General features: G+C 39.1%; 1 protein-coding gene across 2 annotated transcripts; it reads left to right on the forward strand.

Moving 5' to 3' along the window:
* Positions 1-12,446: 12,446 nt before the first annotated feature.
* On the forward strand, positions 12,447-45,926 carry SMYD1 (SET and MYND domain containing 1). Of its 2 annotated transcripts, XM_087915385.1 has the most exons (10): positions 12,499-12,890; positions 25,131-25,307; positions 31,301-31,514; positions 32,952-33,082; positions 36,730-36,768; positions 39,320-39,512; positions 40,728-40,820; positions 44,033-44,196; positions 44,989-45,157; positions 45,520-45,926. In XM_087915385.1, the coding sequence occupies exons 1-10, from the start codon at positions 12,769-12,771 to the stop codon at positions 45,676-45,678; spliced, it is 1,461 nt and encodes a 486-aa protein (XP_087771511.1). In that variant the 5' UTR covers positions 12,499-12,768; the 3' UTR covers positions 45,679-45,926. The 2 variants fall into 2 exon arrangements, with proteins under 2 accessions (XP_026573117.1, XP_087771511.1); XM_026717332.2 differs by lacking the exon at positions 36,730-36,768 and having other exon boundaries at positions 12,447-12,890.
* Positions 45,927-72,089: the final 26,163 nt, after the last annotated feature.

The following is a 72,089-nucleotide window of genomic DNA, read 5'->3' on the forward strand; positions in this document are numbered from 1 at the left end:
CCAAGAAAACTGCAGGGATTTATTTCTCTGAAAACTGCACGTGATTGAACAGAAGAAAAATATTACCGGTATGCCAAATAAATGTTTAAAAATCAATGTAATATTTTTGGTGAAAGAATTGGGGTAATTAGAATATGTTCATACTTTTGTGATAAACAGTGGCCCTTTGGGAGAATAAACATCTTCAAATTTTATATTCAAATACTATTCAGCAAACTGAAAAAAACAACTTTCCTTTGTTATAAACTCATGATATAGTAGTAAAAATTTAATGTAGTTTACATAGTATTCTTAAAAATTACTAGATAACCTATTAACTACGTTGACAATATCTACAAAATGATAGAGCAGAATTTATTTTTTTCTGGATTTGTCAGTAATCTGTATAATTGTCTGTGATTTTTAATAATTTTTTTCTAAAAAAATTGTGAAGCATCAGTAGACTTAAGCTTTTCATAATTTAGAAGGAACTCTGGGCCTTCAAAGAGCTGTGTCTGTGGCCAATATATTCAATTCTGATTGGAAAAATCCTTAGTATAACTAAAGAAGGGGATCCAATGGAATCCTCTTATGCACTTTACATTACAAATTTAGCATTAACGTTTCCATCAACTTTATCTTTATCCCAGCAATCCACAAGCCTGAAGGTGACAGGCAATGAGATCACGTTCTTGCCAACCAGCTCAGCCAGCCATAGCAGAACAGACATCATGAATAGAAACTGCATGTGTTGATGACGGCAATAAGTTGTATAGAGAGGTTAGTTTAGTCTTGTTATGGGACAACAACCAATTCCCCATATTGAGCAACAATAATAGAAGAGTATTTTGGTGAAGATCTCTGTTTCTCTTGAAACAGATTCCTAGTTTATACATTTTTACCCATTCTACAATCTTCAATGGTGAAGATCAGTAGAGATCTGTCCAACTACATTTTTTCACATCTTGATAGCTTGATAGCCAAATTAACATACTCTCTATGCATCAGGAGAAGCCCTTTGACAGGATTGTAGGTATGTTTTGATTACAATTTCCCAGACTGGTAATTATGTCAGAATCAACTGCAATCTAGCATCAAAGATGACAAGTATACCACAGATGTCTATTAAGTCATGGGAAAAGAATGAGCATAAGAAAGAACTGCATTCTAATATTGTCAGCCCCTCTGTGAAGATAAGACAATGAGATCACCTCCACAGGAATGTCAAAACTACTTTAATTGAGATTGGCTGTAATAACGCAATCTTGCAAATCTGATTGTACTGTACATCTTCCCCCTTCTTATACTTAGTGAACTAAGAATCATATCTTCATTGAGGATTCAAAGTATTTTACCCACATTGCCTGAGCAACAGATAATCTTCCTTCCTCTGTATGCAGAAGAAAAGGCAATGAATTTCATTCCAATATAATACAACAGCATTTTGGTACATGTTGTTAATTGGTTCTGGGAGGCGTGACAAGTACTGAAAACGAATACCACGAAATACTGGTCATGTATTGCTTTTTGGTAGTCTATATGCATCAAAATGCCATGATATCCATTCTAATAAGCCCTATCAAGTAGCCTGACAGCTACTTACTAATCTGAACCACTGAGAGGGCTCAATACAGAGCTTAATTCCTTCTGCTTTATTGCTCAGATTTTGATTTCATAATCCCTCTGGGACAAATTAAAGAAGGTTTGGTTTCTCAGAAGTCAAAATCCTTAGATAACATAATCCAAAAATAGCTCAATCCTTTGCAATATTAGGTTCTTCATATTTTGGGTTTCCTCCTGGATCGAGCTTAGAGCTCACTTTAATAAAGGTATACTCTGCAGTAATCTCTTCCTTTTCTCTTTGATTAGAAGATATTTCTTTGTTCTCTAGCTGAGTGATAAAGCATTTCAGTAAAAGTGTAATACATCTCTGTCTTCCAATATTGCTTCCACTTTTCATCAGAAGCCTTTTGGACTCACAAATGATGATTCTTATTTGATTTAATGGTGCAGTAAACAGTTTATGTTTCTCAAGATGGTAAATTCAGTCAAGGTTTTGCATATGTATAAAATTAGAACTTCCCAAAACCAAAAGCTTCTAAAAGATCAGCAAGGAAAAGAATCAGATGATAAAGTAATCCTTTCAGGAAAAGGATTTGACCATCAGGACTTGCTATTCTAGTAGCTTTACCAAGCTAAATTTCTTCCTTAAATACCAGCAGTTTCCAACCCTGCCCAAACACAGCTGATTTTGATCAGGTATGGCTGAACCTGCCTATGCATCTATGCGATACTGCTCTTTCCTGAGACAACTTACCAGATTTTCTCAGGGCTGGGTGGAGAAGGCTTCTGCATTTGTTGGCTCCAAATCATGGGGCTGATTGGTGGCTCAGAATCATTGCCACATAGGTTCTGCTTCTGAGACTGCCTTCTTGTTAGGTTCTTCCCCATTTGAGAGGATTATTGAAACTGAAATACGGCACACCCAAATTTTGCTCCTACTATCAAGGGTAATTGTTTTAAGTTGGGAACTGCATAACTTCTTACTTTCATTGTTTATAAGGATAAAGTACTGCTTTATTTATATTTCCTGCCTTTTCTTTCTAAAGAAACATTACCTCATCCTTTGGATGACTTTCACACTCTTTCACACCTGGACAGTACAATCAGTTTTGCTTGGAACATTGTGTAGCTCTGGCCTTCTAAAGGTCATCTCAGGGGCATTATCTTTTACTTCAGTGTTTCTTAAATGGAAATTATCATGTTTTACTCTCAACTATGCTCTTTCTGATATACTCATTTCACAAGATAGCTACTTTCCTCCAAGATTTTCAGTTCAGGAGTTCTGCTGACTGGCCATATGATCTCTACCTTTACCTAGCACTTTATGCTGGATTTGTGTTTGCAGAAAATGGCATCTTTTGGAAGGACCATCTTCTCTCCTCAAAGACAGGCAAACAAATCGAATTCAGATAAAATGTTTCCTACTTATGGATGTATTAACAATGAATAATTGGTTATTCCGTGCCCACAATTGTTGGTATGGTTTTATGTGAATTCATAGAATACTCTGTCTTGCTTAGTCTCGGGTGACATTGCTTTTGATTTGTTATGTCATTCTTAGGAATGAAAGGAATTGAGTGGGATTCATTCCAAGTTAGGTGGTAAGATGAGCGGATTCATAATGAACAATTTTGTGAAGTCTAGACAATTCTGAATGGGACCCTGCACACATACATAACTCATGTATTTAGATTTTTAGATGACTACTCAAAGAACTGCAGATATAAGTATATAACTAGTTGTTTGACTTTCCCCACCTGGATAATTAGGGGAAAAACTTTACATGATATATAGCATAAAAATTATACTTCAAAAAGTACAAAACATCTTAGAATTTTTCCATTTCATTTTTTTCAATCAAATGGAAGATACTGTTTGATGTTTTTGACCATCAAACATCAAAAACAGGAATTTTGAAATCACCAACAATGGGGGCGTGGATTGTATTCTACAGCATAAATGGGTCAATTCTCTGAGGAAACAGAACACCATGAAATTGTTGTGCCAGTAAAAAGTTATATACATATCAATCTGTGAACAATCTTATTTCCTTTACAGGGAAATTTTTTACAGATATTATATATATTATATATGTATTAAGAAGTGTAGTTTGTAGTTAACAGCAATCAATAAATTCAGTGATATTTGAATTAACTCAATTTTCTTGTTTTGTTTTAGTAATCACTAAACTGGCACTAGCAATTGCATTATTACTTTGGTCATTTGTTACAATTAATTATTTTTGACTGTAGTAAAATCAAATAATCCTTATTAAAATTTATTTTAAAATACATTATAGGAAAAGAGTCATGTTAGTCTACGATAGCAAAAAAAAAATCAGGAGTCTGTTCCTTTTCCAACTAACATTATTAAAAATGTGAGTTTCAATGACTTAATCAGATTTAGAACACAGCAATAGTTGATGTTGTGCCACATGGTGGGGCTATATTATTAAATGTTAGGGCTTGTTTGAGTTGTCTTCATGTAATCCTGGCATATTTTATTAGATTAATAAACTCTCATTACTGGGAGACTGAGATGAAATTTTTCTTCCATTTCAAGGCAGTTTTACTTTCCTATGCCCTTTCTGATATTGTTGCAATTGTTATAGTGAACCTTACAGCAATTCTTCTGGAGGGGTTTTCTTGCATTCAAGGTTGAAGTTAGAAATTTCAAATTAATCCATGGCATGGCTAACATCAGGTGGACCTTTTATACATAACCCCATGAGGGGAAGTCAGAAGACAATAGCAGATATCTATACTGTTGCCAGAAACAGTAAATTTAGGAATGGGATTCTATGAATTCACATGAAACCATTGGAAGACATTTCTTTAACCAGTGGGGAATAGCAAGAGCTTTTACCAATATATCTGGAATGTTAGCATAATATTTGGTTCCCAAGACATGCATATTGAATTTCAGATCAGCTTTCAATGCCTCAAATGAGTTGCCTCATTTACCAATTTCCCACTGTTTTATCCAATGCAATTAATTAGAGTGAGGTCTATTTGAAAATGTAGAGGGCAATCTTAATTACAAAGCATAACAGGCAGTTTTATTGAACTCCAGAAGGAAATGGAAACTTTTACTTGGCAGTCGGTAAAATCAGAGAAGAAACAATTGAAATAAGATATGACTTAGTTGATTATATCCCTTTTTTATATAAATGTAGATCCTAGGCGATGTAGGTTACAGCATATAGTTGTCACAGCATGAAGTTTGTTTCCATTTTACATTGGCAGTATGATGAGTAACACATTCAGAGCACAGGTGATACTTTGTAATAATTTTTATAAAAATTCAGGACTGATGATTTCATTTATTTTTCTTCTTCAAAATAACTTATCAGACATACATAAAGCACAATTACAGAATCTGATTTAATGTAATAAAAGAAGAACATGGTCAAATCGGAGGTGGTATTCGGCAGGTTCTGACCAGTTCTGGAGAACCAGTAGTGGAAATTTTGAGTAGTTCGGAGAACCTGCAAATACCTCCTCTGACTGTAGATTTTACACTATCCTTCCTCTGCCACGCCCACCAAGCCATGCCCACAGAACCGGTAGTAAAAAAATTTGAATCCCACCACTGGGTCAAATATATTATTCCTGAAATAGGAATAAAACTCAGTCAGTAACATTAAAATGTCTTAACATGTTGGAGCTCAACTGAGAGGAAGCTAACTGAACCTCTATAGGATTGGAATTCCATAAATGAAAGGTACCAACAAGTCCTCCTTTGCATTATGATCTGGTCCATTTCCATTTATAAGTGTTATAACAAAATTCTTGCAAGAGTTGACACTCTTTGATTATGTATAAAAAATTCTGTAGATTTCACAAGTAATCACTTGGCACTTGTTAGGAATGTAAGTCACCTAACAGCTATTTGGGTTGGACAATATATAATCCAGGGTAGACATTTTAATAGTGCCTCTTTAAGAGAATCCTAAAAGTATAATTGGGTGTGGTTTCTCAAACGGCCATAAGATAGAGCCAGAAACCTGGGTTGTCTTAGTCTGAGTCTCTGTTTTCCTTTTGTTGGAGAGTATTGCCATTCCTCCTAATTGACTGGTATTCGTGGATTTGATGTAAGTCTGATACTGAACTGTTTTTGGTACTGGACTTTGTTATTGGATTATCCCTGGACTGAAAACTGACTGAGTTACCTGTGAATGACTTTGGACTGCTAATTTTGAACTTTGTTTAAACCTTTATTGAAAGTTTAAAAAAACCTACATATACTTTACTGTACAGTGTATCTGTGTGCTGTGTGTGTATTATTCAAACACTACTCTCAAATACGTCTCCCTGTATGCGCTCATTCTCTTAACGGGGAATTACCTCAACAGCACTGCTTTATAAAACCAGATTACAGTGGATTATAGTCAAAGTCTGTGGTCTACATGCTGACCTTTTAATATTTAGTCAAACAGAACCTGGACTGCAGACCAGATGGTTTAATATTAGAGTAATGTGATTGGGAAACCAGTAATGTAATTAGAAAGAAAATAATCTACAAACTCATTCTATGCTTGCAAAAACTTTTGACTGTCAGGATATTAGCATGATGTAAAAAAATGCAGAACAGGAAAGACATAAGAAAATTTGCAGAGTTCTGAAATATTGTTTCATATTGACAATCTATTTTATAGTCATTTTACCAGTTCAAGTATTTTACCAATATCCACAATGCGTTAATGATTATTAAGATTTTTAAATGTTATTAAGAATCAAATTATTAACCATTTTTACATCATTATTAATAAATAGGTAATTGTTTGTCTCACAATAAGCCAGATGTTCAGACTGGATTTGGCATTTTTATTGTCCCATTGAGCCCTTCCCAAGGATCGGGGATAGATATTGGTATTTTGTGGTATTAGAGGTATCATCATAGGATGTAAGCTGTTCTGGGTAAAACTGACTTTTGCAAATCACTGATAGTCAATTTATCAATGCTGATGTGTTCACATAGTGCTCCAGTTGTTTTAGGATTGCACCCAAGGTGCCTATGACTATTGGTACAACCTTTGCTTTCTTTTGCCATAGTCTTTCTATTTCTATTTGGAGGTCTTTGTATTTTGTTATCTTCTTCATTTTTTCTCTTTATTCTATCTCCAGGTACCGCTTCATCCACTAGCCAGACTTTTTTTTGTTTTTTTAATTGACATTTAAGTCTAGGATGCTATATGGCAGGTGCCTGTCTGTTTTAATTCTAAAGTCTCAGAGCACTTTGGCTTCTTTATTTTCTTTTACTTTCTCTATTTTATGGTCCAATCAGTTCTTGCTTGTAGGCAAATGATATTTCTTGGAAATATTTCTATCTACCATTGTTCCTACTTTGTCATGCTGTTGTTTGTGTTCAATCTGTGCAATCCTCTTGCAGTAACTAACCAAGTAATCCACTATTTACTATTTCTTCAGCTTCTTTGCTGAAGTGGCATTTGCAATCTGTTGCTGTCTTCTCCATTACGGCTTTATGTTCATTTATTTTTAAGGCTTGGTCTTGTGCAGCCAGAATTAGTCCCACCATCTCCGATCAGCTGGGATTCAGGAGGCAGAGAATAGATGGGGAAGGGCCAGTCAGAGGTGGTATTTGCCGGTTCTCTGAACTACTCAAAATTTCCACTACCAGTTCTCCAGAACTGGTCAGAGCCTGCAAAATACCACCTCTGTTACTGCTTCAGCCTAGTGCAAAATACCACCTCTGTTACTGCTGCAGCACCAGTTATAGAAACCAGATCAAAAGAAGGAAAAGGCTACCCCACCTGCTGTTTGAGAAAGGATAGAACAATGTAAACCCAGTATCTCAATAGTCAATCACAAAATGCAGGTACTGATGAGAAAGTGATTAAAAAATTATATAGTTATTTGCTGGAAATTAAATTAGAGGAGAACAAGTTAAAGAAACAATGATTGCTTGGGGGAAGAATTTTGGATATGGGATTGATTTAGAGAAATGGCAAAAATTGTGATCTCAAAATTATAAAATGACAATGTCAACAGCATACAAAGAAAATTTGTATAAGATGTTTTACAGGTGGCATTTTCCCCCGACAAGAATAGCAAGAATGTTCAAGAATAAATCTGAAAAGTGCTGGAAATGTCATCAGATACCTGGCTCATATTACCATATGTGGTGGACTTGTGAGGACGCTAGAAAATATTGGACTAAAATTCGCATATGGTTGGAAAAAATGACAAAGAAACATATAGATTTGAAACCAGAAATTTTTTTATTGGGAATTTTACCTGATACATATAATAAAAATTTGAAGTATTTGATTGTAAATGTATTAACAGCGGCTAGGATTGTATTTGCTAAAAATTGGAAGAGTGAGAAAATTCCATCAGAGGAAGAAACTATTAAGAAAATATTGGATTGTGCTGAAATGAGTAGATTGACATTTGAAATTAGAGAACAAGAAGATAAACAATTTTATGAAGTTTGGGATCTTTTTTATCAATGGTTAGATAATAAAACATAATAATAGAATATTTAGAAACTTAGGATATAATGAATATATTCTTTCTTTTTCTTTTTTCTTTGATACTATTTTTATAAAATTTTATTAAGATAGATTTGGTATGATTTTATGATTTGTTGTAAAATAAATTAAGTAAATTATAGTTATCTTGTTAAAGTATGAATTAATAAAATTATAGTCAAATGATTGTTCAGTAATGATACTAGGTTATACAATTGTTGATTGATAATATGAGTTATTATGTAATATAACTATAATGGCGACTAGGAAATGGATGCACAAAAAAAGTGGTAAACCAACCGATACACTGCTTGTAAATCTATGAAGGAGGATGATGTTTTTATGTTTTATGTCTTATGTTTTATGTTTTTGTTTGTTGTTAAAATCAATAAAACTTTTTTTTAAAAAAAATATTCAATCACAAAATGGCCTAGGCATTCACAAGTATGTTACCAGATTGCATCACTCCAACAGAGCTATAAACTGAGACCATTAATGTCTGTTTAAACTGGAATTTAGGTTCTTAGAAACACACAATAACAGAGACTTAGGCTCAGAGAAAAAAATTAGAATTCTAAGAACAACTGTGAAGAAAAGGTAGGTAGGGTGTAAAGAGTACAGAGTGAAAAAAAATAATTGTGAAAGAAATTTGGCAAGACATGAGTACATTTAGAATTAAAAGAGCCATGGTGGCACAGTGATTGGAATGCAGTATTGCAGGCTAATTCTGCCCACAACCTGGAGTTCAATCCTGACTGGCTCAAGATTGACTCAGTCTTCCAATCTTCCGAGGTTGGTGAAATAAGGACTAGACAGTTGGGGGAAATATGCCAATGTTGTAAACCACTCAGAGTGTGCTGTAAAGTAGGGGTCCACAACCCTCTGGGAACCACGCTGCACAAGCGGTGGACAAGTATGTGAAGTGGATTAGATTGTGTGTGTGAAACCACTCCAAGCCACCACTGAGCCATGGAGCCAGAAAGGTTGGGATCGTTTCTGTAAAGCACTATAGAGTTGGAAGGGACTTTAGAGATCTTCTAGTCCAACCTCCTGCTCAAGTAGGAGACCCTATAGCATTTCAGACAGTGATTGTCCAATCTCTTCTTAAAAACCTCCAGTGATGAAGCACTCAAAACTTCCTATGGCAAGGTGTTCCACTGGTTAATTCTCATTGTTAAGAATTTCTCCTTAATTCCAGGTTGCTTCTCTTCTTGATTAATTTCCATCCATTTCTTCCCCCTGGTGCTTTGGAAAATAAGTTGACCCCCTCCTCTTTGTGGCAACCTCTCGGATACTGGAATAGTGCTATCATGTCACCCTTTTTTTCTGTAGACCAGGAGTGTCAAACTCAAGGCCCATGGGCTGGATCCAGTTCACGATGCAGCCAAATCCGGCCAATGTCGCCATCCTGGAAACTGTAAGGGTCCAGCTCGCCTCTCTTCAGCCTGGTCCATGCCATCCTGGTGTGTGCGTGCATGCACAGGCTCCATTGCCAAGTGCAGAACAACTAAAATAGTCTGTGGGACTATGGTTAATAAAAAAATAGTTCAAACCTTCCAACCTCATGAGATCTTTTTTTTTTCGTGAGAAGTTGGAAGGTCTGAACTATTTTTTACCATAGTCCCACAGACTATTTTAATTGCTCTGAGCAAGGTGGCAGCAAAAGGAGCTGGAAAGATTAGTGAAGAGGGAGGTCCTGGGTGGCGGGGTGTGTGTGAGGGTTTAGCCTGTCTCTCCCGGCTTCAGCACTTCAGTGCCTGTTGGCAGGACACTCAAGTAAGCTGGTGTGGGGCATGGGGAGGGTGGCTCCACACACTCTTGCCTTGCTATGTACTCCACCTCTCACTGCTTCACTGCTCAGGTGGCTCCTGCCACCCACGTCTCTGCCAGTGGCTGAAGATCACTCTCTCTCCTGTTCCGTACTAGCAGGCTTGAAGGCCTGCATTCCTATTGGTCCGGAAAGGCTGCGACATGATTGGTCATTATGGGACACTCTGATTGGCTCATATAGAGCTTGCCGCAATTGGCTAACACCAAGCGCGGGAAGCTCAAAACCTGTCATTGGCTGCCTAGCCGCGGCCAGCTCTATAAAAAGAGCAGCCGTGGCTAGGGTTTTTGTCTCAGTATCTGGTTGCTTAATAAAGAGCTGTTGTTCACTACTATGACCAACAAGAGCCCAGCAGAACTACTCATGGGCAGAAGACCCTAGATCATCTGCACCCCTAGATCATCTGCACCCTGCTTACACCCCAGAGAAACCCCCGGGACGCTCTAGCAAAAACTGCGCCTTCAAGGAAGGAGACACTGTTTTTGCAAAAAACTTTACTGGAGACCCACTATGGCTTCCTGCGAAAATTACCCAGATCACCGACCCTCGATCCTACTGGCTCAAAACCACTGATGGCAGGTGTTGGAAACACCGTATTGACCAGCTAAGGTCCAGGCTGGCCATTTCTCCCCTCACAGACTCCAACCAAGAAATCAGAGTGGGGGGGAGAAACTGCAAACTCTGAACAAGAACCGGGTTCTGAACAAGCAGAACAACCCCCATTAAACAGAAACCAAACATTTAACCAACTAGACTTACCAGTTGACAGGGAGCCGTGGCAGACGGGTTCTTTGCCTGGAAGCAACAGCTGGACAAGCTCTACCAGCCCAGAAAATCCAGGCGGGAGCAACAGAGCAAACGACTCAACTGACCCGGATATACCAGGTGGGAGCACAGCTCACCCTTCCAGGTGGTTCCTTCAAGAAGCTTGAGAGCGACGCAGAGCCCGTCCGAACCTGACGATGACCAAAGACATTATGAACTTCACAAGTCAAGTAGACAGGTCCGAAGACCCGCCTACCTGCGCGACTACGTTTCCCCGCCCCTTGGACGGAACCAAGAGGGGAGGAGTGCTCCATACTAGCAGGCTTGAAGGCCTGCGTTCCTATTGGTCCAGAAAAGCTGGGCCATGATTGGTCATTATGGGACACTCTGATTGGCTCATATAGAGCTTGCCGCGATTGGCTAACACCAAGTGCGGGAAGCTCAAAAACCTGTTATTGGCTGCCTAGCCGCGGCCAGCTCTATAAAAAGAGCAGCTGTGGCTAGGGTTTTTGTCTCAGTATCTGGTTGCTTAATAAAGAGCTGTTGTTCACTACTACGAGTCTCATCTCTCCTTGGGACCCATCGCCCAGACTTAACATCTCCCATACACACGCACACACACACACAAACACAAACAGAGGTTGCATTGGATTGCTCTCTGTCTTGCCCCATGTGCATGCTTTGCAGTGGAGCTGCTCAGAAGGCAACCGCCGTAGTCTGTCCCTTTAAGCTACTTTGACGCGGGAGGAAGGGTGACTATAAAGGGGCAGGCCACAGAAGCTGCCTTCCAAGCAGCTCCCCTGCGAAGGGAGGCAGAAAGGTTTGGCCAAGTCTTCTCCTCCTTCTCTGGCATACACACAGAGTGTGCACACATCTCAAGGCGCTGGGACCTTCTGCAAGGAGATGGTACATGGGCCTCTGGTGCTGTGAGATGTGTGCCTGTTTGCTCTGTGTGTATGAGGCCAAGAAGGAGGAGAGAAGCAACCAGGTTGAACATTAGAAGACTTGGCTGAAACTTTCTGCCAGTTCTGTGGGTGTGGCTTGATGGGCGTGGCTTGGTGGGGGGTGACCTGTGACTGAGTGGGTTTGGCCAACTCGATGTCACTCACAACAAGGTGCCACCCCACCATGCTGTGAGTGACATCAAGTTGGCCACAACCACTCAGTCATATGACCCCCCCCAAGTCACGCCCACCAAGCCATGCTCACAGAACCAGTAGTAAAAAAATGTGAATCCCACCACTGTCAGAGGTGGTATTCAGCAGGTTCTGACCAGCTCTGGAGAACTGGTGGTGGGTAGATAATAGATATGCTCTTGTTTGCAGGTTTTCTTCTAAAAGTGACATGTTTCCATCAGTCTAAATTTGACTTCATTTAGTACAGTAGTTCAGCACACAGTGTTACTTACATTTAATAGAAAATTGTATTATATTTAGTGTAGTATAGTACTTACTACAACGTAAATAACATTTAAAAAATATTTCTCGTAAGTGATAAGCAGCTACTTTTGGAAAGTGACTCCTGCAAGGTTTTCTGGTTTCTGCATACACTGTATTTTTATACATTTCCTAGATATGGACCTATGATCAACTACCTTGTCTACCATAGATTTATTTTGCATCCCTAGTTTTCAATTTTAACCTAGCATAGTTCTGATTGCATATGAAACAAATGCATCATTGTTTATTTTTTTTAAAGAAGAGCAGATGGTATTAAGTGTTAATAGACACTGCATACCAGTCATTCCACATAACAGATTCTCAGCTGTTGATTTCTGACAGGCAGAAGCATCTGGTTTCTAAAAATACTTGTCAGAACACACATTAATTTCCCAATAGGAGACAGTACTCTTGTAACTATTGCATGACCATTTTTTCCAAGAGTAATAGAATTTTACTCATGGTTTCATGAAGACAACCCTTTCTTTCCTCTCCGCAAAGGCATTTGATGAACTTAAAAAAGGCTTTCCTGTTCCTTATGGAGGAAGGGTACTATTTGGGAGGTCCTAAGACTGCCCATTTATAGGATTGGTTCTCTGAAAGTTGGGAAGTCTTTAAAGAGCAGGAGTGATATAAAATCTGAGTCATTTGGAACCTTCCTGTGTAAAAAGCTTAGATGTCCTGATATAGAAAAAGGAAGCATGGAAACAGTTGAAGTGTTCAATTCAGAAGGCAAAGGCAGGGGGCTGAAAGCAACAAAAGAATTTTGGGCTGGAGATGTAATTTTTGCAGAGCGAGCCTACGCTGCAGTGGTATTTGACAGGTAAGCAGGGAAAATTAATGTGTGCATTATTAGGAAGCAAGTGGGGAATACAAGAGGGAGATGGTGTAAGAGAGATGCTATTCATCATCTCCTAATCAGGTAAAAAGTTAAGATTCCTCCAATTTACAGATGAGAAAATAGGAGTACCGAGGAAGAAACTTCTTAGACACAGTTTTCTATAACAGTGATGAGATAGAAGATTCCTCTTTTCATCTCTACCTTGAAGTCATAATGTACCTTTAAAAAAAACCATTGCCTTTCAGGATTAAATACCCCCTTTCCATAAACATGCAATATCAGCATAATATGCTGAGGGTGTTTGTAGAATAACATTTAACACCTTAATGGTGCTATATGAGTACATGTAATTGATATTATCAACCATCAACTGTGATTGTGCAGTCTGGTCAGAAGCTCATACTGGCAGTTTTATTGACAATACTTATTACTTAGACATTATTAATATGAAATGATGAGAATAAGATATCATAAAATATATTCCCTATCGCCTTCCCTCTAAATTTCTAAATTTCTTTACAATTTAAAGGCTGGTTTAAATTCCTGACCTTTAAAAAAATTCAGAATATAAATTTAGATTTGTAGAAGATCCCAGGTGTAATCTCCCAGAATTATTGGATGACTGTCATTTCATTTATGATGAATGCAAAGGCAATTGGGTGGAAAGTATCTTAGTTGTAGGGCTACACCTCTGTTGGTTCCCCTGTTTTATAATCCATGAATAAGGAACTATGAAATAGGGAAGCCTGTTTAGCTAGATTACTTTGTTTACAGATTTCTGTAGGTCCTGGAGCCCTGTGTAATCACATTGGGATATGTTAGCCTTGCCTTACCTGCTTTTGGAAGTGGCCAGTAGCCATGTATCCCCGAAGCAGAAGTAGAGATGCCACTCTTTGTATATCCATATTTTATTACTAACGATATCTAAAGAAGTGATTGATTTTTCATAGGTAACATATGCTGATGACAAAAGATGTTGGACCAACAACACTGACTTTGACATCAACTCAGGCCACCATATAGTAAAGCTGTAAATTTTTCTTTAACCCCTTTCCTCCTAGTGTAGAGGCTTTATCAGTGTTCTCGAGTGCTAAATTTAGACATGCTATTTTGCCTCTTTAGTTCAGCCTCCCGAATCTCCTTGATCTTTTCCCCTTTGGCTGGGAAGAAAGGGAACAGTGTATATTAGTTCCTCAGCTTTGCAACCATTGCTTGTAGGTAACTTAGCTTCATCTACTATCATCACTATCCAGTGCTGCTATTTTCCCCCAGACATGAAACCTTTGGATGTTCATTGAAACATTTTCTTCATACATATAACCCAACGAAGGAATGCAGTGAGAGATAGCATCAAGACAATGAGAAATGATAGCACTGCTTTACACTACTCTGGTGAGGTCACACCTGAAATACTAGATCCAGTTCTGGTCATCACAATAGAACAAAAGTTGTTAAGATCTCAAAAGGGTGCAGAAAAGAGCAATAAAAATGACAGAGGGTCTGAAGGCTAAATTGTACAATGAGCAGTTGAGGTTTCTAAGCATGTCTAGCCTATTGGAGAGAAAGATTAGGGGGGGACATAATAGATGTCTTCCAGTACTTGAGGGACTATCGCAAAGCTGAGGGGTTTGATTTATTCTATAGGGCACTAAGGTCAGGACAAGAAGTAAAGTGGGGAACCTTGTCAAAGAGAAATCTATCCTGTAAGGATAAATTTTCTGATAGTGAGAGCAATTAATCAATAGAATTGCTTGCCTCCTAGAGTTTTGGGGTGTTCCCTCTCTGGAAGTTTTCAGGAATGGACTGGATAATCATTTGAGTGAAATGGTAGAAGGTTCCTGCGTGGAGTTGGATTAGATCTCTGAGGTCCCTTCCAACCCTATGAATCTATGATTTTAATTGATTACTAGAAGCTAAATTTACCTTTTTGTGATACACCAATAATTATTTGGTCTACAGACTTCAGAGGAACTGCAAAAGGCATGCCACCAAATTGTTTGAGTGGAGAGGGCCAGAATTCAAGTATTACTGTTTTATGGACGGTAACAGAGAACAATTAAATTGACAAAATGGATATCTTAGGTCTTGCAAAATAGCATGTAGAAATCTAGTGTCTGAAGGTTAGGGCAAAAAGAAACTATGTTTGAAATCCAGCAGGAATGGATTTGTGTTTATCCAGAAATACCTTGGTTTGTTAAATGGTTGTTCTGAATGGAGTCATCTCCCAACTGAAGAAAATGTCCATAACTTGGGATTCTCCAGGACAAGACAATGACTTGAAGAGTAAATGGAAACCAGGGGCTCTTCATCCAGCTAGGCTGCTGCATCAATTGCAGATGTACCCCAGGAACCCTGAGCCTTAAAGCCATGATTTCAGTGACTCAGGTTTTCATTATCACACATCTATATTATTCTAATGCACTGTATATGGCAATAATCTTTATAGATAACTTTGAAACTGCAGCTGCTAGGATATTGTTGCATGAAAGTCATCACAGTTGTATAACATTAATTTTCTGGTTGTTCATTTGTCTTCAAAACAATTATTTTTAGCTTTATTTAAAATATTTTGATAAGTAATCATGTTTCACTTCCAGGACTTGCCAGTACAATTGATGCAATTATTGTTATTTTTATTCCTCCTAAGTCCTTGCAACTAAGTCTTGGAAAAGGACATGTGTGATTATGGTAGATTTCATTTCAGACATTTAAGATGTCTTTAAACAATTGAGCTAGAAGATAAATCTGCAGTTTTCTCATTGAGAAAAATGTACGCAGTCATAGCAACTTTTTCCAGCTGGAGAAGTTATAAATTTTTTATTTCCAGGTATGTTGGGGATCCAGTCCCAGAAGCTCCAATAGCAACATTCTGGAGTTGTGAGAACACTGATTCTTTCATGCCAACACAGCTGGAGAACAATAAATTGGAGAAATTAGCACAGTACACTCTTAGATGATTGATGGAATTCAATATCTGCCCCTCTCTCCTTTATCATATCTGCCCCTCTCTCCTTTATCATATTTATATCTGCCCCTCTCTCCTTTATCATATTTCAATTCTCAAAAGCAAATTCCACCTCAGATCAGCTGTATTGGAAACTGTTTGTGGGTCGATGTGATCCTTTTGGCAATGCATTTATGAACACTGAAATAATATTGTGGACATATCAGGCTCCTGTATAGGAACCACAGTATAGTCATGTTTATGTATACGACAGAAAAAAGTTTCCATCTAATATGTGCATGCATCTAACAAGTAGAAGGAAAAGCAAGGTCACCCTCACCATTCCTATGTCATTTAAAGTGCTAGGCCTGTTTATATTACAGCATCTGCTTGGTATCGCCCAGCCATTACTGAAATCTTACGAAGGCAATATTTTGGCCCAGCAATGAATGGTGAGAAGAAAAAGAGGTCTTTGCTTCCCTACTTCCTTGTCATTGCTCCCAAATAGTGATCACACGATCCTGGGATGCTGCAATCATCCTAAATACATGCCAGTTGCCAAGTACCTATAGTCTGATCATGTGATAATGGAGACGCTGAAATGGACAGAAGTGTGAAGATCAGTTGTACGTCATTTTTTCCAGCGCTGTTGTAATTTTGAATGGTCACTAAACTGATAGTGGTAAGTCAAGGACATACCTTAACTGTGATTAGTAGATGGAATTGATAGTCACCAATCTAGAACCAGAAAAAAAACTAAACCAAAACAAAACCCAAGGCTATATTCTTCAAGGTCTTGAAGAAGAATTTGAAAAGTTACTGCTTTAAAGAGGTGTTGCCCTTGCGCTCCTTCGTGTTCCAAAATACCTTTTTGAATGACTTTTGAGGCATATATAGACAAATTCATGGTAGTTCAATCTAGCAACGACCACAGCGGCAGTATATTATGCATCATCATAGCTATAACTATTTTGTCCTGTTTTCTGAAAGTTGACTGGTTGTTATGGGACCCAGAATACTGTATTAGTCTAGAGCAACCTTGGCCATGGTTTTTTTTTTTATTTAATTTACCATATTTGCTCATTTTGGCCCTGCCATGAAATTATGGTTTTACATTCTAGAACAAACTAAACTATTTAAATGTAAATCATTGTTTAATATCCTGACTGATTCACTTTCAGATTACATTGGAGGATATAATTACTGAAAATGTCTTGTTGATGTTTCATGCAAAGGGTAGAATGAATAGCTAAAGTTTGGGGAAATGGCTTGTATTTTTCTTTTAGTAATCCATATACAGCGCTTACCAATAGCAATAGCACTTACACTTATATGCCACCACATAGTGCTTTACAGCACTCTCTGAGCAGTTTACAAATGTCAGCATATTGCCCCCAGTAATATGGCTCCTCGTTTTACCAACCTCAGAAGGATGGAATCAGTCTTGAGCAAGTCAGGATCAAACTCCTGGCTGTAGGCAGTTTCCTTGCAATATTGCATTCTAACCACTGTGCCACCACAGTTCATATACACTCATGTAAATAAAGATAGGAAACCCTCTAATATGTACCGCCATAGATAGTTCTATGGTGGTACATATTAGAACATAGTAAAAATCATCTAGTTCTTAAAGTTATTAAAAGTATGTAAATGCAACTTGGTTTTCTTTTTGTAAAATAAATGATGACATGCTGTAATATGCCATGTGTTGTCCATCTGAAGTTAAATTTATCTACTTTTAAAAACCAGATGATTTTTAATATATCCTGATATGAAAAGCCATAGGATTCAAAAAGGGTGTTCTTCTTTTTCAAATGACTGTAGCCCCCCAGTGAGTTCAATGGGATTTATCCTCAGGTAGATAGATTTGCACTTTCTATGAGGTCAATGGGATTTATTTCCTGGGAAATATTGCTACTAGCACTTGCCCACCTTCATGGCTTCCTCACATCCCTATTGCAGATGAATTGAGTTATAAATGTTTTTTATTAGAGTTTATTATACTATAAAATACAAATGGAAATGGAGATCAGAAGGGAAAAAGGAAAGAGTGTATGGTAAAAAAGAGAAAAAGAAAAGCAATGACTCCTGATTGTTTCCACTATGATAGAATACAGTTTCAATTTTTGCTTTACAATTCTAGTAAATACAAGCCATTTCAATAACAACATGATCTGATCTAATCTAATCATTAAAACCTAAAATCATAGTTTCATTTTTTCCCCTTATTTTGAACACAACGGAGCTATAACTGTTTTTAACCAGACTTCTGTCTCCTTGTTTCCTAATAAGGAAAGCAAAGTCTGCAGCATCCTTTCATTGCACTGACTTGACGGTTGATAGAAACCAGTCAGGTACTTCAGACTGATGTCAGCCTTGCATAGTGCATGCCATAGTGCATGTCTTAACTCAATAACCTTATCGTATTTTAACATAGGAAGAAAAACTTGAAGAAAGTTTCTTTTAATCTCCTGTATTTGTTCTTTATTTCATTAAATGTTCTGGATTCCTACAGAAAGCTATTAAGAGAGATAATCAAGTTCAAGAAGAGATGGAAGATTGATGAGTGAGACCACTATACCTGCTGTAGGAATGCTGTGGGAATCCCACTATTAACAATCCTGCATTGTGCTTATGAAAATCAATTCTTGAGATTATTTTTGATTTGATTCTGAATCTAAGGTTGCGACAGTAGACTTTCAGAAAGTGAGCTGGGTATTAGTTCATCACAAAATAAGACCATAGTTAATGGGCAGTACTGTATACATAAATTTGTATACTGCCCATCTCGCAACTCCAGGTGGCTTACAACCAAATAAAACAAGATAAAACATTAACTATGAAAATAATAAATATCAAATATTTACCTAAAATTAACAAAGAATGCAAGAAAGAGACTCATGGAGTAGAGGTGGAGTCTTGTGTCAATCTATTAACCACCTCCAGTATGATATATCCCCATTGGAATCCTGACCAATTGGCAGAGCCAGATTTTAAAGCCCTTTTGGAAAGCCAAACATTTAAATGCTGATCTCACCTCCAGAAGCAGAAACTTCCAGAGGATGGAAATCATGGTTTTAAAAAGTTCTTCTTTTGGAGTAGATGAGCTCTTTGCTGATCTGTTAGCTGAGGTGTGCAAGAAACATACCACCATAGTAACAAGGACTTTAACTATCTTGTCATCAACTGGGAAACAAATTTTTCAGGAAATGGGAGATCAGAAAGGTTCCTGATGTGCCTAGCTGACAATTTCTGACGTACAAAAGATAGAGGGGGGAACTAGAGTGACAGCTATATTGGACTTTACTTTTACTAATAAGGACAAACTGGTTGAACAAGTAGAAGTTATAGGAAGTTTGGGCAGAGTGACCAAGACATACTTCAATTTACCATAATGCAAATACAGATAACTAAACCAAGTGCTTTAAACTTTTAGAGAGCTAAGAGATATATTAGGATGGATTTAATGTCTTTTCTAAAAGAAAAGCAGTTCAAGATGCTTGGGAAACCCTGAAAAATGAGATAACGAAAACCCAAGCAAAAACAATACCACAGAGAAACAAAAACAAGGGACACCAGTCTAGATCACCTTGGTTGCATAAAGAGAGCTCTGACAAATTGAGGGACAAAAAGATTAACTATAAGAATTGGAAATGGGGCACATAACTAAAGCAGCCAAGCAACAACAGCCCAAATCTACAAGCAGGGAGTCAGGAAAGCTTAGGCCTAGAATGAGCAAAAACTACCAATTAATGCCAATAATAATAATAATAAAAGTTTCTTTCAATATGTAAGAAACAAGAAGAAAGTCAAGGAAATGATAAATCAACTAATGGGAGCAAATGGAAGAAGGTGAAAAAGCACAACTGCTTGATTTATTTATTTAGAAATTTTATATTGCTGCCTAATTGCACATGGCAACTCAAGGCAGCTTACAGAACATAAAAGCACAATATAAAATAAATAAAAATAATAAAAAATGTAAATAATAAAATAATAACCCTCCAAATAATCTCCCCAGCAACAACACACATTCCTACTCATTTAATGAGCTCCATCCCATTCTGGGTTTCTTACCACATCTTCAGGGCCTTCCAAAGAGTGTTAGAGTGGGAGCCAGGTCTAATTTTCAGAGGGATGCTGTTCCAGAGGGAGGAAGCCACTATGGAGAAGGCCCTTCTTCTGGGACCTGCCAGATATTTCTCCTTAGGGGACGGGACCATCAACATTCCTTACCTCCCCTCTCTAGAATGTTGGGTAGATGTGATTGGCAAGAGATGATTCTTCAAATAACCTGGTCCCTAGCCATGAAGGTGGCAACCAGAACCCTGAATTGCACCTGGAAGCAAATTGGCAACCAATGCAGCTCCCATAGAAGAGCTGATACATGTGCACAGTGAGATCTGCACAAAACTGTGCAAGCCTCTGCATTTTGCACCAAATGGAGTTTCTGGATGCTTTTCAGGGGCAGCCCCCTGTTAGCGCACATTGCAATAGTCAAGACAGGAGGTTACTAGGGCTGAGTGACCTTGATTGTTGGTCCAGGAAAGGACATACCTGGCACACAACCTGCACTTGTGCAAAGGTCCTCCTGGCGGCGACTGCACCTCCTGTTCAAGCAGGAGTCACAAATCCAGTAGAACCCCCAGATTACACGCACAGGGTCTGTTTGTCACCCCATCCAAGATCAAAGGTGGCAATTCTCCATGGGCCAAAGAACTCTAATCCAGAGCCGCTCAGTTTTGCCAGGGTCCAGTTTCAATCTATTGCTCCCCACCCAGGCCCTAACAGCTCCCTGCCAGCCCGTATCTCACCCCCCTTGTCGTGAGATGCCTGCAGCCACTGCCTTTTTTTTAGTGCGAGAAGCCTCCCAGCTGATGCCTTTTTGCCAGCCTGAATCGAGCCAGCTGGCTGCTGGCTTCTTTTGCTGAAAACTACCGGCCTCCATTTTTCAAACGCACTAAAAAAGAGCTTTATTCCTGCCGCCATCACCGCCCTGTTCTTCACACCGGCCATGCACACGCACCTCATTGCCTGCTGCACCGGAGCGACTTGTCTGGGCAAGTACCTCTGCTCCAGCGCAGCAGGCAATGGGGTGCACCCTGGCATGAAGAACAGGGTGGTGAGTCCCAGCTGCTGCTTCTTTGCCAGCCAGAACTGAGCCGGTAGCTTGTGCACCATCTCCTAGCAGAAGGTCCTGGGACCTCACATGTGCACATGCGAGACTAGGATTTTCTGCAAGGAGTTGGCACATGGGTGAGTCCCTCTGGCACTGTGAGATGCACACACTCTGTGTATGCCCAAGAAGGAGGAGAAGACTTGGGTGAACTTTTCTGGCTCCCTTCCCTTTGCTCTGCTGCTGCTTGGAAGGCAGCCATCCCAGCCTGTCCCTTTAAAATATTTTGATGTGGAGAAGAGGACCAAAAATGGACAGGTAGGGTGCAGGAGTTGCCTTCCAATTCCCAGAAAAATCTTGCCATGTCCCCACCAAGAAGCCTACAGCCACCACTTCTTTGTCAGCAGGAGAATCCTCCAGCTGCTGCTCCTGGCTTGGTTTTGGGTGGCAAAGAAGCAGCTGCTGCAGGCCTTTCACGCTTGCAAAAAGTGGCACGAGAAGCCTCCAGCCACCAACTCTTTGCTGGCAGGAGAATCCTCCAGCCACCACTCCCAGCTCGGTTCCGGCTGACAAAGAGGTAGCAAAAATTGTGCAGGTTCACCCCATTGAGCCTGCTACACTAGAGGGATTTGCCCAAGCAAGTCTGAGCGGAGCGGTGCAGCAGGCAATGGGATGAGCCTGGGTGACTGGCACATAGAACATGGTGGTGGTGCGTTGGAGAAGCAGAGCAAAGCCAGAAGTGAGTAATTTTTGCTGCAAGAAGCCTACAGCTGCCGTGTCTTTTTTTGGAGGTGTGGCTGGAGAGTGGCTGAACTGGAAAAAATGTGGCAGCTGCCAGCATCTCATAACAAGGGCAAGATGTGGGCTGGTGGCAAGCCCAGCGACAACAATGCTCAGCTCTGACTTGCCTTCCCTGGCAGCCAGCCGCGGGAGGAAGGTAAGATCATGGCTGTGGGACAATGAAAGAGGCAGTCATGGGAGAGGAAATGGGGAGATTAAGGGATAGGGCCTCTGAAAGAGGGGAAACGGGGTGACATGTGTGACTGGTGAAGAGAGAGTGGGCAGCATGTAGGATTAGGCCAGGCCTGCCTGGGCAGAAAATAGGTAGATAGGTAGGTTCTATTGGGTTCTGTGGACATGGCTTGGCAGGGGTGTGTGTCATGTGACTGAGTGGATGTGGGGTGTCAGTGATGTCAAGTTGTACACGCCTACTCAGTCAAATGATCCTCCCCCACCAAGCCATGCCCACAGAACCAGTAGGGGAAAAAATTGAATACCACCACTGGGCATACCAATCTAATAAATCTTGCTTCCCTATGGGGAGTAAGAAACTCTTTTCCACAAGATTGTGATTTGACCATGACAGAGAGACCAAAGACCAAAGGCAGGTCCACAATTTGACCATGACAGAGAGACCAAAGACCAAAGGCAGGTCCACAATTCCAGGTCACGCTGGTATAGACGCTGCTCCAACGAGAGCATCAAATTGGATGTGTGGCCATTATTCCTAGTTGGGCTCTTCCTGGCCAATGGAAGTCATGGTTTTCATGAAATCCTGGGCTACTCCGACCCCACCCCAGGAATGGCAGATTGAAGTCCCCAGAACTATAAGCCAGGGGAACACCACTGCCAATCCTGCAGTGAGATCCAGGAGTCCGGGTAGGGAAGCTGCCACACTGCAGGAAGGCTGGTATGGCAGCAGCAATTCCATCTGATCTAAGAAAAAGGGTCTCACAGCCAGGCACTTGTGAAGCTATGCTGTTTACATTTGTTTCTTAAGGGAGAAACAGCCCAATCTATTAGAGGAACACGGAACAGGTATAAAATAGGTAAGAATAGGTAAGTTAAAATAGGTAAGAAATTAGTAAGAGAATACCTATCCACTCTGGATGAGTACAAATCACCTGGGCCAAATTATTTGCCTCCCAGGATTTTGAAGGAGCTGGGACAGAGGTAGTATTCAGAAGGTTCTGACCAGTTCTGGAGAACTGGTAATGGAAGTTTTGAGTAATTCGGAGAACCAGAAAATACCACCTCTGACTGGAGATTTTATAGTATCCTTCCCCTGCCATGCCCACAGAACCAGTAGTAAATTTTGTTTGAATCCCACCACTGATGCAATGGGATATCTCAATGTTTGATTTTGAGTTCAATATTCTTCAATATCTTCATCAATGACTTAGATATGGGGATAGAAGAGAAACTCGTCAAATTTGCTGAGGATGCCCAAGCTGGGGTAATTGCTAACACTTTGGAAGATAGATTCAAGATTCAAAAGGATCTTAGCAGCATTGGGCTTTATCCAATAAGATGCAGTTTGCACTTAGGCAGGAAAACCAAATACATGAGAATAGAATAGATCAGGGCTGCCAAACTCCCAGCCCGTGGGCAGGGGTGGGATTCTACCAGTTCTGACCGGTTCTATAGAACCCCTTGTTAACTTTCTAAGCAGTTTGGAGAACTGGTAGTTAGAAGCAATCTCCTTTTATTTTTTTTCCACCCTTATTATATTCTTGCCAGTACTTCTGCCTCTGGAACTTCTGGGGTTTAAAGGGGAAGGGTTGTTTTAAGATTTTTACATTGCTTTTGTGACAAAATACTTCCCGGGACAATCAGCACTTTGAATAAATAATTGAATAATGAAGCAGAGCTGTCAGAAAGAAGCTTTTAATGACAGGAAACCAAGATCAGTGGCATTCAGCAAGGCTTCTTGGCTAGCTAGAAAGATTGACATTCAAACATGAGTTTACATACCCTTTCTGAGTTTTGGTCCAAAACTGGTTTTTGGTGAAGGTTAATTCTGTGCTTGGTGACATTTAATCCTGTGTTTATTGATGAGATAATTTTCCTATTCAGCTTCAACAAGCAGCAGCTACTGTTGTGATTTAATTATTTGTAATGCACTTGAATATTTTCCTGCCTCATGGTTTCTTTTTCAATCTGGGGAGGGGGTCTTCCTTCACTGCTTTAGTGGTATCTGGCACTGCTCTTTGGGGGTGTATTTCTAAGAGGCAGGATGCAAGCTTGGCACTGATTTTTTTTACTGCCTTTCTGGGGGGCATGTGACCTTTCCTTAAATTTGGATGATTTCCTTAGGATATCTTGTGAGCGAGTGAGACCAGCTGGTGTCTTTAAGTGGTGCAAATAGATCTAAGGATTGCTTTTCCTGGCTATGCTTTTTCTGGAAAGCTTAAATGACCTCTCTGCTAAAAGGTTTCTCTTTATGAGTAAGAGTTGACTGCTGATAGTTATCATTGCCTGATTTGTAATTCCAGCTTGCAGGTATTTTTAATCTAATGATTGGTGTTTACGGCAGCTTGCAAGCAAAGAAGCTTTTTGTATTTTTGTACATGTAATACTTGACTTACAACAGTTCATTTAGTGACCATTCAAAGTTACAATGGCACTGAAAAAAATGATTTATGACCATTTTTAACTTATGACCATTGCAGCATCCCCACTGTCATGAGAGGCCAGGCGAGGAGAAGTGCCCCTTGACATGAGTGATGCCAAGTTGGCCACGCCCACCCAGTCACATGACCACCAAGCCACACCCACCAACTAAGCCATGCCCACATAACTGGTTGTTAAAAAAAATGAATCCCACCCCTGCCCATGGGCCAGATGCGTCACGCGCTAGCCATGTCCACACCCGGTTTAATGAAGGGGGAAAAGTCCCAATATGTCATGTGACATCATCGTGACATGAGTTTGACACCCCTGGAATAGATGGTATCTGGCTCAACAGTAGTAACTGTGAGAGGATCTAGGTGTCCTAGTGCTAGGTATGAGTCAGCAGCTGCCTAAAAAGCCAATGTAATCCAAGGTTGCATTCGTTGAGCTAATTTTATGCTTTGGACACAAAATTATCTTTGATAATTTGCTCTGCCCAAAGCAAATATCTTGTCAGTGAAGTGGATGAGATTTCACGCTAAGATTAGGTTTACCAAGGTTCAAGTCTGTCCTCAACCATGGGTGACTTTGGGCCAGTTATTGTGTTTCAGACCAACCAATTCACAGTTCTCCTACTATACATACACAGAGGGGTGGGGGTGGGGAAAGGGTCTTTGAGAAAGGGCATTGGAAAACCTGGGAACATATCTTAATTAAGAGTTGAACTGCAATTTCCAAGCGATGATTAATGCTGTTTTCTTCCTTTCAGCCTTATGCACCTTGTCTGCCATACTTGCTTCAAGAGGCATGAGAAACTCCATCGTTGTGGCCAGTGCAAGTTTGCACACTACTGTGATCGCACCTGCCAGAAGGATGCCTGGCTGAATCACAAAAGTGAATGTTCTGCAATAAAGAAGCGTGGAGCAGCCCCAAATGAAAACATCAGGTGAGAGGATTAGTGCTGAGAAATAGAACTAATGAGTTTGTAATGAAATACTGCATGGCTTAAAAAACAGCTTTGTTCAAGGTTCAGGCAAGCTGAAATGCAGGGCAATTTTAAAGCCCTTTTTCCTGGAAGGAAAGTTTTTATGGAAAAAATTACGATTTATTCTCTTGAATGTTTTGTTCTAATTTGTTTTTATTGCTGTCGCATTTTTACCTGTTCAACTTATTTTGTCTTAAACATTTCTTGGTCCTTATTTCAGTTTACAGCTTCGATTTTTAAAGCTATTTTAATGTTAAAGAATTCATTTAAAATAACAAAGAAATAAATCAAGTTAAAACTGAAAAAAAGATGTAAAACACATTTAGAAGATCAGTTGTGATGTATAAAGCAGATTTAAAACAAAATTCCCCAGCGAGTTTAATGAAAATGTCACACACACACATAGTCTCACCATTTCTCCCATTCTGACAGAATAAATGAGGTCCCCATATCAAGTTCAACACAGGTCTTCTGGAAGATGAAATTGAGAGAGATTTATATGAGATGGTTTGGATGCTACTTCTATCCACAGCTTATGGCTCAATAACTGTATAGTTCTTTGTCCTCTGAAGTCCTTCCTCAGAGTACTGGTGATTGCAGCTAGCTCTGCTTTTGGAGAATAGCAGGAAACATCAATATTATGGTTGCAAGATGCAGAGGACAGATGACTATCCCAGGTACCTCATAATTGTTACAGTGAGCTTTGTGGATCTAGGGACCGTGAATATCATTGATATTCACAGCATGATCAAGTGGCCTTTTGTTGAGATTTTGAAAAACCACGCAGAGCAAGGAGGTCATTATGAACCAAGTGGTATGAACAAGGCAACTTCTTCCCTAACCAAGAAATTGACCAATTTCTGCAGTCAATTGACCACTCATATAGAACCAATAAAGAAGAATATTTGTAGCTCAGGGTTGAAATCAGGGATCCCTGGTACTCCCTGATCTTGGTTGTTTTCTTGCAAATGTCTCGTTACCCAAACTAGATAACATCATCAGCACTAGCACTGATTATTTTACCTAGTTTGTGTAATGAAATGTCTGCAAGAAAACAACCAAGTTCAGATACCACCAAGGACCAGTGGTGGGATTCAGCCAGTTTGCACTACTTTGGGAGAACCATTTGTTAACATTCTGAGCAGGTTGGCAGGCCAGTTGTTGGAATAAATCTCCTTCTAAGAGCCTTTTGTTTTTCCCACTTTACAGGGCTAATTCTTTCAGGAAGGTGTGTTTCTAGCATAATCTTGTTTATCTTTAAGTGTTTTCAGAAACTACCTCTAGTTTAGCCTTGTTACATTGTAACAGCAGTTGGTTTTTGGCAGGCTAGCTGGAGTGGCTTCTCTGGCTTGACTTATTTAAAGGGGAAGGGTTGTTTTAAGCTTTTTACACTGCTTTAGTGGTTCCTGGCACTGTTTTTTTGGGATGTACTTCTAAGGGGCAGGATGCAAGCTTGGCATTCTGATTTTTTATTGCCTTTCTGGGATCATGTGATCTTTTCTTAAATTTGGATGATTTCCTTATGATATCTTGTGAGGTGAGACCAGCTGGTATCTTTAAGTGGTACAAATGGATCTAAGAATTCTTCTCCTGGGTATGAAAGGGTGCTTTGTCAGTTCACTGAGCACAGAAGTCTTTTGTCTGTGGGGATTCTTCAGTTGTCCAGGTCCTGGTTGTCCAAAAGGTGGTTTTTTCAAGAGTGCTGGAAGAAATATCCATTGGTTCAATTCCAAGCGAGGAGAAAGACTTTGGAAACATAGAGGTTAATTGGAAATATGGTTTATTGGTGAACAGGACCACATGGGTTTGAGGTCCTTGGCAGATGACCAATTGGTTTGATGACTACATGTATTTTTATACAGTTTATTCTACAGCATTTTGTAATTTAGAGGCTTGATTTGTGTATTTTGTTATTTGATTTTAATTAGTTTGTTTCACAAAGGCCAGCAATGAGTTGGAGTTTCCTTAAATTTGGATGATTTCCTTAGGATATCTTGTGAGGTGAGACCAGCTGGTATCTTTAAGCGGTAACAAATGTAATTAAGCCTAGATGCTGGTTTCCTTGGGGTTTTAATCCTGTCCTCTTCCATTTCTTTGGAGCTAATAAGAAAGGTTGAGTCTGTTTCCTGCCTTTTAAGAGCATGTTTCTCTATTTCTCATTTAGGGAAGTATAATTTTCTGCCTTTTTAATATTTCTCAAAATATTTCATTCTTCTGTGGGGAGGGTGCTAACTTCCTACAAGAGGCAACTGGATTTTCTTGGTTTCCAGAAAATCCAGTTGCCTTTTGAAAAAGCATCTTTTGGACATGAGTCTCTTTCATGGCTTCAGAGTGGCCAAGGCTCACTGAGAGTAAGGTTTAAAAAAAGGAGGTAGGGATATGGATCCTTCAATTCATTTTAGTTTTCTCTCATGATAATAAGGCTAGTAATATGGCACCAGGCTTGTAGTTTATTTAGATATCTGTGGCATGTACTAATTTTATTGTCATCCACAAGCTTGGGAGGGCAGAGACTTGAACCTGGGTTCCTATATACTTTGTTAATTTGTCTCTTTAGCTTGGCATTTTGTAGCCCAAATATGCCCACCCACTTTCTCCAGTTTTCAGGTGTCGCTGATGAAAAGGAAGGTATTAAGACAGAATGGTTTAGGTTTCCATGGTGGCTGTGGCTATCATTGATCTTCAGTGAGTATTCCCCCATTTCTAATCTAATGATTGGTATTTAGAGCAGCTTTTTGCAAGCAAAGCAGCTTTTTATATTTTTGTACATGTAATCCTTGACTTACAACAGTTCATTTAGTGACCATTCAAAGTTATAATGGCACTGAAAAAAGTGACTTATGACCATTTTTCACACTTATGACCATTGCAGTTAACCCTAATCCCACAGTCACAAGAGGCTGGGCGAAACAAAGCACCCCGTGATGTGAGTGACGTCGAGTTGGCCACGCCAACCCACTCACATGTCCACTCAGCCACGCCTACCCAATTGGTCATCAGGGCAGAGAACCAGTTTTTAAATTATTTGAATCCCACCACTGTCCACGACTCCTGATGCCACCCATCTGCACTGATTCAGTAAGATCTGCTGGGATTAAATAAGGAGACGGAGTAAATATATGACATCTGTGACTTCAATAGGAGAAAAAGAAGGGAGGAAATTGGAAAAAGGGCACCCATAGACTTAATCTTCAGTTTCCATTGACTTGGTTTTTATATTTCCATGCTTTCACACTACAACAGAACCTTTGAAAATAACAAGGGCCACCTGTATAATGCTTGTTGGATTTGATTCTCAATTCTATGGCAGTTCTCATTAGGTGATTGATTAGTCAGTATTCAAGGCAAATTATTTGGAGGATATCTCTGACTTTTACATTGCTCATCACAGAAACTGAGAAAGTTATTTTTAAAAAGACAGGTAGGCATTCCAAATATTATATGAGCAAGTTAATGTTCTATTAAAAGAAGACAGCTTGAGAGAATGTTTGAAATGGCTATTTGCGCACTCTCAGTTTTAACTACTATGGAATTCCACACTTATCAGACATCCTATTTATAGGAGCTGGATAAAAATACACCATATATCACCATTGTGATATATGAGACAGGAAGGCATTGTGAACTTCAATGGAAACTATGCTTCTAGCTAGAGAGTTAGTTCTCCTGAAAGGCTTCCAACTGTGTGTATATTTGTAGAAAAACTAAGGTTGATTTGCCCATTCTTGTACACAGATAAACTATTATCCACTGGTGTGGCACAAAACTTCTGTCAACCTTATTTACTTGGCAGGAGACGCAGGCTTATAGTTATGGTTATACTTTAGGTGATAGCTCAACAACCTCAGCTGCTGCACAATATTGGTGTTCATATTTTTTCTTCAAATTTGACCATCCTACTCTAATTGAAATTTCAGTCAATTTATTCAATTTCAATTTATTTCTTGCTCTCTGATGGTCATCCAGATTTTTCCACCCCAGCTCATATTTCAACTCAAATGTTTACTACTACAGTCAGAGACCAGTACAGTTAAAAATACTCAAGGAGCATCTAGTTAAAAATTCTAGAATAAAATAATAACAAAAAACAAAATCTATGTTAAAATCATAATTTGGCATCTTATCTGTCAGTTGCATGTAAACAAGAACATGATCTAAGGTATAATATAATATTAATCCTTAAATTGTGAAGGCCTATAGTCCTTAGTTACTAAAATGCAACCAAATAATCACACCAAAAGATTCAATGCATTAATTGAATCTAAAATTGCTATAATGGATTATTGATCAGGTTCTGATGAAACTTTAGTGCTGCTGCTAGCTACCTGTGCTGTGACTACCATCCATTTGTCTTTAAGCAGCCACTGAAGATGTATGGTTCCAGAATGGTCAGGATACCTATAAATTATCAGGAATGTAAATTTTGTTCAAATGTCTCTGTAAAAAGAGCAGCAAAGAAGGATGTGTCCAGAGGTTTTCACCTCTCCAGAATTACAAAGACATACCTTTCAACTAATTATATCCTTTTATATTTGCCATCCAGGAGGGCAGATGCAGCCCATTTCTGGTAACCCCAGGTCAGACATATGCAAGAGAACTGAATGATACTGGTAGCTAATGGGTAGTTAGCTAGACATAATGGTTTATTGTTCAAAGTTCTTAGATAATTCTTAATCTTTTAATTCTTTCCCATGTCTCTTTAAGAGAGAAGAGTTTATTTTTTAAAAATCTGTACCTATCCCAAATGGAACTTGCTTTTTAGAAGAGCCAACAACCTATACATTTATCTGGAAGCTGAAAACAGAGGTTGCAGATTATTTTGGGGTACCTAAACATGAATCTCATCTTAGAAAGAAGAATCTTGATTTTGTAAACTGTACCAAGCATTATGAAACATTCTGAGACATAAGGCAGAATCCTCTTAGTTGCCCTAAGAGACTTTGTATATGCAGGAATGAGCTGTTTAATTTTGATTACAATCTACCTATGCTGAGGGTTTCACAATTTCATATCACAATGTATTAAGAAAAATAACCAAGTTTGGCAATTCGTTGTATAGTTTCTGAGAGACAGTCTGGTATATAGATGAAGGCACCAGGCTAGAAAGTAGAAGCACACGAACTTTAATTCTGTGTGTGGAAAGGGAACTTCATGAGGACAGTGGTGATACCCAAGCAGGAAAAGCCCAAAGGGAACATCAGGCCAGCCATAAAACAAACTTGCATAGGAAAAGAGATTTGATAAAAGGTATTGAAAGAAGCCCCCTAGACAAAAGCCAAGTAATTAAGAAAGCTAGGGAAACAAGAAAAAGAAATCCCTTACAAACAAAAGGTCATGCCAAATCAGCAAAACAAATAGACAAAAGATACGAAATGAATTCCATAGCAGACAGGAGATTGCCACCAAACAAATATAAGAAAACATTAGGATGAAACTGATAATCCAATCAAACCACCCCACAGAGTTTACCCTCTGGCGGAAATGAAGACAACCCCCTGACAGGATTTAAAACATTAAGAAATACAAACACAAGCACTCACACACAAAAGGAGAAAAGGTATAAAAATCAGGAGTTTATTATACAAAGATGGCTAGCCCCAGGAACGCAGACTTCTTGCTATCTCTTGCCTTCCTGAAAATTAAAGGAACCTGCTTCCAAGTAGTTGTCTCTGTCTGTGTCCTTGTACTGGAGCACTCCCAGCAGGAAAACCGAATCCTTAGAAGAAAGGCATTTTACAGCCTTTCAACATGTGTTAGGTACAAAGCCAGCTTGGACCTTAGACCAGTCTCTTTTTCTCAATCCTAGAAAGGAAGCAATAGCAAACTAATTCTGAAAAATATTGCCTAGAAAGCTACAGGGCCTTTCGAGACAAATTCCCAGAATCTTGAATAAAAGGGGAGAAAACCAAAGGTTTCACATACTTATATATTGTTATTTACTCTTCTCCTACTAGATTGGCTGCCCGAATCCTGTGGAGAATTGAAAGAGAAGGAGGAGGCCTTACTGAGGGGTGTCTGGTTTCCATTGACAGCCTGCAAAACCATGTAGAACATTTTGGGGAGGAGGAAAAGAAGGAGCTGCGGATGGATCTGGAGAGCTTCCTGGAGTTCTGGCCACCTGAGAGCAAACAGTTTGGCATGCAATACATCTCCCACATATTGGGTGTGGTATGTATCTATTGTTGAAATCTGGAAGGAATTGTGGGAGAGAACTAAAGCAAATTTATCCTGCAACCAGTCCATCATTTATAGTGATTTGCAATATCCAAGGTCATGTGACCGCCACAGTTTGGATGATTATAAGTTTTTCCTGAAACCAGTGTTACTACTTCTGTCTTTTTGGAAGAAAAGTCCCATAACAAACAATGGTTTGGCTTAACAACTGGGGTGTTCACTTAATAACTACATTTATAACCATTGTATTGTCAACCACATTTATAACCACTGAAAGTCAAAATCGACTCTGCTCATGTGATGGCCACTTTATAACCATCACAACTTTCAACTGTAATTGTCAGTCTCAATTATAATTGTAAATCGAGGACTACCTGTATAATGGACACATTGTATGAATGTAGTTCATTATATTCAATTAAGTTATGATTCATTACTTAGCACACTGTAAGGAGGCTGCTTCTTAGAAGAATGTTTGGTGCACTTCATAAAACTCATACAAAGAGCTCCATTCTTTCAGGTAAATGGTGGGGTTTGGGTTATTTTTGTTCTTTATAGCATAATCTGTAACAAATCAAGATGATGGCAAAATGATAACATACATGCTAGGTTGCCATTACATTACAGTTTTTAATTGCTTCCTGGAAAATCTATGGCTGTTTATTTTTTAAAGACTAGTTTCTTTCTCCCAGCCCTTTTCCTTACTACTGGATTATTTAATGGAGCATTTGGTCCTTTGACACACCAGTGTGGGTATTCTTTACAGCAGGAAGACAGTAATTAACTGACTGTCTAAATATGAAATGTTGGAAGCTTATGGGGCATATCTGAAGTTTTTAGAATTATTACATCAGGAATCCACTGACTGGTTGGCACCTTCACTATGTTTTTAATCTACTTAGCCCAAATGATGCTGTTCCACCCCACCTGAAAAACAATAGGGGGGGGGAACAGCTCTTGATAAAACACATTTGAATCCTTCAGAAAATTTTGTGAGATTGGAAGATAATCACTCTCCCCTTATATCTAATTTGTCCAAAAAAAAAAGGCAAAATAGAAGTTGCAACCACATGACAAATCCTGTTTTGTGTACATGTCTATTGCAGGATTTTAAGAATTAGGAAAATTAAGAAAATGCATTTCTAAAGTATGCCAGGAATGTAGTGAGAGACATAAGAAAAAAGAGAGGGAGAGATTATCGCTGTACATAATTTTGGGATTTATATATATTATGTAACCTGTCTAGTAACTTGTGATGATTTTAATATAGATCGTAACAGATGGAATGAGTTGAATTGTGCATCAATTTATATTTCTGTTCCCAAATTCTGTCTGAAAAATCGATCCCTCTGTACAGAAACTGGCTGTCCCTGATCTAAAAAAATATTTGTTTTCCTGATCCATCTTATTTTTTTGTTTTTGTGAGAGCAGATCAATTGCAATGGTTTTACCCTGAGTGACCAAAGGGGACTTCAGGCAGTTGGTGTAGGCATTTTCCCCAATCTTTGCTTGGTGAATCATGATTGTTGGCCCAATTGTACTGTCATCTTTAACAATGGCAAGTAAGTATTCCTTCCCTAAAACATTCTTTTCTGTTCAGAGATTAAAACAAAATATTTCAGAAAACAGTCTGCTTTTCAGATAAAAGATAGCCTAACTCTAATGCATCGACTTCCGCTTCCAGAAAATATATAATATGGCCACTGCTGAACTCATCTAGAAAAATGGGGAACTCACTGGAACATTATCTAGTAGAAATCCCATTTCAGCGAATGGGAAATGCAGGAGACTGTTACAATGTTCTTAGCAAGCTGAAAATTATTCAATAAAGACTGTGCCACTAAATGGTTCAGTGGATTGTATTTAAGGTGTATTGTCAAGAACATGGAACAATCTTGGACCTAAAAAAATAAATTAAGAAAATGGTTGAATGAGGTAATACTTTAACTACTATGTTTTTTTTGCATTGAATAAATTCCTAGCATGACTTAGTGATGTCAGTGAAATTCTGATTCACTAAGATGGTAATCAATCTGTTGATGGAAGCGATTAAGGGTCATAATGATATTTATAGACAGAATCAATCTTTCTTAAATCTGCACTTTCCAACAATGTTGTTCAATCAGTCAGAAAAGGCTCCTTCTGGCCTGTATGAAAAGACAAGGACCCAGTCATCTTCTTAGAGAAAGGATAGTGACAACTATATTCTCCCTTAAAATATGCTCCATCAATAATATGTTTGATTGCAATAAATGTAAGAAATCTACTTCGAAAGATCTACTTCTTGGTAAGCTAGAAAAACGTGGAATAGATAGCACCACTACGGGATGGACTCGCAACTGGCTGACAAACCATACTCAACAAGTAGTCCTTAATAGGTCAAAGTCTACATGGAGGGAAGTATGCAGTGGAGTGCCACAAGGTTCTGTCTTAGCCCCAGTACTCTTCAATATCTTCATTAACAACTTAGATGCGGGAATAGAATGGGAACTTACCAAATTTGCAGATGATACTAAGCTGGCAGGAATAGCTAACACCCAAGAAGGTAGGCACAAGATCCAGATGGATCTTGACAGACTAGAACATTGGGCCCTATCAAAACAAATGAAAATCAGTGTAGAGAAAAGTAAAGTCCTACAAGTCTTTTTCTTTAGACGAGAAAAACCAAAAGGACACATATAGTCTGGGTGAAACCAGGCTCAATAGCAGTAACTGTGAGAGGGATCTTGGAGTCTTAGTGGACAACCAGCTAAATATGAGTCAGCAATGTGCAGCAGCTGCCAAAAAAGCTAATGCAATCCTAAATTGTATTAACAGAGGGATACAATCAAGATCAAGGGAAGTACTAATGCCACTCTATAAAGCACACTTAGAGTACTGCATCCAGTTATGGTCACCACATTATAAAAAAGATGTTGAGACTCTAGAAAAGTGCAGAGAAGAGCAACCAGGTTGATTAAGGGACTGGAGACTAAAACATACAACGAACAGTTGCAGGAACTGGGCTTGGCTAGTCTAGTAAAGAGAATGACCGAGGGAGACATGATAGCGGTCATCCAATATTTGAGGGGCTGCCACAGGGAGGAAGGGGTCAAGCTATTTTCTAAAGCTCCTGTAGATGAGAGGATAAGAATTGGAAGTCCAAATGTGATCCCTCTTGAATGTTGCTGTACATATATTCTAACTATCTCATAAAACAAATTGTGAATAGCAGGAGAAGCATGTGAATTCTGAGTAAGAACCAAAACTTAAATTAATGTTGCTATTGCTCAGAGGTGAGCAGCTCACAATCCATAGTTTTTTTATGGCTCCCATGTTTGTTTTTTTATGGCTCCTTGCTTGTAACTCCGGAATTCCTATAAATCACGCAAGCATTATTCAGTAGCAAAACACTAGCATTCAGGGAACAACTTCTGATATCTTTTTTTCAGAAATTAGAAACTAAATAGATATGTTAAACTTTAGTAGGCTTAAGACGTTCACTTTATTAAAACTTGCCACAACACCTTCTCAGTTCCAAGGCTCTTCCAGGAACTACTACTTGGGTGATCTCAAAGTCTTTGCAGTCCCTAAAAGCTGATTAAAAATGAATACCACCACAGTGCAGATAGGTCAGACCACAGCATGAGTCAAAATATCAGAATATCAGCCTGGTATTTTTAATTTCACTTTGGCTCCCTCTGTAATTCTGTGCCATGTACCTTGAATTGGAAAAGGACCGTGTAGAACCTCACTGACAAGGTGGGAAAGGGTAATGTATTTGTCATATTTGATTGGATGGGGTGTTGGGCAAGGCATGAAGTGTCCAAAACTAAAGCCAGGATGCTGTTGAAAAGGCTATTTTTTGATGGAGGGGCATTTGCACTGCAGCTGCAGCTGCTTTGCCAGCATTTTGTCATTCTTTTTGATCAGGGCTATGTGAAATAGATCAATTCACAAGATGACTTAAAGAAAGCAGCACGGGAAGGTTCCTACCTAGCTAGTTATGTCTTCTGCTACTACCAGAAAAAAAACACCAAACATATTTTGAGATGGATTGACTAATACTAGGAGAGAAAGCCCAGTTGGAAGTCATTCCCAGCAATACAGGACGCTGCTGAGTGGAAAGAGTGGAAAGCTCTGGTTCAGCTGTAGAGGCTGCCTTTTAGACTGCTGTTACTATTTGTCACTCTTATCCTTTCAAGAGGAGAATAAGAATTAATGAAATTTGCTTGTAAATTTGTAGTGTTTAATTTCAGTTGCCTGAAAATAAACCCCATTATAAGGTTTCAGGATAAATTAAAACATAAAAGTAAAGTAAATTATTCTGGTCCAATATCTATCGTCCATCGTTTCTAGTAACTTTTAGTGGTTATGTATCCTATCAGAAGGCCTGGATGAGGCATAGATTATATGCTAGAGGAAAACCTGAAATCAGATAGTGGAAATAGTTAAAGACAAAACATTTTATTGTGTCTAGCATCACTTTTTATACTGATGCTTTGTGGTATATTTGCAGTGAATCCAGTAAGGTAATACATGTGGTATATTCCAGGGGTGAAATTAAACCACCTCGCCCCGGCTTGGGAGAGGTAGTAGGGACGATTTGAATCAGTAAAAAATCACCCCTGGTTGCTATTATTATTATACCAAGCCATACCCACAGCTATACCCACAGAGCCGGTAGGGAAAAATTTGAATTTCACCCCTGATATATTTTTAATTATAGTGAGTAGACTACCAAAAAAGTTCTGCTTGCTGTTACTAATACTATAATGCTGAAGCTGATCTGCATAGTAAGACCTACTTTTGCTAAGGGAAAGTTCTACTGAACCTTGGAGCTTAGTTTCATTAAATTCTTATTCATAAATCATGAATGGGAAGGAGAGAGCCCAAGAGGACCAGGAGATGGAAAATCTAAGCTTTGTGATCGCCTTCAACTCTGGTTCCTCCACTAGAAGAAAATCTAGTCGGTCAGTCAACCAATCATCATGAAATACAAATATTCCGGTGCTAGAGTCAAAGCCTGTTCGAGAAGGGAAATTATAAATTGTATGGTCTTAGGCTTCCAGCTGATAATTTCATATGCTTCTTTAATGTTGTCCTTGGTATATGCACGTCAATGTGTAGCTGCCTCCAAACATTCAATCTACTAAATGTCTGGGCTCAGATTGCTTTTCCAGTGTTTCTACCTTTGTAAAACTGCAGGTATCTGTTTTTTTTTTTCCAGTCATGAGGCTGTAAGATCATTGTTCCACACCCAGATGAGGTGGGTCAGTCTTGAAAGCATAATATACTCCCTTCTCTCACTACTTCTCTATCATCCTGCATCACTATAGACGAATCACAGACAATAATAACCCAACTTTGGAAATGTCTGTTGCGTGTAATTCCACATTTTCCATAATCCCTAAGCTAAATCCCACTAAACCCAGCCCTTAATTTAATACTTCCTGCATTTTGTAGTGTATAAGTACTATAATATTAATTGTGATTGTCACCCCTGTTCTTATCAGATCAACTTGCCCATCCTTCTTAACATTGGAACTATCTTCTTTTTCCTTCTTTCCTTTCCATAGCAGTGACAGCATGACCTGTGTTAATGGGAATAAATCCTATCAACCTTTCATCTTATTTGCAGGTGACTCATTGCCTGAGACCCGTTTCTCTAATTTTGGTTGTGATGATTACAACTACTTCCAACTGAGGAGAGGGATTGGCCATTCCATCCCTTCCATCCCATTTCCTACCCTGACAAGTTTTTGATTGTAATTTCAGGAGGGCCTGGCAGGAGAAAAGAAGACCACTAGGCCTCTGAAAACTTTCAAGTGTATTTTGAGCATTCTTGGCAAATCTTTGTACAATCCTTGGAGATTTATTCTGTGTATTTTTGAGGAATACTCAAAAATATTTTAAGTTTTTAAAAAAGGGAATTAATTGAATTATAGAAATGATAGAAATTCATCCCTTGATTCAGCTGATTATAAACAAGCTGGAAGGAGCTGCATATTTTGAAACCAAATATCTTCACAGCTGATGTAAGAAAGCGTGATTGTCTCTGTATGTGCGTGAATGTAATTGTAGTTAATGTGGCATGTAAAGAAGTATTCTTTCTAAAAAAAGTGACAACTTGTACTGGGAAGTTGTGGTTAAAGTATACTAACAGATTTATTACTTTGATGTAATAAAGGGGAACTGAAAGGTAATTACCATATATTTCTCAATGCTTCTGGGCTACTGTTGAAAATGAAACTGGAATGAACCAAATCAATTCCAGTATGTGAGGTTTATGCACCATACCAATTTTTAAAGGAAGAATAACAGAGAAAATTGAGAATGTGAGAGAAATTCTTTATGTTACACATCTGGAAACATTGCTTTTTATATTCGGATAGACATAATTTAATTTAATAAGGATCTCCAGTGACACTACTGTCAGAAGTAGGAGTGATAAGGGTGCATGGCAAAAACAGATTCATGTGCTCAAAAACTGAATGTTTAGGAATGGCATGGTTAATGCATCTGTACATGTGCATGTAAGTCTGCTTTTGCTTATTTTTTATAACAACTCTATTTCTAACTGATGTACCATGTACATGATTTCAGATGTGATTTAAGTGGTCTAGTGCAGGGGTCGACAACCTGCAGCTCTGGAGCTGCATGTGGCTCTTCCATCCCTCTGTGGCTTCCTGTCACCAGTCAGTGCCATAATTTTGAGAGGAGCTTCCGGTTTTGGGGTGGGAAGCATGGCATGCCAGGAGGAGACTCTATGGCAAGGGGTGGGTTTTCTGGTCAGCTCCACAAGGGGCAGTTAAGACAGGAAAAAGGATGCCATGCTAGGAGACTCTATGGTGGGGGAACCGGACTTCTGGCTGGCTCCATAATTGAACGTGGGGCTTCTGGTTAGTGTTTAAGGTTGCCGACACCTGGTCTAGAGACTATGTTGAATCCCTCAAGTTCAAATTCTAAAGCTAAGAAGATCCACCCTGCTCAAATACATGGAAGATGCCACTCAAAAGTTGTCTACTAGTGGCAAGAATAATAGGTGAAAAGTATCCACAAGTGACCCTCTTCCTCAACCTCACAAATAAGTGCACAGAGCCCCACCCCTTTACCATGCATTCTGGCTGACTCATTTATTGAAAGTTATCAGTTAACTGTGGCGGTGTGAAGTAGTGACTACAGCATATGTGATTTTTCAATGGCAGTGAGTGTGCTGAAAGTAAGAAGGAAAATGTCAATTAAAATGTAATTTGTATAACAAAATAAAATGAGAAGATACTTATCCAGAATTTTGTAATGGTGCTTTCAAAATTATACTTTAACACATGAATATGCTATAGACTCTAATTTTATAAAAACTAAATTGTTTAAATTTTTTAACTTTAATTAAAGAATAGTGAGCACTATATATCTGCCTTTTGAATTTTTGATAATTTGTTCAAAACTGGACACTGCATGTGAAATTATAGAGGTTGTTGAATGAGATTTTCTCTTTAGTCAGAAAACAAAGCTGCTTTGTTCTACCAATGTTTAACAAGAGCCGGGAAAAAATGCTCTTCAATAAAAGAAATAAAAGAAAAATAAAGTGGTTTTGATTTCCATAATTGTATGCAGGCATTAATTTGACCAGTTCATATTACAGAATTTTGTTCACCCTTGTACAGAATTGAGTTCAGAAGACAGAAAATTCCACAAAATAATTCGTGGCTTTGCTTGGGAAGATACATCCTTAAAGAGTTTCTTTCCTAAGAATCTTAATTATAGAATCAGATAATTATTGCAAATGATCTAATGCTTCTTGCCTTATTTAAAACCAGGATAGAGCTACGTGTATTGAGTAAGATCTCTGTAGGAGAAGAGCTGACTGTTTCCTATATAGACTTTCTCAATGTCAGTGAAGACCGAAAGCAGCAACTGAAAAAACAGTATTATTTTGACTGTACCTGTGAGCATTGCCAGAAAGGAATCAAAGATGACCTGATGTTGGCTTTGAAAGAAGGGAATGAAAAGGTAAGACTTTGACAAATTTCAGAATATTTCCAGGAATATAGATGGATAAGTACTGAATTGGTTATAGAAAGATTTAGGTTCAAATATGCCTTCAGCTGCCTGCCCGCCCTCTGCTCCATCCCCCACTGTAGCCAAACTGCTCTGTTCTGCATTCAGGGCGGAGCCAACTTACAACTACCACCCTCTGACACCCTGCTCATCCACCCACTTATAACAGCTCTTGCTCTGCCCATTGCTTCTCTCTTCTGACAATTCGCTCACTCTCCATCTAGTGCCTGCGGTGAGTTATACCCACAGCAAATTTCACAAGATGTCTTGTGAAGAAATGGTGGCAGTGAACTGGCAGAAAGAATTTGGTGGTGGCAAAAAGGCTGCCCGCAGCTCGCTACACTGAACTAGTGGCATTGAGTCATCACAGAAAGCTGGAGAAAGCTGTGGCCCATATAGATGATGGGAATAAGCAAAATTCCTACTAATGCTGATTTTATTTCAGCTGCCTGACTTTTCATAGTATAAGAAGGACCATTTTGACCACTAAATCCAACTCTCTGCCCAGGATTTAATTTAATTTTTATTTAACCCAGATTAAAATATCTTGGACAGATTATTGTTTAGTCTGCACTTTAATGTACCCAGTAAAAAGAAGGCTACCATCTCTCTAGATAACTGGTGGTACTGTCAGATTTCTCTTAATGTTTGGAAATTTTTTTCTAATATTCAAATGGTTTTGCATTTCTGTAACTTACTCTTATTATTATTATTTTCCTCTACCCTCCGGGAAAAGAGAATAAATGTTAGTTTTCCTTTATGTGACACCCTTTCATCTGTTTGAAGCATGCCATCAAAATATCTCTGTGTCTTTTCTCAAAACTCAAAACATCTTCCTTCAGTCTTCTTAATACTCTTAGGAGTTTAATTTCGTACAGTAAAACAGTTTTGTGTGGGAAAATCAAAGACAGTTTTGTGTCTGTGTTCTGTACCATATTCAGAAAATTTCAATAGGTTCTTGTGATTTCTTGTTCATCTCTGTTCATCTTCATTATTGTTCTTTGAATCTGTTTCAGTTGAAAAAAATGAGCTAAAGTGAATCTTGCAAGGTTTGTTCCAAGACATTATTATCTTGATAATAAAAAGAAAATTGGATTTGCTTTATGATGTTCTTTGATAAGAAAAATGAGGAAGCACATGCTAATATCTTTCGCTTATTTCTCACAGATATCTCAAGAAATGGTGAAAGAGGTCATTCAGTTTTCTAAGGAAACCATGAAAAAAGTTGAAGCAGCTCGTTCTGATGGGATATACCATGAAGTAAGTTATTGGACACCAGATTTTCTGCAATGATTTCCTTCACGATAATTTAAGTGTTACAGGGAAATTTTCTTCCATCTCCCTAGGACTCCATAGCAGTGTGGGCCATCTGAACCCCTTTTCTGTGAATTTCAAAATTCAGCAAAAAAAAAAAAAAAGGCCAAATAATGGCAATTGTCTGTCATTTTTAAAATAAGGAAACAAAAGTTCTTAGGAAAATGATCTTTCCAAAGTAGTTAAAAATGGAACAAAAAGCTCAGTCTTGTTGCTTCTAGGAATTGTGTCCTGCTTATTGTAAAAAAAAGAAAGATTTTTTTTTAAAAAGTGTATCCTCACCCTGCCAAAAATTTGCCAGCTCCTGCTTCATAGTATGGGACTTTTTGACAACCAAGGGAAACTTGATACAAGTTTTACATTTAATGTTCAAAATAAAATATTTTCCATACATTATCTTCAGATACATCTGTCATTATGTATCTTCCTTCCCAAGAGGATTGTATGTGTGATGGCACCCCATTTTTGAGCAAAGTGCATTATATATTCTACTGTTCCCCATCCCTACCAATCTAGAGTTAAGATGTCATTGAGGCCATTATGATAAACCATCATTTTCTGATGTTTTTTTTGTACCAGTAGTTTTGCTTTTTGTTTTGCATTTGGATTTTAGCAAGATCATCCTTCATGAATATTTGTCTCTTTATATTATTGTATCATAATTACTTCAAATTACAGATAGAAAGACAGACAGATAGACAGACAGACAAACATATAGACATAAATATATGAATGAAATTCCCATTTTGCTTCATCTCAGCAGGAAAGGCAATCTAAAAGGCATCCTCTTAAATTAATTAGTACAGAGGGTCAGCTAAGACTGGCTGTCTCAATAGAGATTTTGACCAAAGTATAAAATAGTATAAAGTACAAAATTTATATTGGTTTTGTCTTTTCAACTTTTACACTTGTGGGAGATTAAAAATGTGTAGCTGCCTTTTGGGGAAATGTTGATTGAAGTGATGGCGCTAATCTTCACAAAATAAACATAACTTTTGTTCATTAGATTAACTCCAGATAATATAAACTATAAACATATAGGTTTTTTTTTAATTCTGTCCCATTATTGGTTTAAATCTATGAAATTTATGCACGTTTATAACAAGTATTTCAATTACTACAGCCAAAGATCAGTAAAAAATGCTACCTGTACAAAAAAAACTACATAATATGTAACAATAAATACCATTAATGCAGATTTAAAAGTTATCATCTCCGCCACGCTCCATTTTTTGCCTCCTGGGCCTCAGGGAAGCCTCCTGGGAAGTCATTTTTGCTTCAAAAAGGTTTCCCTGAGGCCCAGGAGGCAAAAAATGGAGTCCCCCGCACCCGTTTTTTGCGTCCTGGGCCTCATAGAAGTCTCCTGGGTGAAGCAGTAAGACAGCGAGAGGGATCCCAGCACAGCTGATGTTGGAACAGCTGATCATCGGGAAGAAAAAGAAGAAGAAATACCATAAGGAGTGACTGGGCGGGGTGGAGCGGGTGGGGGAGAATGCAGTCAGTGATGTGCGTGATGTTGTGCATGCATGATAAGGACTGACTGGGTGGGGAGGGGAGGGTTGGGCAGAGAGGGGCAGGGCCAGCCAGGAGCATGATTTACTCGTTCTCCAAACTGGGAAGAATCATAACCACTGGTTCTATAGAACTGGTCCAAACTGGTAGAATCCCATCCCTGGGATTATCTTTCCTATATAATCTAGTTTTCTACCTACTCAAATATTGACTGCGAAGATGAAGATTGGTGAGTTTCTGCTTACAGAATATTACTCTTTCAAGCCCACAGAAACCAACAAAATACTGAGATAACATTTCTTCAAGATCTAATTCAATTTAATTTAATTTAATAATGATAGGGAATATTTAGTTAAGTGTTCATGTGCATAAAATAACTCACCAGTGACATGAAAGAACTTGACTATTAAAGCTTCTTTCCAGTCCCTCCCATATAATGCACAATTGGAAGAATCCAAGGGACGGAGTCCATGCCTCCAGAGAGGTCCAGGATGCATAGCCTGTAAAGACAGTTGATGAACTACCTGGTCCTTTAAAGTGTAAAAGGAAGGCAGATGAAATAAAGAAAGAGACATTTCTGATGCTCGTGTTGCCATATCATAAAAGCTCCTGGGACAAATCTGCTATTTTATAGTTTTATAGTTGCAAAAGACATTGACCTCAGTTTTATTTAGTGTTAGGTAATTAGTAAGATTAGCAACAGTAAAAACAAACCAGAAAAATCCATATCAACCTCCAAACAATACAAGTGAGAATCTTAATAGTAGTTTAACTTAGCTGTTCGTACACAAATAAAAAAATAAAATCTTAATATCAATGCAACCTGAACATCCCACATACTGAAAGAGCTCAGGTTTAATGGCTTTTCTAACAACAATAATTTGGAGTCACACTTAAAATACTGTATATAAAAATGTAGAACTGTACCCAATGTTATTGCATTATTATTGCACCAACATAGAACTATTTCTCTGCATTTATTCCAGATGAATTATAAAACTCCTTTTTTTAATTATGGTGGGACTAATTACAGGAACAACTCATATCCACACTCAAAACTGATCAGTCATTAGAGCTAGGCAGGGGTAGGATTCAATTTTTTTAACAACCGGTTCTGTGGGTGTGGCTTAGATGGTGGGCTTGGCTTAGTGGTCATGTGACTGGGCGGACATGGCTTGGTGGTCATGTTATGGCTGGGTGTGGCCAACTCAATATCACTCACATCGAGGCACGCATCTCCTCGCCTGGCCACTCAAGACTGTGGGGATGCTGCAACAGTCGTAAGTGTAAAAAAGGGACATAAGTCTCTTTTTTCAGTGCCATTGTAACACACAAGCGAAGTACCAGCAAAGGAAGGGAAAAAAACTCTAGAGAGGTTCCTGAGCCAGGAAATCTAGTCCTGCCAAGAATGTAATAAGGGTTAACGGAGAGGCAGTTTCTGTAAGCAACACCAAAATGTTTCCTTCCTGCCTTCCTTACAGGATTAGGCCAATAATTTCTTCTAACAACCGGTTCTCCGAACTGCTTAGGATGTTAACAACTGGTTCTAGCGAATAGGTGCTGGTAGAATCCCACTCCTGAAGCTAGGCCTCTTTATTCTATCCAGTCCCTCTTTTTTGATTATTTTGTTCTTGTGGTTGTGACAGGTGGTGAAATTGTGCCGAGAGTGTCTAACAAGGCAGGAACCAGTGCTGGGAGAAACCAATATTTATCTGCTGCGGATTCTTAGCATCTTGTCTGAAGTTCTCTCTTACCTCCAGCTCTTCGATGAGGCTTCTGGCTATTCAAAACAGATGGTGGATGGTTACCTGTATGTGACCAGAGTCTCTTTCTTTTCTCTTCTTCAGTAAACCTATTTATAGAAATGAGAAAAATAAACAGACTTGGTAACCCTCTTTTACGTAATCACAAAAATACCCATATGAGGTATTGAAGCAATAATGAGGGAAAGCATTTATGATTCTTAGAAATTAATATAACCAAGTTAGTGTTGTAACAATATAAGGGCTAAATCTATCAATTCTGCTTTCAAGTGGAAAGATCATAAAAATATTTAAAATAAGTAAAATGTAGAGTGTTTATTCTCCCCCTGTATATATGTAACCAAAATAGAATTCTTCCTTAGTCCCAGATAAATTTGCAATTGTGGTACAAATCTTGGATTCCCCTTCGGGGTGGTTGCAAATGGGTTAGTAGTTTGCTGTTTTCCTCTTTGCATATGTGTGTTCAGTAGATTACTATCTATCCACAATATCATTTTTAAAACAGTAAGCTGCACTCGGCAAAGAACTATGGAAGCCTCCCTTTTTTACCCCCTCCTCACTCTTTGATCTGTTTCTTGAAAATGCAGCCACATTTAAAACTTGCACATATAGGAGATTATCTGAAGGACTGAAGGAATATTGAATATTACCTAAGAAGCATTATAAATGCAACTCCTGATTGAAAAGAAGGATGGAAATTATTGTATTTCTTAACTTTCTTTCTTTTTTCTTTCCTTCCTCCTTTCTTTTGACTTGTCTTTTATTCCATGATAAGTTTTTAAATAAAAGTTCTTTTTAAAAAAGACTTATACAACATGCTTCTTCTCTTTCGCCCTCAGAAAGCTTTACCATCCCAAAAATGCCCAACTTGGGATGGCACTCATGAGAAGTGGAGTCACCCACTGGCATGCTGGGCTTATTGAAGCAGGCCATGGGATGCTTTGCAAAGCTTATGCTATTCTTTTGGTGACACATGGACCCACTCATCCAATTACCAAAGATCTGGAAGTAAGTGATTTTCAAGGGTGATGAAGCATCTTTTGGATTCAGAGATTAATAAATTTTTATTTGTGATGCTTACTGTCAAATTTTCTGGAATTGGATCTATCTAGCAATTTGTCTACATAAGAATTAGCAAATTTCCTGCCGTTCTCCATGACTAATAGTTGTTGAAGTAATATAAAGGTATAATTAATAGTGATAGAAGAATGTGGCGAATTGTTTATCAAATTGCATAGAGTACTGTGATAAGAATAGCTGCCTGTGATAGATTTAACTTTGAAAGTAAGGATTTCTTCCACAGACTACAGTTAGAATGGTATATAAAAAATGAATTTTCTGTGACTTGCAGTTTCTTTGCATTCATGTAGGCCATGCGTATTCAATCTGAGATGGAGCTACGCATGTTCCAACAAAATGAATTTATGTATTACAAGATGAGAGAGGCAGCTCTGAAGAACCAAAAGATCCAGATCATGCCTGAGCCCACCAGTGAGGTTTCAGTTGGCCTCTTTCAGAAGAAGCAATAATAAGCTCCTTTGCTGATCTGAATATATACCCCCATATTCCTGCAGCTACTGCACCATCAGCATTTCTTCTGTTAAGAGAAAGACTGATATATGAAGGGGGAAAATATTTTATCCTGAATGTTGGCTTCCAAAGGACAAATGTAGTTGGAAAAATGTCATATATTTTATCATATTGATTTAGATATGTTCACACAATGCATCTTCACAATTATTAATAAAACTGTTGCAGTAATATGTATCTTTAACACAATTCGTTTACAGTTGGTACATATATACAAAAATGTCATTTTGTTCTGTTTCCTATGTTTCTGTTGAAAGTAGGATTGTTGAAATAATGTGATGAAGAAAAAATTGCATACAGAAAGTTAAGGTACAGTGTTCCCTCCATAAATTAGTTGAAAACTTCCTATAGACTGAGTTTTAGCTGTCAAAATTTTATTATTAGCTTTTCATACGGTTCTTAGTGATCCTTCCTTCCTTGGTATGACTTGAAATAATGAAGATTGCATGGATTAAGGGCGTGCAAAGATTAGAAACTGATCCTCAGCTCAGGAGAATGGCTCCTCCCAATCTAGAGGCAAAATTATCAGAAGGAGTCTGATTTTTCTTTCCTCAGTCTGGGGGAATAGATCATCATGATTTCTTTCCAATTTTACACCATGAATCAGCAAATATTACACTCCATTACCTAGAATGAGAAGAACAAATACTATCAGGCTATCATTTTTTTTCAAAAAGATCAGTGATATGGAATTTGGGGGAACAAAAACAGAGAGAAGCTTTTAAGGATGTCAAGTTTAACTGACTACAAATCAATTTAGAGGTTTAAGTAAACTATAAAGGGCAATCAAGAAAGAAGGGGAAGCAGGAGATGAATGGTGAAAATCCATGTGGGAGAGGATTTTGCACAGAGACAAAATGAGTTAGACATTTTCATTACAGCTATAGGTAACAATTGATGAATATACTTTTACTGGAATTATACAAATAATAATGCTTAAATTTAGAGTTCCTACAGCACGGTTCTTGCTCCTAACTCAGTGTGAACCATAGTGCTTTCCATTCCATATTTTAGATTGAGATAAGAGTTTTGTGTACATGAAATTATGACCAAATTGTTAAATGTCTTGATCTTAATAGGCAAAATGTGCACAGTACATCTGTACTGTTTTGGCAAATAGGAAAACAATTGCATAATATAGTTATTTCAACTCATTTTATTAGCAAGCATGTGCAAGAGGTATATGAATGAACATGCACACACATACACACAAATGTTGGATTTCTTGCATGATTTAAGACATAAGATTGGCATTCTTTTGAAGAACTCTTCCTATCACAAAATGGATATTCAGGTTTCTTTGTAATAATGAATGAACCTGGTAGCAGCAATAAAACTTTAATAATGAAATCAGCTAAAGAAGTTAATATATAAAAGAAATCTCTCTAAAGAAGTCTCCCTAAAGAGCCAAGGTTTAGGAGAAGTTATGAATTGTTTCATGCAACTGTCATAAAAGCATTTGGGAATAATATTTTTCATGACATTTTTTTTTGCTTCCTTTTGCACAAACCCAGGAAGATATAGACAGAGGCATGTCTTAGTATCAAAATGGAGTGAAAATAAAACTTCACAACATATTAGGTGTTATGGGGACTGGTAGAAGGTTAAAGGGAGCAAAGATCTAAGGAATATACAGTACATTCAGAAAGTACAGACCTCCTTCACTTGTATCAATTTTGTTATACTGTAGCCTGATTCTGCAGTTGTTGAAATTCATTTTTTTTTTCATTAATCTACACTCAGTACCCCATAATGACAAAGTGAAAACAGAATTTTAGAAATGTCAGTAAATTTATTAAAAAGAAAAAAAACTGAAATATCATATTAGCCTAAGTATTCAGACCCTTTGCAACACGTGAAATTTAGCACTGGTGCCTCCCATTTCTCTTGATGTTGCTGACATGTTTCCACACCTTGACTCCAAAGTCAACCTGTGGTAAATTAAATTGATTGGACATGATTTGGAAAGGCATATACCTCTCTATAGAAGGCCTCACAGCTGATAGTACATATTGTAGGAAACAGAGGTGGTATTCTGGAGAACTGGTAATGAAAATTTTGAGTAGTTCGGAGAACCAGAAAATACCACCTCTGACTGGCCCTGCCCCTATCTATTCTCTACCTCCTGAGTCCCACCTGATCAGATGGATCTCCTTTTGTTGCCCTGCACAGGAGAATGGAACTGGAAAGCAGGTTAGTGGGGTGAGGAGGTAATGGAGATTTTACAATATCCTTCCCCTGCCATGCCTACCAAGCCACACCACGCCCACCAAGCCACATCCACAGAACCAGTAGTAAAATTTTTGAATCCCACCATTGGTAGGAAAGCAAAAGCCATGAAGTCAAAGGAACTACCTACAAACCTCAACAATAGGATTATTGCAAGGCACAGATCTGGGGAAGGCTACAACAAAATTTCCGCTGCACTGAAGTTTCCTAAGAGCATAATAGCCTCCATAATTCTCAAATGGAAGTAGCTTGGCACAATCAGGACTCTTCTAAGAGCTGGTCACCCAGTCAAACTAAGCAATCAGGTAAGAAGGGACTTATTAAGAGAGATGATCAAAAACCCAGTTGTTACTCTGACTGAGCTCCAGAGATCCTGTGTGGAGATGGGACAGAGTTCCAGAAGAACAACCACTACTGCAGCCTTCCACCAATCTGGGCTTTATGGTAGAGTTGCTGGATGGAAGGTTCTCCTCAGTGCCAAACACATGAATGCCCCCAAAAAGCACTTGAAAGACTTTCAGATTGTGAGGAACAAAATTGTTTTGTCTTATGAAACCAAGATTGAACTGTTTGGCCTCAATTCTAAATGTTATGTCTGGAGAAAACCAGGCACCACTCATCACCTGCCCAAGAGCATCCCATGATGTAGTGAGTGAAGGACTGTTATTTGTATGCTGTAAGAAGCTATGGTAATACAACATATATAGCCATTCAAATATCTGTCTAGAAATATTTAAATGTCCCAAATTTATCAAAGTTGTATCCATACACAAGTTAGGGTTAGGGTTATAGTAGGAAAAGCCAACCAACTATATTTTTAGTTTTCTATATTTTCTTGTTAAGAAGTAAATTGAAAGATATGTTTCCTCTGTCAGGAACATGAAGGCTTTATATTTCAATCAGAATCTGAGAGATTAAAGCAAGAGAATGTATCACTCTATCCTGTTTTATCTCTATGTGCAAATGAAGAACAACTCATGTCTCAAAGCAGAGGACCCAGGGATTGTATTATGCTGATAGTGATAATGGTATGTAAGCTGTAAAATAGGAAACAGGTAAGCCTGGTACAATAGGCTAAATCTATGGTATAATATTTATTTCATTCTGCCTAGAATTTCTGAAATGATGCAAGCCAGTGTAGAAAGTCAGCACCTACCCCACCTAGGTGCTGACTTTCTATACTGGTTTGCATCATTTGAATAATGGAATATTTGGGGAAATATTTTTTAAAAGCATATTTCCTCTATTGGAGAAATGGAGAAACATGTTTTTAGAGGCAGAAAGCAGTCTCTCTGCCCCCCAAGCAGAAACTGAGGAGGCAGCTTTTAGAAATGCAGATGTGGTAATCCATTCAAGACAGGATATTTTGAAATTCACTGCAGCAAAGTCTGAACAAAGGCAGAATGGTAGGATTAAAAGCAGCCCGCTCACTCAAGAGCCAAAACAGGAAGAAAGCCATTAAGCCACAGTAACAACTTCCCAACACCCTTTCAGAACACAAGCCCCTTCATTGCACTATCCCAGAGCAATCCAAACTTCACCTGGGAGCTCAGATAAACAATAAACCAGAGGCTGTCCAGTTCAGAAAGATTTTTAGTTTTTTTTTACTCAGTTGTTTTTCCAAATCTTACCTGTTTCTTTTAAGATCTGTACATTAATTTAGGCATATCGGCAGAAATATATTCCATTACATTCTCTATATTAAACTATCTCTAAGAAGATGGATTTCCTGTAAGCAGAAGTTGTGAAAACATTCAAAACTTCCTGAGAAATAATCAGATTTTTTTAAAAAAGACAAGAATTTGGCTTCCATGAATTTATGTTTCTTTTGTTTCCATTACACACTTAAGTTTATAAAATTTTAAACTTTATTTCAAAGCCTTAGTTAATTCAGCTAGACTTATTTGTCAATAGCTATATACAGTGCTATTGATAATAAATATTTCCTATTGAAATTATTAGGACTTAAAATACTTGAATTTGGGCAATGCCGATGATGAAAACATTCATTAATGATTTCTGGCAGAGATCAATAGAATTTGATAGTCAAACAATCTTTATTGTTCATCAGGATACCTATAAGATATTCACAAAGGAATATAGTAAAGTTCTTGTGTAATTGAAGAGCAAAACCAAGTCATAAAGAATCTTCTGCTTTCCTTTCCTAGGTCTATAAGTGTGTACGTTTATTCCCTTATACATTCCATCATGTTCTCCAGAAGGCTATGGGATATTTTGCTTCAGCAAAGCAAACATAATTTGAAATTATTTGAGTTTTTAAAATTAAAGTGTTAATTGAATCTCATACCAGTCGGTAACAGATGCAAATAGATATGTGGATCTAACATTTGAGTAAATTGGATCAATGCCTTTTTTCCCATGTACGCAGAATTATTTCAATATATCATGATTTATGAAAGTAAATATATCACCTTAACATTCTCATTTTATATGTATATTTCATATTTTTGAGACCATAGAATTGCTATGTGTTAGGAATATAAGTAACCTAACAGGTATTTGGGTTGGAAATATATAAACCAGGATAGACATTTTAATACTGTAGCTTTAAGAGAGTCCTGGAGGTGTAATTGGGTGTGGTTTCTCAAAGGCCATAAGATGGAGCCAGAAACCTGGGTTGTTTAGTCTTAGTCTCAGAAGAAGTCTCAGTGAGTCTCTGTTTCCTTCTGTTGGAGAGTATTACTGTTCCTCCATTCTTCCTAACTGACTGATATTCATGGATTTGATGTAAGTCTGATACTGAACTGTTTTTGACAGTGGACTTTGATATTGGATTATCCCTGGATTGAAAACTGACTGATTTACTTATGAATGACTTTTGGACTGCTTGTTTTGGACTTTGCTTAAACCTTTCTGGAAGTAAAAAACCTACATTTACTGTACAGTGTATCTGTGTGCTGTGTGTGTATTATTCAAACACTTCTCTCAAATACGTCTCCCTGTATGTCCTCATTCTCCTAACGGGGAATTACCTCAACACTATGCACAAAAATAAAATAATGATAGTTACAACATGAACTAAAAAGGCTTGTGATTTAAAAAGTTATATTAAGCAAAAGCTGGTCCTTTTAGCCTTGCTTTTGTTTCTAACTGCTGCTTGTGATCTTGTTTCTCTACCTATACCTCGGAAATGTATATTTTTCCTATGGAGAATCCAACATTAAGTAAAATTTCTGGCTACTTCAAATTAGGAACTATGAAGAACTGCTCACCATGGTTGTCCTGCAAGGCTATAAAAAGAGAAGTTCGTAAACTGAAACATGTTGGTGGAGGAGCTGTAAAAAGGGTTTGTTTAACTTAATGGATCTCAAACTTCTATACTGTTAAGTTTGAGCAATGAGAGGCTGAACCAGAGCATGAGTGCAACAATACTTTATTATAACAATAAAGGGCTGACGCGTGCTTGCCACGCCTGGAACTGGCTCGCAGCAATCAGCAACTGGTTGGACCCCGCAGCCTGCTTTTATAGCTGGCTGCTGGGGAGATCCAACCAATGAGGAAAGGGGGAAGAACGCCCACACAAAGTGAGTGGACCTGAGTGAGAACTCCTAGAGTTCTCAGGACATAACACCCCTTCCCCCAGATGCGAACATGCATAGTCTTTGAGGTAGGCAGGAGGTTTATGTTGGCGCCCGGAACGGCGAGCTCTGGAACATCGTCTGTCCGGTCCGGGGTCTGCCTGGGAAGGCAGAGTCGGCAAAGTGTCACCAGTGTGCCCTCGGTTTGGGCCTGCCCGGGCCTGTGAGGGTTGATCACTGGGGATGTGCTCCCGAGACTGGATCGGGCTGGTCAACTGTCTGGGCGCCGCTGTCTGTGTTCGGGCTGAACCGGCTGTAGGTGTGAACTGATCGCTGGCGTGATGTGGATGTGAGGCTGAGGATGAAGCCTCCCTCGCCTTGTGCCTCTGGGTCCCTGCTGGCGAATGGTGCTGAGGCGTCTCACGCAGTTGGTCTATGTGCCTTCTCCAGACGCGGCCATCCTCCAGTCTGACCCGATACGACCGCTGCCCGGTGATGGCTCACGATCTCGCCCGGGATCCACAGGGGGTCTCCAGCGAAGTTCCTCGCAAAACTGGCTCCTGTAAGATAAAATGTCTAACCCCGATGTGGAAGCGAGGGGAGAGTCAGGGCAGTATTGTGGGTGTAGTCTGTCCAATACAGTCCTCAGACGCCTGCCCATCAGGAGCTCAGCTGGGGACTTATTGGTGACTGAACAAGGAGTTGAGTGCTGGCTCATCAGGAACCGCGAGAGTTTGTGGTGCCAGTCATCCTTGTTGAACCTTGCCAGGGCTTCTTTAGTGGTCCTGACGGCCCTTTCAGCCAATCCGTTACTGGCAGGATGAAATGGGGCTGTGAAAATGTGGCGGATACCCAGGTTGGCAGCGAAATGGCTGAACTCAGTCGATGCGACTGTGGGCCATTGTCGGAGACAATGGAGTCGGGTAGCCCGGGCGCTACTTAACAGGCGTGTTAACACGCTGGTGATTGCTAGTGTGGTGGTCGTGGATAGCTGTGCTACGTCAATCCATTTGGAATAGGCGTCCACGACCACTAGGAACATCTTCCCATGCAGAGGGCCGCCAGGTCGATGTGAATTCTGGATCAAGGAGCGCTGGCGCTTCCCATCTAGTAGGGGTGGCAATGGGGGAGCAGGACGGGATTCCTGGCAATTGCTGCAGGAACTTACCCAATTGACAATGTCCTCGCTCCAGACCCGCCACCACATCGTAGCTGCGTGCTAACGCCTTCATTCTCACGATGCCAGGATGTCCCTCGTGCAACGCTTCCAGAACTCGGGCACGCAGTGAGGCCGGGATGACCACCGAGTGCCCCATAGTAGACAGCCTTGCAGACTGGACAACTCCTGCATGCGAGTCTTAAAAGGTGTGAATTTGTTATCAACATTGCCACCGGCCACTCCTCCTCACCCAGTCGAGCACCTGGGCGAGCGCTTGGTCTGCCTTGGTTTTAGCAGCAATGTCCAGGGCAGTGATGGGTAGGTCCAACTGGGTGATCTCGAAAAAAGCGTGGACAGGAGCAGGGTCTTCAGCCGGGCCGGCAAGGCAGCGACTGAGTGCGCCAGCGTGGGACAGTGTTTTACCCGGGCGGTGTATAAGTCTGTAGGAGTAGGCTGCTAGGAAGAGAGTCCACCTTGTCATCCTAGGGGAGAGGACTTGAGGGGTCTGCTTGTCCCCGGCTAGTAGGCCCAGGAGGAGTTTGTGGTCCGTGACCAGTTCGAAAAAATGGCCAAAAAGGAATTCGTGAAATTTTTTCACGGCTGCAACAGCTGCTAGGGCTTCCTTATCGATCTGGCTGTAATTGCGCTCCGTTGCAGAGAGCGCCCTTGAGAAAAAGGCGATGGGAGCCTCGGCGCCATTGGGAAGCCTGTGACTTAGTACCGCCCAATTCCAAAGGGGAGGCGTCCGCTGCCAGTACTAAAGGGAGGTTATAGGGTCGAATTGAATAAGTACCGCCTCTGACGTGAGTAGTGATTTGACGGCGTTAAAGGCATGGTCTTCCTTGCGCCCCAGTGCCACGGTGACTTTTTATCCGGTAATCTGTGTAGGGGTTCAGCTACTGATGCTTTATGGGGCAAAAAGGATGCGTAAAAGTTCAATAGCCCCAAGAACGCCTGTAGTTCAGTTTTGGAGGTTGGAGTGGGTGCCTCGTGGATTGCCTTAACCTTGGACTCCAGGGGGTGAATGCCAGAGGCGTCAATTTTATAACCCAGAAAGTCCACCTGTCTAGTGGCAATGGCACATTTTTCTTTTTTTCAACTTGAGGCCATGCTGTCTGAACCTCTCTAATACAGCTTGAACTCTTTGGAAGAGTTGGGGTCTGAAGATGTCGTCGAAGTAGGGTACTACACCAGGAGGCCCTGCAAAATCTGGCTCCATGAGGGATTGGAAAATACCGGGGCAACACTTACGCCAAATTGGAGACGCTTGCATCGGAAGGCACCCCTGTGAGTGACAATTGTCTGGAGTTCCGCTGTTTGGTTATCTACAGGAACTGCTGATATGCTTGAGACATGTCCAATTTAGCAAAAATGCTGCCTGGTTCGAATGTGTGTAATAAGTGCTGGATGACGGGCACAGGATAAGCGCTAACTTGTAGAAATTTATTGATTGTCGCCTTGTAGTCCGAGCAAATTCTCAGGCTACCGCCTTTTTGAGGGGTGTGACAATGGGCGTCTCCCACTTGGCTAAATCTGTTGGCTCAATGACCCCTTGTTTTAATAGTTTATCCAATTCCGCATCTAGTTTTGGGCCGAATAGCAAATGGGACCCTACGCGGTTTTAGCCTGATTAGGACTGCTTGGGGGTCAACTGAGAATGAGATGGGGGTACCGTTATAACACCCCAGCTCTTCGCTGAATACATCTGAGTAATCAGCAAATAAGGAGTCAGTGTCTGGGGTTGAGACAGCATGGACTCCTGTTAGCCCTAGGCCGAGATGGGGAAACCAATCGAGCCTCAATAAGGTGGGTAGATTGCCGTTAACTACCACTAGAGGTAGGTGATCTTTAAAAGCTCTAAAACTGACAAGAAACTTGCCTCTGCCGATTACAGGAATGGTCTTCCCTGGTAGTCCTTCAGGCCAAACTGGCATCTCTGGAGCCGGCTAGTGGATAGGCTTGGTTGGAGCCTCTTAAGGGTGTTCCACGAGATAATTGAGAGCGCTGACCCTGTGTCAACCTCCATGCGGCACGGTTTACCTTCTAGGGAAATGGATAGAGAAATTTTACTAACAGTGTGGCAAGTGTGCTTGGCAAGGTGGTGCGTGCGACAGTTCAATACTTGCCTCTGTGGTCCCGAGTGCGAGGGAGGGTGCCTTTGTGCTGCTTTGGGGGCTTGGCAGACTCTCGCGATGTGTCCCCTTTATGGCAGTTATTGCAGGTGGCTCCTTTAAACTTGCAGGTGGCTCTCTGATGAGGTCCCCCACAGGCTAGGCACAGGGTGATGTGCTTGGGTGGACCGATGTTTTCTTGTTTGGCTCCTACCTGCGCGCCGTCTGTCGCTGGAGAGGCGGTGGACTTCGCTTTCATCACTGATGGTTTCCTCTGCTACCACCTCCTCGGAGTGGACTGGAAGTGATGTCAGCTTGGCACTTGGGCCCTGGATTTCGGTGGTTGAGTTTGTTGCCAGCTCAGCTGCCAAGGCCTCCTCGACTGCTTGTGCGAGGTTGAGGTCTTTTTTGCGAGAAGGCGCTTTGCAGGTGGAGGTCCTTGACCCCGCAGACTAATTGATCGAGGAGCATGTCCTCCAGGTAGGTTCCAAACCCACAATGCAGTGCTGCTGTTCTGAGAGCAGCCATATATTGATTGATGGTCTCCTTGCTCGATTGCTTCCTCACACGGAAGGTGAATCTGGCAATCTGTGAGGGCCTGGGGGAATAGTGGTTAGTGAGAATTTCAAGTAACTCAGACCACGGAACGCTTTTTCAACTTCACGAGGAGCCACGAGCGCCGTGGGCAGTATCGTAGACGGTGGCTCCACAGTAGATTAGGAAATACGATTTTTCCGATGCTCTCCCGCATCCGCCAGGCCAACTGCGCCGATATAATGATTAAAGCGGTTCTTATACGATTCCCACTTCTCCTCGTCTGGTTTGAACGCCGGAAGACTGGATTGTAACTCATGGTGCTGGGACCGTTGAACAACCTGTGGAAAAATCTCTGGGGCAGCAGACAGTGTTTTAGTGCCCGTGGTGGGCAAGTGATTTCAGCTCAGGAGAGGCTGTTTGCAATCCTCTCTTTCTCTCTGGGTTAACCACGCTTGGCTGTTAGCCGCTGATGGCGTTTTGATTTGCGCCTGTGTGGGCGTCAGTGACTGGCTACAGCGCTGTGCTGTACCTTTAGGTTTCGCGCCTGATACTGAGCGGCCGCGCTCGCAGCGCTTCACTTTCCCTGTAGCTGGGCAACAAGCCGCTGCCACAGATGCTTCTAACTTTCGATTCTGACCGCCTTCTGGCTGCGGATCAGCGCTTGCTTTTATCGCTTGCTGGCCGCTTTCTCTGTCAGCGGATCAGCGTTTGCTCTTTTGTTTGCTCTTTTTGTTTGCTGACCGCTTCTCTGGCTGCGGATCAGCGCTTTTATCGCCAGCCGATCGCTCTCTCTGGGCTGCGGATCGGCGGCTAGTGACTCAGCGGTTGCATGGTGCTTCTGGTAGCCATCCCATCCTCGTCGCCAGTGTTAAGTTTGAGCAATGAGAGGCTGAACTCCCCGTGGCTGGGGAGATCCAACCAATGAGGAAAGGGGGAAGAACGCCCACACAATGAGGAAAGGGGGAAGAACGCCCACACAAAGTGAGTGGACCTGAGTGAGAACTCCTAGAGTTCTCAGGACATAACATATACATTCCCAGGTCACTATTTATGGCCAATGATAACCCCAATCTACAGAGAGATGCCTAGGCATTCTCAGAATCCACTGCTGTTGTGAAAGTGATGAAAGCAATATTACATTGTTCTACACAGAGAAGTAGTCACAACACATTTACAAAAAGGTAGAGTTTCTGTCATATCAGCACAATATTACTTTGGTCTTCAGGTCTCTGCCGTGCATGCGGGGGGGGGGCAGGGTGCATGCGTACTGGATGGGCCATATGCATAGGAGATGTGCACACATGCAAGCAGGAGGTGCCTGCATGGGGATGCATACATGCATGGGATGGGGATGCATGCACGGGAGACACATGCACATTGCATTTTGGGGATGCACGCGCACACGTGCTTTGGACATTCGGTGCTAAAAAGGTTAGCTATCACTGGTCTAGGCAGTCATGTGGGTTTTAGATATTTCAACATATATATTGGACATACTGCAAGCCTCCCCAAGTCTTTTAGGAATGTGATACCCTTAATAAATCCAACCAATCAGTTAATCAAACAATCAGTCCCCTAAGCTTAAAGGTTTAAGTCTAAGACTTAAAAGTATATCGCCAACACTGTTAATGTTGGCATATTTTGTTACTTCTGTCCTATTCATCCATATTAATAGATTTTGCTCTTTTGAAAATTTTAGAGAAGGTGAGCAAATGTGTTTTAAAAAAAACTTGTTCAGCTTTATTTTCAAATAGGTAAGACATGTTTCATTAATACTTTAGATTTCCCAGATGATGATCCCAGAGGAACTGTGTAGTTTCACAAAACTTTCCACAAAACCCCACAAAGGTTTGTGAATACTGTCTATCTAGTTTTATAAGAGGATAGAATCTATTTATAGATTAATAACTTGATAAGGGAATAAATGATAACCTGGTGATAACTAGATGTTTGTGGACTTCAACTTCTGTCATCTCAGTGGTATGGCTATCAGTAAGGTTTGAGAGCTATAATCCTACCTTTAGAATAAATCAGTGGCCCCCAACATTTTGGGCACCAGGGACTAGTTCCTTAGAGAGAGGTTTTTCAAGCAAATCTGAGTACTACTATAGGTCTCTGGTCTATTGCTTAAAAATGGATGCCATTTTTAATTAGTTGAAAATACTTTATAGTAACAGAAGGAAATTCTATATTGATTAGTATCTGGTAAGTGGGCGAAGAAATGTAGCCTTGGAGTCTTGATTACATAGGTATGGCTGATGTCTTTCTTACCTTCACTATAGTTTGAGGTGTTGCTTAGCTCCTGCCTCTCCTTTCAAGTTTGAAGATGCAGTTTGCAAAGCTAAACTTTCTTTGAAGTCCCACCTGAGATCAGCAAGCTAGAACATATGGAAACCAGGTCTTACACTCTGAAGAGAGGGGAAGACTGGTTATAATACTGCAGAATCAGATAGAGGAAGTTTACCAAACAAAGGTACAACTAGAGTTGATCCTGTGTAAAAGAATAATTATAACCCTTATATAAAAGCTGTATGACAATGGTGGAGTTGCTGCAGCTTTTGCTAATGAATGAAAAATAATTGTGTTATAATAAATTACTAACAGTGATATTAGACTTTAAATATGTAGAAGGAAAAAAGGAAAGTGAGCTGTGAGGTATATTTACACTAATAATGTTCACATACTTTACCTCTACAGTCCTTTTTCTTAGAAGTAGAAATTTAGTGCCTCTCTAAAACAATTTACTTGGAATTTTTGAAGTCTATAACAGTTGTTCTATGAAAATCTTAGTGAGTATTTTCAAAATTTTCCTCTAACTCAAAACTGGAAAAAAATCTATCTGCCCTATAAACTCAGGCTTAATATAACCAAGATTTTGAAATCTCTCTCACTGTGTAATTTGAAAATTTTAAACACAAGAATAAGACTAATACAAACTAAAAGAGAGTTGAAAAAGAAAAAAAAATCCTAAAAATTAAAAACAACTAAAAGGAAAAAGGAAAAGAATAGCAAAAATAAAAATAAATCTAAAGAAGCAGCTTCCAATCTTTCTTACACAGCTATGAGTGTGATTATTAGACCTCCTCTAACTCTATCTCTATATGTGTTCTAATAAAAAGCTTTAGGCCACTTGATGTCTCTTATCCTGATCTACCTTATAGGGCTGACAGAAATATTTCTTCAAAGCATATTCAGCATTTGTGTTGTTTTTATTGACCTCAGATATATCTTTTACCTAGTAGCTAGACTGGTATTATGGGAGAAATTGAACTCTTCTATAAATATGTGGCTACTTTTACTAATCCACACACTCCGCTGTAAAGTTCAATACACAATGGAAATTCCAGTCAAAAGATGACAACAAGGATTATCTTGGTACCTTTACCTCTCCTAGAGGACTGAATAATTCAGCAATCATTCTCCAAAATTGGACAATAGATATTTCAATCCTTTATATTGATGATACATTTATTTCTCTCACATACCTAGATTTGCTTGAGGAGGATGCCCTCTATACTTACTAAATACTACTGCAAAAAATACTCAGAATCAAGTACTATGAAATGAAGATTGCCAAGTGTCCTAAGGTCATGTGTGATGCTGAAAAAAACACTTATAGAACAAGTTTGGCCCTTTAAGTCCTTAGGCATTGTTTTACATGCTTCTGATAAATTCAAAAACCATGTCAATCATGGTTCTTTTCCAGCTAAAATTTGAATACACCTTTTTGAATCCTATATAATCATTCAGTTAAAAGGAGTTCAACCCCAATTCTGAGAATTATTTCCCAGGTCCCCCTATATATCCAAAATATTTTTTGGATATATTGCACCAAGAAGTTGATCTATCTGAAAATAGAAAATCTGATTTTGTTTTAAAAAATTGTTTTTAAGATTTAAGTCTTATATCATGCTGGCAATAGAATTACAAACAAGTTTACTTACAAACTGTTGCACATTTTTTCTATCAACATTCTTTTTTATTATTATTATTATTATTTATAAACATTTTGAATACAGTGTATTGTCAGGGCATATCATTTACAAAAGAACAGAGAAAAACAAATAATAATATATATACTAATAACAATAGTAATGGTGCAATAGAATAATTTTAACTAAATTTATCTTTATGTTAGCTTATTTATAATCCTACTGATTATATTGGTATATTTGTAGTTATAAACCATATTTATGTTTAGTTCATAATAGCAATAATCTTTCTTCATCTAATTTCTACCTTTTATCTCTAACCATTCATAAAATCTATTCCACGTTGAGTAATATTCTGTATCTCCTTTGTTCTTTATTTTCAATGTCAATCTATCCATCTCTGCACAGTCCAATATTTTCTGAATTATATCTTCATCTGATGGAGTGTTCTCATTTTTCCAATATTGTGCAAATACAATTCTTACTGCTGTCAATGCATGCAAAACTAGGTATATAGTCCCTTTATCATAACCCTCTGGCATTATACCGAACAAGAATATTTCTAGTTTCATTCAAAATATCATTATAAAGTACAATTTTTTCCAAGTTAATAAGATTTCGATGTATCAATGCTTCCATTGTAGAAAGCCAGACTGGTATGTTCATATAGTTTTGTAGTTTAATTTTTTTCCCATATCAAAACTAAAGCATTCCTTGCATAATATCTTTGAAAATATCTTTGTAGAGTTCTCTTTCCATACCATAAGAAAGCATGCCATCCTAACTGAAGATTATGTCCCTTCCAATAATAATAGTCTTCAATGTTTCAAATTTATCCATTCTTTTACCCATGTAAGTGCAGATGTCTGATAATATAGCCCCCAATTGACCCCATTTTTTTAGATTCCTGTAACATTTTCAATTTTATTCTTGCTTTTTCTCTTGCCAGATATACTTCAAGATTGTTCTATTTAATTTTTTTAAAGGTTTTTTCTCTACTTTTATCGGTATTGTTTGTAATAGAAAAAGTAGGTTTGTAATATATTCATTTTATATTAGCTATTCTCCCTATCATTGATAGTTGTAGATTCTTCCATTTCTCCAAATCCAGCTTAATTTGTTACATTGATTTTATATAATTATCATCTTTAATTGTTGCACATCTTGCTGTTAAATAGATGCCTAGATATTTAACTTTCTTTGCTAATGAAGATCTATATTCTCTGTCAATTTCTTTCTCTGTTTATCTGTAAGGTTTTTAACTATTATTTTAGTTTTTTTCTTTGTTTATTTTCAATCCTGCCACTTCTCCATATTCCTCAATTTTCCCTATCAATTTAGAGCCAGTTTCTAATGATTCTTCTAATATAAAAACTAAATCATCTGCAAATGCTTGTAGTTTATATTTTTCTTTTATTTCTGAATCCTGTCTTATGTTTTCTATCAACATTCTATAATTTGGAAAAAAAGGCAGAGCCTCCTCGCTGACGGACTGTAGATCGCGACTCTCTGCGGCTATGGTCAGTGCTCTTTCGTTGGAGAGCCCCGATCATTACGATTAGGGGCTGAAGTTGCCTTGGAGGGGCAGTGGAGCAAGGGGAACCGCAAGCCAGGTTGAGGGGAATCGCATCTCCCCACCCTGGGCTTAGTCTCCCCCCCCCCCAAAGACGATTGCAGCGGTGGTTTAAAATGGCCACCCTGAAGAGGAGGACTTAGCTGGATTAAGTTTTATGCAGGAGGGAAGAAAGAGGTGGATAACATCTGAACCGAGACAACTGGGCAATACAACTAAACAAAAGTACCCCGGGATAAAGGTAACATGGAATTTTTAAGAAAAGAAAAGTGAGCAGTGAAATTACAAAGGGACAGGAAAAAAATAAGAAAATTTATATTTATATTAAATATTTGTCAAAAAATAATAATAATAAAGTTTACAAATTGGAGACTGGCCTGTGCTGGAATATTGAAGTTTGAAAAACCCTAAATAAAAAAAAAATAGGGGAAAAAGGTGAATACTTTGTATAAGGGAGAGTGCCACCTTTCGACAAAAACTTGAGCTCAAATAAAAGGGAAAGCATCCTGTTTCTGAATGAACTTGTGTGGATATAACATTAAAGAAATATTGAAACAAAGTTAGAATCTTAGAAAGTGGAAGCACAACCAAAATAAAGAAAAAAGCAAGGAAAGCCTGACTGTGGGATTGATTGATGTTTTTGGTATAGACCCTGGGCTGGAATAACTGAGAACTTTAGAAAATTGAAAGAAGAAAGAAGGAAAGTAAAAGTGGTTTTTTTTTGGTGGACTTTAATGATCATAAAATATAAGAGTGTGTAATGATGATATCTCTTCGGGAATTAAAAAAGGAACTTAAAAATATGAGAGAATTACTACAGGAAAGAGGCGAATCACTTTGCTCTGTGTTAGAAAAAATGGAAATGGCGATTGAAGAACAAGAAGAAAGAGCTTCAGAGAAGGAGGAGTCGACTCAAGGAGAAGACATTTTAGATAGACAATTAACACAAAGAAACTACAAAGAAGTGGGGAAAGAAGGAAGGTTAAAAAGTTGAGATTTAAGAAGGCAATCAAAAGGGGGAATATACCTGTGAAGTTGGGAAAGGCAGAAAGACCCAGCAGAAAAGGGGAAAGGAAGATATTAAGAAAGAGAGGGATATAAACTGGAATGAGAAAAGATATGGGGGAAAGAGGGGGAGGAGAAGCAGTAAGAAACAGGTGCATGAAATAAAGAAATACGGAAATAGTAAAATGTTGAAAAGAAATCGTTTTTTCAGAGATAATGGTTGATGAATTAAAAAGGGGATTCTGCAGGGTGACAAGGGGTAATAAGAATATTTCTGCAATTAAATTTTTGTAGGAAATAGGGTAATATAGATACTGATAACTCTTATTAAAAATCAAGGGGGGGGGAAATATGCTGCGGAATTCAAATGAAAAGATGTAATTATTATTGTAACTTCTTAAAAATAATGATTTATTGGGAATCAAGATGAGGGAATAAAGTTATATTTTAATCATTGAGGTGTCACACTCAAAGCAGTAAAAGAGGAGAAACCTATACTTGTCTTTTTTTTCCTTTAGTGTTAAAATTTGTATTAATCTAGAATTTATAAAAAGAATGTGTAATGGAAAGGGAATATGACAGACTAAAGAACCAACTAAATTAATAAGTTAATATAGACTATTAAAAGCAAGGAGAGACATTGGTAACTTTATTATTATTATTATTATTATTATTATTATTATTATTATTATTATTATTATTATCATCATCATCATCATCAGGCAAATACATATGGTTTATCTTTATTTTTAAAATAAATATTAAAGGATTATATTTGAAATAATTGAAATGAAACGAAAAGATGTTTCGATTGAGATTAATGAAAGAGGCTAGAATTAATGTGTTTGTTTCTCTCCTTACTGAAAATTTGGAATGGAAAAGGTAATAATAGAATTAGGTATGCATATTTATGAATGTATAATTGCTGTCATATTTATATGTAAAGGTGATGACCTGGAAATATGTTGTCCACTAAAAAGAGGTTTTTGTTTTTTATATGAAAAACTGAATAAAATTTGTTAAAAAACATTCTATAATTGCAAAGTTTGTTATTATTTGTTTAATTACAGGAACCCAAATTAGGGGTAACATTATTGAATATATATATATATGCCTCTTTCTGTTTAGAAACTTCCATGTAAACTGCTAATTGCTGTTGGAAGTTAAAACCCACCCCTCTCCTAGGAAAATGAAATATTTTGGGATATACTAAAAAGGCAGAATATTTCCCCTAAAAAGAAAAGTAGAAACTCAGCCCACCCACCTTTGCTAATGGAGCATTAAAGCCTAGGCCACAATATTCTACATAGTAAAGGTCTCTGCTCATCTTTCCACCTGGCCTGAGAAGACTGCATCAGCCAGGACTCAGGTGAAGCCATGTGGTCCAGACAAAGTTAGCTAAGACCCCCACTCTGGGAATCTGACAGCCAATGGGATACAATTCTTACACAGGAACAGGAAACACTAAGGTGGGGACCAACAGAGGGTATAAAACTAAGGGTTTCTCAGCATCTCGGCTCTTTTCCTTCTTTCTTCACCCAAGGCATGTGATCCTGTTCACCATTAAACCATCTGTCCAAACAGCCTCCATGTTTCCAGTGTCTTTTTCCCCACTTGTAACTGAACCCAGAAGGATATTTCTTCCAACACTACAAAACTTAGTGCTTACCAAACACCACTAAATGTTATTAAAAATGTAGGGTTTGTCTGATAGGCAAATATCAGAGGCATTCTCAATGGAACTACATCTACATGAAGGAAAGCATGCAGTAGGTATCACAAGGTCCTGCCAGCCTAACCAGAATCACTTGCTGGGTGCAGTTGATCAACCAATTGTGACTCCATCTGGTGGTGGTACTGTCTGTCCCACATGGTTCTATCTCATCAAGAGGTAAGTTGTGATCTATTTTGTCAGATGCTTTATTGAAGTTCAAGTATACTATGTCTACAGCATTTCCCTTATCCATTAATTTAGTGCTAACTTTTTTGTTATAAGTAAGCTACATTCTTATACAGATGCTTTTGCCACTTATTCAGTGACCCTGAATGTCACCTTATGATGTCACCAAATGTATGGTAGTTACGGCTGGTCTTCAACCTTTTGGCTACCCTACACCTTCTACCCCTCCTGTATTCTGCCATCCCCAGCTGCCTTTTGTCATCTTCCTCCCACTGCTGCTAAGGTGATGTGCCTTAGCAGCACATCATGATGCACATTATAAGGCCATTTGTCTGAAATAGTACAGGGCCTCTTGCTTGGGCTGAGGATTGGTCTAGAAGGCCTCCAAAATCCCTTTCAACTCTTTCAATTCTGTTCTGTTCAAATCAGTGGATTGGTATAGATTGCTGGCATTCTAATCTCCAGCTATAAGCAGCACATTTTTCTTGTATATTCTGTGGATTATTTTAATACCCATTCCATTTCTTTTGATATTCTATGATTTATATTCATCAAATAGCCAAGACTTTTATATTTCGGGAATGATAATCAACTTTGAAAAGCTATTGAATTTCAGCACAACAGTACTTTATATTCAAGGTGAATATGGATGTAAGTCATTTAATGAATCATCAGTCTTTGACTTAATATGATTAATTAAACAGAAAAATGGTAACACTGCCTTATTTATTAGTAAAGCAACTCCTTAATTGCCAGAGAATCAGTATCCTTGTAAAGCTGCATGATCAATTTGTTCATATAAGCAAGCATACAGTATCCAGTAGGTGGCACCCACTATTCATGTTTTTATTAGACTTGTTCCATCAGTAAAGTTCGTGTAGTCATACAATCTGCATCAACTTTGCATTTACAATTATTATTCAAATGCCTTTTGAAGCTTCTGGAAGCTTCCTTACTTCTGGTTCCAATTATGAATCAATTATTAAACAAAGCCCAAGTTCTAATGAAGATCACTGAAGGTTCATGCCCTCCTTTGTTCAGCTTTATGAACTTTCTACTTTTCCTTCTCCAGCCACTTACCTGACCATGAGGAGATTAATCCATTTATTTCAAATCTACTAACTTAGGAGGCTTAGATTGCATTTTGTTTACATTTTGATTAAAAGCCCTATGAGATCATTCCTCACCATTCTCAGAAGACTGTTAAAGGTTAAAAAAGTAAGATTGAACTTTGCAAATGCCAATTTAATTCTTCATCTGCAGCATTTTTTCCCATATAAATAGTGTTTTCTACATCATATTTTCCAGCAAAAACTCTCAAGAGAATGGTTACACAAATGACTGATTTGTCATTTCTTGCTTCCTTTAAAGATGTATTTGTTATTTTGACTAATTTTTTATTTCATTTGATAAAGTGCATGCTAAGAGAGTAAAAGTTTTATATTCAATGATTTCTCTTCAGAGTTTTAGATATATAAACATATGAAATTTATAAAGTTAAATCTCACACTTCACTTTCAGGCTTCTTGATGCAATTACCAAAATACTCTTCCTGAAAGAAGCAATTCAGGTTTTAGGAATAAATGTCCATCTGGGTTCAATTCCAAGCGAGGAGAAAGACTCTGGAAACATGGAGACTGCTTGGAAGGATGGTTTAATGGAGCAGAACCATTAAGCGCATGGTCCTGGCACAGCATGGAGAATGAGATATATTTGGGCTTTGCAAGAAATGGCTGTCAAACTTCTAGGGGACTATGCGGGGGTCCAGCTAACTTTGTAGGCTGTCTGTATGGCTTGGTTGAATCTTGCTGGGTGATGATGTAATGAAGAGGCTTGTGTTCTGAAAGGGTATTGGGCAATTCCTATTATGGCTTAATGGCTTTGTCCTGGTTTGGATCTTGAGTGAGGGCTAATCCTATCACCCTGGAGCTGAAGACCTTTTGTCTTGTAGATAGGATGGTCCAATCTTTTATTTTTCTTTTCTTTTCCTTTCTTTTTATTTTCTTTTTATTTTATTTTTCTTCTACGTACCTATTTCATGTATTCATAACTATGTATATACTTATACCTATTATCTTTTAAGCGATTGACAAATCAAATAAATTAATAAATAAACAAATCAATCTTTCTGGTGCTATTAACAAAGGTGGGGGCTGCTTTCCAAGAGCATGTTTCTCCTTTCCTCATCCAGGGAAATATGATATTCTGCCTTTTAATATTTCCTAAAATATTTCATTCTTGGGGGGGGATGCTAATTTTCTTCAAGGTGCAGTTGTGTAATCTACATTTTATCTGAACACAAATAATTGATTCTTCCACGGACTTCTGTTCTTTCAGGAACCATTCATTCCTTTCATCATCAAATATTATTATTATTATATTTTATAATATATTATTATTATAATACACAAAAACAGACAGGGTACACAGTAAATGAGATAACTATGCTGGGTTTCATATCACAAATCACTAGTCGAACACTTCCCAAGCGTTTAGGACTGTGTGATGTATCGGCAGATTATGCAAGCATATCCCAGTAAGTTGGCCTTCTGCAACTGACCAATGGTGATTTTGTCAGTGCCAATTATTTTTAAGTGCTTGCCTAGGTCTTTAGGCACAGCACCCAGTGTGCCGAGTACCACTGGAACCACCTGCACTGGTTTATGCCAGAGTCTCTGCAGTTCGATTTTCAAGTCCTGATATCTGGCAATTTTTTCAAGTTGTTTTTCGTTGGTTCTGCTGTCACCAGGTATGGCAATGTCGACGATCCACATGTTTTTCTTCTCCACAATTGTGATATCCGGGGTACTATGTTCCAAAACTTTGTCAGTCTGTATTCAGAAATCCCACAGTAGATGATGATGATGATGATGATGATGATGGTGATGATGATGATATTATTATTATTATTGTTATTGTTATTAGTTTCTTGGTTGATTTGTTCTTTTAACAGAGTCAAAATATATCCTTTTTGTGATAGTATTCTTGATATTTTCTATTTCATGCTTTCTCTTTATTAGTTAGTGATGTTAGAATATCTTTACTGATATAGGTAATCCTTGACTTACAGCCATTCATTTACTGATGTTTGAAGTTACAGTGGCATAGTGTTGTTGTAACTCTGAGTGGTCACAAATGGTTGTAAGTCAAGATCTACATGTATATAGGCAAATGTCTACTATCCCATCTGAATGCAATTAATAACTATTTAGGAACAGTTTTAAAATAGAATGTGGGATAAATGTTAGTTAATTACATTTTAATTCTAGTACTCTGCTAGAAACTAGGTAGATTCATTCTGTACTTAGGACTGCCCTAAGTGGTCAGGGAACTCCGAGTTTTGAAAATTAACATCCAGCTATTTCTCAGATAACTATCCTTTCCATTCTTTTCATTAACAAAACCAGTGATTGATTGTAAGTCATTAGATTCATTTAATAAATATAATTTTGCTGTAATTGTACTCTTTAATAAAATTACCATAAAACACTGTTTTTTAAAAAAAGAATCTGTGAAAGCCAAATTTTGTAAATTTATAAATGGCAGGAGGAAGTTATCTTCAAAGTCTGTATTTCAGGAGTTATGAAATCATCTTCCTCCAGTTTAGACATTTGAAGCAGTTGAATTCCTCAGTATAGATGAGAGCCAGTATGTCTTGTGCAGGGTGTTTCAGCTTTGCCAATTTTAAGATAGTTGGATTTCAAATGCTAGTCTAGTTGTTAAGGCACCGCCAGGCTACACACCAGGAGACTGCTGGGGGATTTTGAACCAGTCATTCTTTCTCAGTCCAGAAAATCCGGCAAGGATGACAAGCTGGTCAATCAATTCCTGTCACAGCCAATGGATCAACACTAGCTGAGGCAAAAACGAAAACCCCACCCCCAAAACAGCAGCAGCAACAACACCCCCCCCACACACAAAATTCTGCATGTGCAGGAAAAATGCTAAAAAAAAAAAAAGAATTGAATTCTCCAATATATACAAAAATGAAAAATATTAACCTTAGCTGATGGTAATAGGATGATATCCTTTTTTATGCAAACCAAAAATTCACATAATAAAAAGCAAGCTTTCAAATTGCCTATAACTTTTAAACAGGCTACAAAGCCATATCCTTGTTCCATTTAGGTTAAAGTCAAAGGTCATTTCACTCTAGTGATATCTCTGGTCATTTTTTCTATGTCCCAATCATTTGTTCTATTTAGAAATTCATTCTTTTGTCAGATCCTTAACATGCATTTATCAATCAATCAATTTTTATTAAGGTCACGGACCAGCATTATACATTTATCTAGTCAATATAAAATTGGTCGTTGATGCACACTATAAAAACCTACATTTATTTCTCTACCTCATTCATTTCTTTTTTTAAAGTCAGGGCAACCTTTGACTTTTGCCTAGGGAGTTCTTTTTGGAAATAGCAATAGCACTTAGATTTATATACCACTTTTTAGTGCTTTACAGCAGTGGTTCCCAACCTTTTTTGTGCCGCAGCCCGGTACCGGCATCACAAAATCATCTGCGGCCCGGTACCAGCATCAGCACGCATGGCAAGGCGAGCTGAGCGACCGGCCAGCCAGCCGTCCCCCGCTTCTCCCCACCACCTTCAACTCCTCCTTTATACCTGTGTCGATGGGCTTCGGGACGGCTTCGGGACGGTCGCTCGGCTCGCCTTGCCATGCATGCTGAAAGAATCCTCGTGCCTTAGTTTTGTTTGAAGCCGCCCCCCCACCCGATGAAACTAAGGCGCGAGGATTCTTTCAGCACCCAAACGCCGCTTTCTACCCGGAAAAGCTCACCAGAAGCACTTTTTCATCAAAACAAGATGGTGGCGCCCAGCAAACCGGCGGCCCGGTAGAAATTGTTCCACGGACGGGTACCGGTCCCCGGACCGGTGGTTGGGGACCCATGCTTTACAGCACTTTCTAAGTGGTTTAAAGAGTCAGCATATTGCTCCCGACAATCTGGCTCTTCATTTTACCCACTTCAGAAGGATGGAAGGCTGAGTCAACCTTGAGCCTGGTGGGATTTGAACTGCCAAACTCTAGGCAACTGGCTTCAGAAGTAGCTTGCAGTACTGCTGTTCTATTGGTTTATTTAATGGAGTGTAGGGATGCCAAATTTGTGTTGTCATGGCATCATCATATGCTATATGGTGATTTTTTTCTCCCTTCGCTAAACTGGGCATGGGCGTGGCCAGTGTGTGACGCATCTGACCCACAGGCTGTTAGTTTGACACCCCTGATGTAGAGCAATTACATCTTCGTACATTCTGTTTCCTCAGTCTTTTATATGATCCTTCCCCAATCTTGTTTTATTTATACTAGTGTCAGCAGAGTAATTAATACAGAAAGAACCTTACCACAATATTTCTAATATTGTTCACACCCAGGCTTCATTCAAAATAAGAAAACACATGCTGTGTGTAAAAAGCATACCTTTTTTAATGCGATGCTGGGAATTATTTGAATTCCCAGCTAAAACTCATTAAACACAATTGTCTGAGATAAAAGCACACCTTTCAGGGTTGTAAAAGGCTGCCAAGAAACAGACATCCACTTAATTAGCAAATAAACTGACAGAAGTTCCAGCAAAGACAAACCAGAGTCCGCAGGGCTGCGATGAGGAATCAGAATATAATGAACTTCTTTGCTTCCTGCAAAGGAAGCAAAGATTTCTGAGGGCTGACTTTTATCCCTTATGGGAGAGGCAAACACCTCCCAGCCTTACTCCCGAGTCACCCCTGCAGCTTCAGCTGCTCTCTCCTTCTAGCAGCCCTGTGCAAACATGCACTGGGAACAGGCCAGGGGTGAGATTCAAATTTCTTAGCAACCATTTCTGTTGATGTGGCCTAATTTGTGGATGTGGCTTCGTGGTCATATGACTGTGTGGGCATGGCTTGCTGACTGGGCAAGGCTTGGTGGTCATGTGATTGGGTAGGTATGACTTGTATGTAAATATTATAAATATTGATGTAAATATTGATTTTTTAATAAAAAAGAGCAACTTTTACCTAAAAGCAGGCAAAGCAGGCAGGCAGACTGAGTTGCTCACAGAATCACAGATTCACTTAGAGATCTATCTCTATGCAATCGGCTACCTGAGTCTGCACTGAAAAGTAGAAGCTTCAGTCCTAAGGAAGGTTCGGCTCTGCTTTTAGATTAGCTAGAAAGTAAGAAATCCAAGGATTTCCTGCTTTCTAGCTAATCTAAATCTCTCGGCAGAGCAGAAGAGCTAATGGTTGGGGTGGGGGGGAGGAAAAATATTAACTTACCAAACCAGGCAAACTGAATGGCTTGCATGCCAGGTAAGGAGTGAGGGGGTAGGGTGGGGTGGGGTGGGGCCAGCCAGTGGAGTGAATTGCCAGTTCTCCGAACTGTGGACAATCATAACACATGTGTGCAGCATTTGCAAGAAATCATCAGCTGTGCCACCTGGGTGCGGGTGTGCAGGTGCGCAGCGTTTGAAAATCCTCTTGTTTCCTGCTTTTTCAACCCCAGCTGTGCTGAGCAAAGCAGCCGAGGAGGGAAAAGCAGGGAATAAAGGACAGCCTAGAGCCTGGGCAGGTGGGTGGGCCAAACACCAAACTGGTTCGGTGTCAGCTGCTCTTCACAGCTACCAGTTCTACAGAACCAGGCAGAACTGGTAGCATCCCACCCCTGGAAAAGGCTCCCCGGGGTCCTCTGCTTCACTGCTGCTAGACTCCAATGCCTCTGAAGGCAGCACCCCACTCTCAGATGGTCCTGGCCCCATCCCTGCATCAGATGCAGGACCCTCGTCCAAGTCCTCGCCAGACTCCCTGACTGGTTCCCTTTCATCCTTACTGTCCGATATCACTGCCGTCTGACCGGCTGCCGGCGAACCACAACAAATATGCTCCTATGTCTATTTCTGTATGGTTTTATTATATCAGACACTCTGGATTCCTTATATTCTTTGTGATTATCTACATTTTGGACCAGGATTAGAAACTGTCACATGGTCTACTGTATCTCTCTCCCTTTCTCTCTCCCTTTCTCTCTCCCTTTCTTTCTTTCTTTCTTTCTTTCTTTCTTTCTTTCTTTCTTTCTTTCTTTCTTTCTTCTTTCCTTCCTTCCTTCCTTCCTTCCTTCCTTCCTTCCTTCCTTCCTTCCTTCCTTCCTCCCTCCCTCCCTCCCTCCCTCCCTCTTTCTTTCTTTCTTTCTTTCTTTCTTTCTTTCTTTCTTTCTTTCTTTCTTTCTTTCTTGTTTTTTAGATAAAGCATTCAGAATATACAATCATCAATAATTCTGGAAAACGTGAAAAAATACCGTTTAAAACTTTTTAACACACAATCTTAATACTTATGAACAAGATTTGATGAATTTTATATTGTTAATGTTTAGTGCTCTTCTCTGTAATTTATTTGTACAATTAACACTTCAAAAGGACTTTCAAAAGGGCTTGGTGCCATATGATAGTGCCGGAAGAAGCAGGAAGAGTTCCAGGAACTACACCAAAGCATCAGCTGGAAGGGACCTTGGAGGTCCTGTAATCTAACCCCTTGCTCAAGCAAGAGAATTTATATCATTTCAGACAAGTGAGTGTCTTAAAAACTTATGTGATGAAGCACCCACAAGTTCTGACTTAATACTATACTTAGCTGTTTCCCTTTTTAATTCCACAGTATTATTTGTTCCATAACATATTTAATATCATGGAGTATGGAATTGTATGCATGTTTCTTTAAACTTTCTAGGGCAGGGATCCCCAGTTGCTGGGCCACAAACCAGCACATGTCCATGGCCCATTAGGAATCGGTGCACACAAGTGAGTGAAGTTTAATCTGTGTGTTCGATCGCGGGAAAGAGAGACAGGAGATCAGTGTGACTTTTCAGCTCTTTATTTCATGTATAGATCTGTGCAAGATCTTGGAGTCACGGCAGCCCTTTTTATAGGGATTTTCCGCAGCTTGCAACCAATGACAGTTGTTTGAATCTCTTAGCGAACCAATAGCGATAGGGTAATTGAATCAATCATGTTACAGTATCTGTCAACCAATCAGAAGAGGTTATTTCAAGTATGCTAATATCGAACACCCCTCCTCTCTTGGTTCAGTCCTATGTAACATAGTCCCATAAGTAGGTGGGGCTCTTTGTGTTCCTACTTGACCTGCGCAGCTCAGTTGTGTTGGTTTGGACGGGGTTGCTGTTGCTCCTGTCCTCTTCGGTGGAACCGCCTGGAAGGGTGAGTTAGGCCTGCTGCTGCCGCTCCCACCCGGCCTACCCAGGTCGGTCGAGTCAGTGGCTCTGCCGCTCCCGCCTGGTCTTTCCGGGCTGGTAGAGCTGACTTAGCTGTTTCCTCCAGGAGAAGCTTCATGTTGGTGGTCTGCTGTTGGTTCCCTTCT

Source organism: Pseudonaja textilis, chromosome Z (genome assembly GCF_049901715.1).
Source record: "Pseudonaja textilis isolate UNSWEBS1 chromosome Z, rPseTex1.2, whole genome shotgun sequence".
In the NCBI taxonomy this organism is placed as follows: Eukaryota; Metazoa; Chordata; class Lepidosauria; order Squamata; family Elapidae; genus Pseudonaja; species Pseudonaja textilis.

Coding starts and splice junctions, on each gene's coding strand:
- SMYD1 (XM_087915385.1), top strand. CDS start 12,769: ATGGAAACAGTTGAAGTGTTCAATTCAGAAGGCAAAGGCAGGGGGCTG. Junction 44,197..44,988: donor CAGATGGTGGATGGTTACCT/GTATGTGACCAG, acceptor TTTCGCCCTCAG/AAAGCTTTACCATCCCAAAA. Junction 45,158..45,519: donor CAATTACCAAAGATCTGGAA/GTAAGTGATTTT, acceptor GCATTCATGTAG/GCCATGCGTATTCAATCTGA.